Below are 60967 nucleotides of genomic sequence, written 5' to 3'. Positions count from 1 at the left end.
CTTATTTACGGCATATCACTCGCAATTTGCTCTAAATCTGACCTAAATTTTCAAAAAGAGGACAAAATCTCAAAAAGAGGACAAAAGGGCGTCCTCCGAGGACACTTTCAAAAAAGTCAAAAATAGAGTAGGCCTACAAATCCTCTTAAAAGAGGACGTATGGTAACCCTAAGTAAAGGGAGTTCTAAATTTAAAATGAATTTATCTAAATCTTCTGCGAGAGGATGGAAAAAATACATAGCTTACGCCAGTAATCAGCAGTAGATATAGTTTGATATTCTTCAGGATAGACAGGTCGATGACACAACGCGCGTTATGCCGCGTGGCTTTCCTACTATCGTCAGCATCAGAGCAAATGCGTGAGATAAATGTTGCAAGATGTGAAACTCAGAGCAGCGTAAAATATCAGAATAATTAATTAAAGGCACATTCGATATTGCGAGGGCTTGCTGTCTGCTTCTTAGTACTGAGGAAAGTGACGTAATAGATTTGGTGAGATTGTATTGCGTATGAATAACATAGCCTATACCAGGGGTAGACATAGAGAACTCGCATCAGACAACAGTTGTATGCAACGAGCTCTATGAAACATGTCTGACGCAAGCGATTTCAAATTGGAGTGTGGTATTGTCTTTGCGGACGCATCTGTGCCACTGTCCACTCAGATTGCAAGGGCGGGACTATTCGGTACTGACCCTTTCGACGACCGCGGACATATCAACATCGAAGGGTTTTGGCCGACCAGCGACGGTCAATTTAGGGCAAGGTTCCATCACCGTCGATATTTTTGGCACCGCACTTTGCCCAGCCGTATGTTGGCCAAAACACCGTGTCTTCATGAGTTCCTGCGCCAAAGCTGTTGGCCTCGAAATAGGCCTACCTGTAGCCTACGTAGGCCTACATCATATTCCCACATCCGGTCGTTGCACAGTGCACACCCCTACACTAAATTATTCCAACGGTCTTCGACGGTGTTTTCCAGAGAATCCAATGTCGGACAAATCCTGTCATGAATTCAAACTATATTGTATAGCCTCATCCAAATGTCGCACATTTTCAGGATCAGGCCATACTAACGATTTTTCTTCCTGTCTCGGTTATTGGCTTTAGTACCAAGACTAACACAGTGACCGCGGATATGTATAGCCTAGAGCAAAATCGCGCGAAGCGCGAAGACAATTTTTCGTTACAAGAATTTCACGATCGCCCTGGTGCCGTCGTGACCCAAAATTATACCTTTCGCGACCCGTACTTTAATAACCACTGGTTTTTAGGCCCAGCGACGCAGCGTGGTGTTATAAGCGGGTATGAGGGGCGAGGTGTCAAAACGACTACTGCACTTAATCTAAACATACATTGCGGCTATTGGCATTATACTGCTATTGATGGTGTCCAGTCCGCGGATCTTTACTATGGTGTTCTTCGAAGTTCTCTATTATAGTCTACTAGATCTTTCAGGATCCTTCGGATGCGGCCGGTAATCATCAGATCTTTACCTGGGTTTTGTAAAGTAGTTGCAGGAGTTTCGAGCTATACCAGCCTCTTTATTCGATTGCTCCTTACCGATAGCTCCCCCTCTAGGCTTTGCATAGGTAAGGGATCGCTAACGTTGTCAAATACACGACTTATTTTCATTCTGGAGTTATTTATGTTATTTTTACGTATCTTCTTTTCATGCATGCTGATGTATGTTTTGACATTACTTTACCTTCCATTGTTGTGACAATATTGGTTTCGAAAGGTTAGAGCATTTATAAGTGAACAAACCAATTTTTTATCTGATAAGTTGCCCATTTTATGCCTCTCTGTTTCTCGCCCTCGACCTCTTTTCGACATATATTCACTTAATGCCTGGATCGCTTTTTCATCAATGAACACGAACTTTGCCAAGTAGTTTCGACTCGTTTTTATTTAACAATGTCGCAATCTCGTGGATTTTTGAACTGATATCCTGCTGGCCATCCGACATTCGACGAGCATGTCCATTGTCCACATTCAAGTCGAAATACAAACAATTACTACTAAGTGAATATTAGTCCATCCTCAACATTACCGGACCACGACTGACCTATCGATCTCGTCTTCCATGAGATGCCACCCCATTCTTGCTACTTGCCTTTTTCTATACTATCTTCTTCACTTTTCATTCAGTGTGCATGTCTCCTCTTTACATCGCCTAGGCCAATGTGGGTGTCTGATTCAATAGACTACTCAAAGTCGCTTCGACACCTTCCTATCTTTTCATTGTATCGCATTTTTGTGGTGTATTGAACCGATAAAATTGCTAATAAACCAATGATGATGATGATGATGATAAAAATTTCCATTAGAGAATGAAAAATCACTTCCGTGTAGAACTTAGATATTTGAAAATATGGCAAGACAATTATACGCGTGCTTAAATTGGCTTCGGTCCTAACTCCTTCACTCGAATCGCCGGTGAATTTTGCGTGCTATCTGTACCTTCGAATTGCAAATTACTGAAAAGAAAAATGAGAGGTAGGGGTGGTCGCGGAAGAGGGGGGATGCACAGGGGCACAAATAGAGTGTTTGTTCCACACATTCCTTTCGACTTTGTGATGTGCGAACAAGCATTTCCTCGCGTAAAACCTGCTCCTGACGACGAAGCATTTAGCCAGGTAAGCCGCATCTTATCTTTTTTCAACCCTGTCAGAGTCCTTGTATGATCAAACTTGTTCACGAAGTTGAATTGCTTCTTTCGTTGTTTCATCTAACACTAGGTAACTATAGAACATGACATGTTATAATGTCAGAAATTGGTGGCAATGTCACGCAGAACCTTCTGTTCAATTACCTAATCATTCTATGCAGAGAAGCTCTTATCACGCAAGATTTATTTCAAAAAATAAACCGAGATTCCATAGAGATTAGATCTGTACTTAATATTGTATTATTATGCCTAATGATTCCTTTATTTTACCATTGATTGTAACCTACCTCCCGGCGGCTCCCACTAGTCAGTCCGCAAATTTACCGGGCCACAACCTGACATATCGATCTCGCCTTCTGTCACATGCCACCTCATTTTGTCGCTTGTCTTCTACTTTTCATTCAGTGTGCACGATGTCTGATTTCAAGGGCTACTCCAAGTCGTTTTGACACCTTCCTATCTTTTCATTGTATCCGCAGTCTTGTGTTTTGAATTGATAAAAATTCTTAATATGCCAGTGTTGGGATGACTCGAGTCATGACTTGACTCGAGTCAGACTCGAGTCACCTTTTTCGTATGACTTGACTTGACTCGAGTCACTTTGCTAAAATGACTTGACTTGACTTGACTCGGCGTATCAAAAATGCGGATTGACTCGTGACTCGGAGCAAAATTCACGAGTCAATTTCAAGTCATCAAGTAATCGGTGTCGATAAAAATCCCTGTATCTTGCATATAGTCGGACTGTTCGCTAAATGCTAGTGTAACCCGTTAGAGTGACCAATCTTTCAGTGACCGTGCGCTTTACTGAACCTCCATTGTTCTCTCACACATAAATTGACCGCAAACGAAGTGATCGAAACTTACAGATTACGTTGTCGTAAACTAGTACAGTAAAGTAATTTAATAGCAAAATGTCTATTTCTGTTCTCTGTTCTTTCCTTAACCAAACCTCTTGTTTTATCGAAATTTAATTCAAATATAGTTGATATAGTCCTCAACCATTATAAGCGTAGGCTTGAATTGTATCATATCTATTTGTAAATGGATAATGTATTGCATCTTGTCAATTCGTTTCTCTTTCCTCTATTTTGGCTGGTAACTATAAACTGAGGCTGTGCAATCACTTACGTAGTTTAGCAGTTCCACGTATATGTGAGCGATACAGCGCCTTATTGCGTGTTTATTCAACTTATATTCGCTCATTGGTTCAGAATCAATGACCAGTCAATCTGTATTTCAGACAGCTAGCAAAATGCAATGACGTAATCATGCCCCATCATGCCTCACTTGACTTGAATTGTGACTTGACTTGACTCGAGTCACCTCCAAAAATCGAGTGACTTGACTTGACTCGAGTCATTTTCGAAAATCGATTGACTTGACTTGACTCGAGTCAAAATGTGCAATGACTCGAGATAACTCGTGACTCGAAGGTAGTGACTTGATCCCAACACTGTAATATGCTGAACTGAACTAACAATATCGTGTTCAGGCTCTAATCAAACGCAATCAAGATCTCTCGATATCATCAGAAGAGCAATCATCGATACTTTCTTTTGTAACGAAAATCTCTAATGCAGTCGATTCCATCATTGTTTCTCAACCGGCTGGGTTTGAAGTACAACTTGAAGAATGCAGACAGGTGAGTGATAGAATATTTGTTTTTGAAAAAAGGGCGCGATGTGCATTGCAGCTTGGCGTGTAGAATAGTAGGCTAAATATGTGGCTATTTGATTCAAGATCTATTGAAATGATTAAGCAGCCAAAAAGGTATCATTGCAGATTTTGGGATGCTGTTTTCCCCGGGTTCACTCATTCTAAATAGGCTGTATTATGATGTAGACATCACATGACTAGTAGGTCTTCGTTGCCTCCTTTCTCTTTGTGATAATTCACACGAATGGAATGTATTAAACATCTTCCCCAAGTACAAAAATTATGTTACCATTGTATGGGTATATAACCCAACCATGTTATGTTATGTTATGTTATGGGTCACTAGGCAGTTACACTTTCTACCTGAAGATAAAGATTTATATTATCTTCGTCAATTTTTTTCAATGCATATGCCAGATCAATTTGATTCCCAACTGTGGTGTGTGCTAACATGTTAATATATGATTACAATTACGAACTGTTCGAGTAACATTTGATACACACGGATGTGGATGTTTCATGGCAGGATGACCCATTCTGTTTTAATGCATGATGCCTTTTTTCTCTTGCTGTATTTTCCATATCCTTGTTACATCTTCCAGGTTGGAGACTTTAAGAAGGGTACCATGATGAAGACGAACAACAAAGCCGGCGTTGTTATCATCCTGAAAACGTTACCAACCAAGGAACTTGTCAAGACTGTTGCAGAAAAGGTATCGTGTCTTATTGTGACGGGGATCAAAGTTTTGATTGAAAGTTTGCATGTGCCACGCTCTTTTTCTGACATTGTTACATAAATTCAACTGTTGTAATCACAGTCGATAAGGTGAATAAAACTAATGTGTGGAACTGTTGTCTGTGATGCTCTCGATTATGATATTCACTTTTCCAAATGGTTCATTGTAGATATTCGTTGCACGTAACGACCCAGTCCACCTGAAGAAATATTTGTGATTGATGGCTCTTTTTATAGGTGATAGAAACTATGAAAGGTAGCGAAGAAACTCCATCCGATATCACAATGGAAGAGACGGAATCCGGGTTTGAACTCTGTGAAGGCGGGGTAAGATCATGACATCATTAGACATGCAAACACGCTGACATGCAATGATAGTGTGAATTTTGTGAGGGAGCTACGGTACGTCGTAGCATGCATGCTCGTCTTATGCATTCTCTGCCACGGAGAAAGTGCTGTGGTGGAGTGATGATGCTTGCAGATATCATAACCTGCTGATATAGGAGTTGCAAACAGAGAATGGTTTGCAATTTAAAGGCAAGGCAGAACAAATGGTTATATAAATACAAGATTTGTGTGTCGCAAGTTTGGTGTAGGATGGAGACAAGCTATTGGTAGTAATATGACCAGAATGGTGTCATCGTATTGTTAATTTTCAGTCTTGTGGAGAATGAATGTTATCTATTCCCTGTCCAAGAGTCATATTTGTGGTTTAGTTAACGGATCAAATACTGCAATCACTGGTTCCAAAGATTGCCCATACAATGATTTATTACTTAAGAGAAATGGTGATGCTGTTCGTCATGGCCAGACTTGTACAAACTGCCAATCTAGTTGGTCGACGTTCAAGTAACTACTGTTTTTTGTTCTGTTGTGTGATATTCTTGCAGCTATTTGTCATCACTACTAACAGTGGTGTAACCTGGTAGAGGGGGGGGATTCAAAGCCCCTCCCATTTCAACATGTACTAATGTGCATGTGGAAAGCCCATACCGATTCCGGTTAAATAAATATTTGAAACTTCAAAATTGAAACTAGTTAGTTGTGTTTTAGTTAGTTGCGGATTTTTAACAGTGCTTAGTTTTAGTTGCGCATTTTGAAAATTTATTAATTTGCACGATGGGACTTCAAAAATAAGTCAGTTTTTAAGTTTTACTGGCTCTTTGATGTAATTGTTAGACTGCACACGGTGCACACCAAATTTGGCTCAAATTCAACCTGTAGAAGCATTGCTATAGGAAAACAAAGTTTAGGATTTATTGCCTAAAAATAAAAGTTTCAAATTGTTCCGTCTACCACATGGAATTGTTAGTTTATCTAGAAAAACGATTTATTGGCTAAAAAAAAAAATTGGTGGTGGAAGTGAATTTAATTTAGTGGGAAATTTTGTAATTGAATGAAATAGTATTTACGGTGGCTGATTCTATAACTATCAAGTGACCAGTAAAATTTATTTTTGAACAGCCCCATTTAACAAAGCACACCGAGGCTCTCATGGAGTTGTGGAATTCCACTTTGACACAAATGCTTCATGTCTGCAGATCAAAGTCGACGTCGGTATAGCGATTCCGCCTGGTCAGATTAGGAAACTGGAAGACAACATCCACATGAGCGCAAAGGTCCTGCAAGGGTCTCTGGCGGCCATCCGGCATGTTCGATGGTTCGAGGAGAACGCTTTCCATTCCAAGTGGGTCAAATGCTACTGTTGTTGAAGAGGACTCGTGTTGCATATCACTTGAATAGGTTTACTTTTCCTGAAATCCTGGGTATCGCAGATTCGCCGACTTCTCAGTAGGCGTACTCCCGTTCTGATTAATAGAAGCCTTTGTTTTGGCTTGATGTGCGTTGACGAACCGGGGTCGATTTTTCTTCAGTATAAAGATGCTGATTCGATTGCTGAAAGACTTACGACTTCGCTTTGAAGGACTGCAACCTCTGACGATGTGGATCATCGATCTTCTCGCTCATCACGCAATCATGAACACGCCAAACAGACAGCCTTTGGCTATCAATGTGGCTTTCAGGTAAGCTCAGCCCATTTAGTATGGCTAATCGCCGCAATGTTATGTTGGATCTGGCAAGGCCTCACTGAAATGAGGCTCTTCTGGTGCACTTTCTAAAACGACGATTCGTGTGTGTGATGGAAGTTTCCTCACAAAACTTATGTGTCTATCGCGCAAAGGTTCTCTGGGTGTATAAATCCGATTGCGTTGCAAACGTGATGCAACTTCTTCACCATAAATTCATTACTCGGATTTGTGGTAGTAGTTTTGAGTGCTTCGAGTACTGTATTCTGCAGGGGTTCTTAACCTATTTTAGCGCAGACCCCCTAAATTTAGTGGGGTTGCTGTGGGCGCACCCCATAACCACAAAATTTGGAAAGCTGGTGTCTAATGAAGGTCATCACTTTCGCATAGACCTAATCACAGCATGATTATCAGTGGAAGTTCATGTCATCAGTAAACAAGACAAAATAAGGACATAACATGAAATATTCTTAGAATAGTGTAGTTTTATAGTTGTAGTTTCAACATAGGCCTTTCATAGACCGCTCGAAACTAGTCTGCGAATCCCAAGGGGTCCATGGACCCAAGGTTAAGAACCCCTGCATTGAGTGTCCGTTGTCCGCGCCTTGCAACTTGGATTTGACCCGACGTGGTTATCTTCATTACTAAATGGCGCTATAGCAAAATCAAAGAGTCTATCCAGTGTGGCAGTCATAACAACGTGCTGTCACGCCCTACAAATCTTTGAACAAATACTTTGGAGGAGCAATTGCATCATCAAAGATTGTGGATTTCAACAGCTACAATTTGATGTGTTGTCGCAGGCGCTGCCTTCAACTGCTGTCCTCTGGCTTTTTTTTGCCGGGATCGGCTGGAATTGTTGACCCATGCGAGAATGGCAATGTTCGCGTTCACACCATCATGACATTGGAACAGCAAGATATGGTGAGTTGATTCGATAACTGATACGGCAACTTGGAACTTGGCTGGTTGAAATCGGCCACCACATCCCTGGTGTAAGCAAATGCATCATGTGGAACTAATGTAGCGTTTCTTCAATTTCTTTTTCGCTAAAGATAGGAGAGCATGAACTATAACTGTTTTTGATAACTATAGCCTACTACTGATTTCTTGCTACTTCTCATGCTCCTTTAAAATACTTTGGCTGCGCAGTGTCGAACCACGTATACAAATGTTTATATCCAGAGGTGATCAGAAACGAAAGAGTTCTACTTTTTTGGAGTTTGTTATATCTTTCAACGATTTCCACTTCTACTTAAGAATTGTTTAAGCAGAACTAGTTGCTATTTTAGACTTTTATGAGTGCATCATTTTTCTGAGTGGAAAATATGCAACCCTTAGACCGAATCTACTTTATGAAACTACTTACTTCGACTTTACATAGTTCAGGCGGTTTGCCTAACATTTAAGCATGACACACTCAAAGTTTAGCATTGACACTTTATTTCCCCGAAACTAACCCTACATTCAACCCACATGCTCGTATAGCCACGGACCAGTGTGGCACGGCTTATGAACTATTACCGGCACTACTTGTAATATGTCTACGTTACTTCTACTCGAGTACTGATGATGATTACTTTGCCCACCTTTTCATATTTGTTCGGGATATGTTTGCATCACACTAATGATATATCAGTATAACGTGGCCTACCTTACAGGTGTGTTACACTGCTCAAACGCTTCTACGAGTGCTGGCGCACGGCGGATATCGCGCTGTGCTCGGTCTCGAAGGGGAGAACACAATCACCAAGGAAATGTCGGTCTGGAACAACGTCGTGGTGACGCCCAGCGACAAGGCGTACGAAAAAGTGCCCGAGAAGGAGGAAAAGGAACCGGAACAGACAGAGGCGATGGACACTTCGCAGGAATGAGATTTTATTGTCGGTTGTGGCTGCTCGCGATCACGGACCATGCCGCGGTTTTGACTGCATTTTCTTACCACCGACTTTCTAGCCCGTTGACGCTCGTATACCTTTTTATGCTGGAACAGACCGGGAAAAATTTCATAATCGTGTCCTATGCTGTTTATCGCCTGTTTTGTGTGCTTTACTTGACGATGATGACTGAACGGGACTGTGTCGGCGTAACATTAGTTTATTCACTTGATAGATTATTCTATTCGGAGGATCATATTTTGTTGTATAACATAAACGCTGAACAGACATGAGTAAGGTGGGCAGCTAACTGATCAATTGATCATGAACATATTTCAAGGAGTTGTGTCGACACATTGGGTAGTTTAGAAATTTGTGCCATGTGAAGCAGTTAAATGTGTACTTTGTTGCAAAACATGAACATTGAACAGACATGAGTCTATGAATAAGATCATCTACTCGAAGGAGTCGAGTCAACGTATAATTTTATGAGATTGTGTAATGTTGAAATTTGCACGATGTAGAACAGTTTTGAATGCGTAGCGGGGTAGATAGTGAAGTGGTGAGCGTCAGCGCCATCTACGCAGGTGGCACGGGTGCTGCTGACAGTACTTACAGCGACCAACAAAAACGAGAAAGATATAGAATAATAGCTTCTAAAAAGGACAAAGAAGAATGGCATCACATGCTAGGTCGATGCTAGTTTAAGAGACCCCTACTGGTTGGTCGTTCAGCATCCCCCCATTTGTTGTTCATTTCATCGCATGTCTTGGGCAGATGAAAATATAAACTGACGATTTGTATTATGGCAGGGTTGTAATGACTCGAGTCACATTTTTCAGATGACTCGAGTCAATTTGTGTATTGACTCGAGTCATTGTGCATGACTCGAGACTCAGACGGTCAAGACCGACGTTTCATTGTAATTTCGAGCAATAGTAAAGTAATCACACTATTGGGATTTCGTCTATTGGTACTGGTACTTGAAAATGCGCCCAGAAACTTCTAAAAATGACGAAAATTAGTATAATATAAATGCGAACCATTCGATATCACCAAACAGAGTTACAAAAAGTGAATTTAACAAGCCTTTAACTGGAAACTGGGCAGTCAACACAATGACTTTGACTCGACTCGAGTCATAATACCATGACTCGGACTCGACCCTCTACTCGGTGACTTGGACTCGGTGGTGAATTGAAAATGACTCGAGTCAAAACTATAAAACTGAGATTGACTTGTGACTCGGAGCATTGTGACTTGGTTACAACCCTGTATTACGGATTACCAGATTCTTCAAGATATTGAAGTTACTGTAAGTGTAAGTTGATGTTCTTTCAACTACTCTCAATGTGGCAAGTAGTTGTTCTTGCACTACTTTACATGAGTGTAAGGGCCATTTTGCGTTAGCCATCTGTAATCCTTGACCAAATCTAACTTTTGAAACGGCTGCTGTACCTCTCAGACCTACTTCAAGTAGTTTTGCTACTTTTGATTGTAATTGAGTAGGAATTTACTTTAGCAGACATAGTCCTGTATTCCAAAGTTCACACACTGTCGATATGGTTAAGTACTGCAATTTAATAGCAGCTACAACAAAAATGTGTACGTAGTACTGGGGTATTGCACAGGTCAGCTCAGATTACCAGGAAAATTTCAGTTAATAAAACGAGTCATGATCCGTATTGATTGAAATTTCTACACATCTTACCGTTAGTTCAAGAGCAAGATCTAACATGCGTGTAAGGCACAGTTCTGATAATGAAATAAGTTCACTGACATTTTGTAACACAATCATAATCAGAAAAATGGTAGTACAAACTTAGTATGTTCATATCATTGCTTATTATAATGCACAGAAGCACTAGGAAAATAGCGTACAGAATTCATAAATTTCTCATGCGCAGTGTACATACAGCTGACTGGTAATGTAGGAACAAGTTCACCGACATTCTGTAACACAATTTAAAACATACAACTGATAGTACTAACTTTCTATATCGTTTCTATCATTGCTCATTATAATGGACAGATGTACTAACTAGACAAATCACATACACGTAGATAGACACAAGTTCCTCCACCATAATACCGGCCACACCAGACTACAACAGCGGTTCACATATTGAGGCTCCTGAAACCGATTTGGTTGACAGCTCATTGAAATAGCCAGGAAAGGTGGTCCAGTTGAAAACTTATATACGCCTTGTCGAGAATTACTGGTCTGCATGTTCACACACCGGTATATGAATTTATTAGTATATTCCTATTGAAATAACCCCAAATATTTCCGGAGAGACATTAGTCAGGGATAATCGTCAGCAACTAGTGGAGAATTGGAGAGAACATAATGTATCAAATATGACGTGGTGATACGATGTTGATATACAATGTTCTTTCCAATTCTCTACTAGTTGCTGATGATTGACCTGCTGATGATCATTTCAACACGAATATACTAATCGATTGTGCATTGAAGTATTGTACCTCCAAAAGTCTCGTCAAATATATGAATTTATATGTTTTTAGCAAAAACTGAACAAGGGCTGCGTTGAAACAGCTTCATTTCAAATAATACCAAGACCAAAAGAAACCAGATAAAATATAAGCAGAAAAATCGACAGCTATCTGCCGACTTTTCCGAGTCTCTGGTCTGTTTTAGGATTTGCCGTAATAGTCTGAACAGAAACTATCGCCTCGTTGATTTTGTTCTGCAACTGTCGCAATTCCTGGATGTGAAGGAGTCGGAGCGCTTTTGCCGCTTCGTTAACGATCGGATCTTAAGAAGGAAAATATGTGATCAAGGACAACGAAACAGCAAAAATTAATAGATAGGACATCACCTTTCGTATCGAATCCCAGTTCATTGTCTGCGACGGGTATGCGACTAACCTGAATAAGTTTTATAATCAGTCACAAAGTTTGACCATTTTATAATGTAAATCGGCAAGCATAACTCGTAATCAGAGGTGGGTAGTCAACATCTCTATTTTAAGAGCTTCTTGGAGGTACAGAACTTCAATATACAATTGAATAGTATATTCATATTGAAATGACCCCGAATATTTTTGGCTGACACTCGTCAGGGGTAATCGTCAGCAACTAGTAGAGAATTGGAAAGAACATTGTATATCAACAATCGTATCACAAAATATGACGTCACCAGCATGAAATTTCGAATGAGAGAGCGTTCTCTATTTTAGTAGAAGGCAGTGTTGGGATCAAGTCACTACCTTCGAGTCACGAGTCATTGCAAATTTTGACTCGAGTCAAGTCAATCAATTTTTTAAGGTGACTAGAGTCAAGTCAAGTCACACGATTTTTGAGGTGACTCGAGTCAAGTCTCAATTCAATTCAAGTTGCCTTTTCAAAGTATGAGGCATGATTACTTAATTGCATTTTGCTATATAGCTGTCTAAAATACTGATTGAGTGGTCATTGATTTTGAACCGATGAACGAATATAGAGTTAAATATACACGCAAAAAGGTGTTGTATCGCTCACATATACGTAGAACTACTAAACTACGTAAGTAATTGCATAGCCTCAGTTTGTAGTTACCAGCCAAAACAGAGAATAGAGACGAATTGATTAGATGCAATACATTACCCATTTACAAATTTATATGATACAATTCAAGTCTGCACCAATGGTTGAGGACTATATAAACTATATTCGATTTCAATAAAACAAGAGGTTCGGTTTAAGAACAGAGAACAGAAATAGATATTTTACTATTAAATTACATTACTTTACTATACTAACATAAGCTGTAAGCTTCGATCCCTTCGTTTGCGGTCAATTTATTTATGAGAGAACAATGGAGGCCCAGTAAAACGCACGATCATTGAATGATTGGTCGCTCTCGCGGGCTACACCAGCGTTTCGCGACCAATCCGAATATATGCAAGATACAGTAATTTTTATCACACCGATTACTTGATGACTTGAAATTTACTCGTGAATTTTGGTCCGAGTCACGAGTCAATCCACATTTCTGATACGTCGAGTCAAGTCATTTTAGCAAAGTGACTCGAGTCAAGTCAAGTCAAGTCATACAAAAAAGGTGATGCGAGTCATCCCAACACTGGCAGAAGTACAGTAATGCCGTAAATTTCTACTCTAGTCGTAATGAATTTTAAGACATGTCAATATTACTTCATTACTCAATATTACTATGGAATTAGAAAATGGAACGAAAAATGATTGAAAACACTACTAATAATGCAATTTTTCAAAATATAAGCAGTTACAGGGGAGGGGCTATTTTGCTCGGTCATGACCCTTTCATTCAATAAAGTGATGCGAACTTATTCCAAAATACCTTTTTACTTTATTCGATTGAAAATGAACTAATTTTGCCAAAAAACTGTCTAAAATTGGAAGAAGTACAATCGGGCAAAATTTGCTTTAGTACTACAAAATAAATAGAAGTAGCTTGTTACTGACCACCTCTGGCGTTAATCTAATACTCAATCTATTTGATTGATCGGAATTTGTTCCCCACTGACCCCTCTTTCAGCTTTTTTATTTTTCGCCTTTTCAATTGCATCTGGCGTTAAACGTTCTTCGACTAGGATTTTGATTGCTTTCAGTGTAACGAGGTAGTCTTCATGCAGAGGCACTTGGAGAATTTTGGCAATCGAATTGATGCCGTTCCTGAAACTTTGGTCATCCGCTGCAAAATACATAGCATACACAATTACACATACATTGAGAGCTAGTAATACGTTAATCATCAAGTGAAGGAGATTTGCTTGCGTCTAACTTACCACAAATATTCTGTATTGAAATTGTTGATGTTGGCGCAGAAGCCTGTTTCCTTTTTGCTTCTACTGCTGCACCGGTTATTTTACCGTATTTTTCAACTGTAAAGCAAGACATTGGCAGTTGAAATTAGTGCAAGATGTCCTAATGACTTGATGACATGTGATCTGTCAGTTTCATCGGCTCTACTCTAGGATATACATAGGCGCTGAACTCGGGTGTGCTAGGTATGCCGCGCATACCTAGAAAATATTTTGGGTATGCCGCATACCCGGAATTCGGTTAGGCCTGTAGGTGACTGGCTGGTGAATTGATCGATTTAGAAATAAGCAATGTATTTCGTAGGGCTGCTGAGCACGTGAGCAAATCAGCAGCGAGGCGATCTCCCGCTGAGATTGCTGCGGAATTGTCATTGATTGCTACGCGCTCGGCAATCGTCGCTGGCCTGTTTAATCGCGTCTCCAACAATCCTAGTTCCGCTGGCTTGAAGAATCGCATCTGCAATAGGCCTAGTGCGCACTATACCATCGCTGGCCTATACAATTGGGTCTGCAATAGGCCTGGTACGTAATGTAACATCGCTGGCCTAACTATTACGTCTCGGGCCTAGCATGCTTTGGCTCCGATATCTCGATTGCGATTAAATATTGACATCGCGAAACTGAATGACATCGAATGTCCGCCAATACTTGAACATAACCATAAGAAGATGTGTCTCAAGGCTTGGGTTATAAAAGATGAGAAAGAATTGAACAACCTGAAACCGAACCCTGACGTGGCAACGGCAAATGGAGAAGCAAATGATAATCACTACAAGTGCTACACAGCACACAAGATATCACTGCTATCAAAAAAAAACGCACCATTATCACCAAACTCCAGACGAACGGCAAGACCAAGTAGCCAATCGAGGACAGACATTCTGTCATTTGACGGAAACGGGCAGGAAACATCTTTCAGATACGTTTCAAAACCTTTCGTCCAATCAGGTTCCTGCGATAATAGATATTGTTATAGGATGCTTAGCTACCTGTCCTAGTATTGACAAGACAAATGCTGCAATAGGTATATGAGGAGTCAAGAATCATAATTAATAACAATGGTTTAATTTGTCCTAGCTCCCATCCTTGACTGATGTCAATGTATTGGTAAAATATGATTACAATCAAGCAGTGTTGGGATGACGAGTCATGACTTGCCGCGAGTCAAAATGTGCAGACTCGAAGATAGTGACTTGATCCCAACACTGCAATCAAGTGGATTGTTATCCCAATGCTTACTGGTATTATTAATTCTGAAATAAACGGCCGGCAGGGGTTAGAAAAATGCTTCATAATTATAGCATATACCTGCAAATTTCTTAAAGCTGCTCTTTCGTCAATTTTATATTGCCTGATCTGTTGGTCTTCAATCCACAAAATGAGATGCTTGAATTGCATTGGGTCTGCAACATGTTAATAGATATCAGAGGTAGACAATATCTTATCACATAGTCAGAAGACCATACAAAGTTATGAAAGTGGTGACAGACATCATGTACTTGGTCCTTCATTTATGCAGAAATGTGGGCACAGAGTATAATTGAGGAATGCCAAACCACCTAAAAAATGAAAAATTGACAACTGATATTTCCAGACATATAAGGAAATTCGAAGCTGATAACAATCAGTTCGCAATTCAAGTTCTTCAAGCTGTAGCTATGCCAGTATGTAACCTAAATATATAAATCATAAACCGCTGTTTCATACAGTAAGAAAATTTTTAGCTATCAAAAGCTTAGAATACTGCTTACCGGTGGCATCAAATTTTGCAGCTTGTGGATGCTGCAATGCCGTAAGTTTTCTTTGAAAGGCCTTATTCATTTCCGTTTGTGAGTGAAGTCTTTCTTTCTACAAAGTCTTACTACAAACAACTAAAATATTGAGAATTCAATGACTTTATGAGAAAAATCTATTTTAAAAGTGCACACAATTAATCACAAGATTTCCATGACACATAAATACATTTTTAATGGTTTGAAAACAATTTTAAATAATACATCAAGTCAAAGGCTTCAGTCCATTAGCATATCTCCACCACATATTGCATGTTTTTCCATTGATACCCAGGAAACAAACTGTTATGGCAACCACAGGTTTCGATTCAGTCTTCCTATGTCAATAAAATGTAAGAATTGAGAATGAATAAGCATAAATTAACTAATGAATCAATACAACATGATCATCAGCAACATTTAGTACCGTAATGAAATACATTGACCTTTGAGACAAGACAACCAGTGCATCAAGTACAAAATTAGAAACAATGTTTCCTCATAAGAAATGCTTACATACTTCATTTGCGATTGTGTCAACTTCAGCCATTCCACCCATGCCAACATCACCACAGGCAAGAGGTTTGGCAATGGGCGCAACTTGAATGAATCCCCAGGACTTCAAGATTTGAATCTGAGGAGAGGTGATTGGATGATCATACATCTTAGTATTCATAGCAGGACAAAATATGACTGGTTTCTTGCTGGCAAAATCCCACGCTCTAGCAATTTCAGTCACTAGATTGTCACATATGCCATTCGCCACTTTTGCGAGTGTATTTGCGTCAAGTGGTGCTAATACCATCATATCCGCCCACTTCTCGAGCTGAATGTGCAGAACAGGATCGCCCATCTTTTTCCACGCTGTCCATTGATCTTCGTCTTTATGAAGTTTTCCATCGAACGATTTTCCCCATTCACTCAAGAAGTGGAGACTGTTGGTTGTACATACGACTTCAACGGCGCAGTTGGGCATGCGGGTTTTCAAGATTTCCACAAGCTCTGGAATTTTTACACATCCAACACTTCCGGTACAACAGAGCAATATTTTGCGTGGCTTATCCATCAGAAAATCAGCTCCACGCAGATTCTTTCTCAAGTTGCAAATAACAGCGAAGTAAAGGCTGAAGAGATGCCGACACTTGCGTAACGATGCCGGAGATTCCAAATATCTGAAGCGTGGGATTGGCGTTTCACCGGATTTGGATTTGAATGTGGCTAGCCTAGAATACATATAATCATAGCAACAGCCATTAAGCGTGACTTTTGGCCTCCACCCTAATAATCATAGCAATTTACATAGTTTTACAACGCTATAATATTTGCAGTAGTTTAGACCAATGGTTCTCAACCGCCGGTCCGCCAGGCATATTACAATTCTATACCTTAAATTCAAGATGAAATGATGAAGGCTTGTCCATTGATAAAACCAACGTTTTTTGGGGAGGGCTGACGAAGTGCTGTTTCGGCACGGATTGGCGGATGGTCGGTATAGTTGCTGTATGGTGTTTTCTTGCGGCACGCATTGTATTCGTAGTTTCCAGCGTAGCTTATGCGCCCGGTGGCAGTTGGCCATGAGCATGGTAGCATGGTAGTGTTTGGTTCGACTCCGAAACGCTTCTTCTCTCGATATTATCGAAGAGAAGAATATTATAGAAATTAAATTAAATTAAATTAAATTAAATTAAATTAAATTAAATTAATTGGTTAATTTCTATAAGAATATTATTCGAGTTGGCGTGGTCGGTGAAACTCATGGCATTCGACGCGAGAGACTATAAACGACTGTCGGCGGTAGCACGCTTATCTGGACAAGGCAATTTTACCTCCACTCAGCAGACTGACTACCATAATATCATGAAGATAATCCATCATGAAGATAATTAATTACGATCAAAACCCCGCTAAACGTCACTCGCTAGCACCACAAAATTGCAAAAAACGGTTTCATACTTCAGATTTTAGCTTCATTTCAATTTTGAAAGTTCACCGGTCCGCCAGGACATTTTATGAAATTTTACCGGTCCGCGAGGTGAAAAAGGTTGAGAACCACTGGTTTAGACGCCTCTATATCTAATACCAAACATGGTCTTAGTTAATGAAGTACTTCTACCTCTACTTCTACTTCAAGTCGATTTTGCCCACATGCAGTTCTTCCTCAAGTGGTTCTGTTTTGTCGTACTTCTACTTCTACGTGGCAGTATTCAATTTCCTAGGCAAAACTAGGCCTATAATACTTGGTTTTTCAGTTATTGGGTATATAATTGCTACCTAATTCTACACGAGTAAAAATTTTGAACGTTATTTCTACTTCTACTTGAGTAACTACAATGCCCATTTGATCACATTTGCTGATAACGTACCATTTTGCAAGGAGTGTACGAATTACCGCTGGTACGAATCCTGTTTACAGTTTTGCGTTTCTAACCCGAATCGGAGTTATATATCCGAGTATACTATTTAATTGTATATTGAAGTTCTGTACCTCCAAGAAGCTCTTCAAATATCCGAGTCAAGCTCAAATTCGGCAAATGAAAGTTTGCCATCTCGGTCAAGCATGATGTAGCTTAAAAATTCTTCAAGTAAATTAACTATAGAATGTAAACGTTTACATTCTATAAAATTAACATTCAAATCTGATACAATCCTAGCCCACGCTCATTCCCGGCGTCTTAGGAGTCCACCCAATCAGCCATCGTCATAGTTAAATCTCAGAAATTCACATTCTATTGAGGTATAGCTTGTACAATAGAACACTGCTCACAATAATTATACATTATACATACCTAAAAGCTACGATTTACATCATTGTTCAAAGTTGCTCGACCAAACCTAGTTGAGTGACATTGGTCAATCTGATCACTGATGCGTGCGATATACAATAATAATCACTCGTTGATTGCTGAAGGCTAGATCACTACCGAGGCTAGGCCAACTGCGGTTTTAGGTACACCGGTATATCTTGTTGTGGGTAGTTTAAATTTCGCGATACAATACCTTGATCCTATGACCTATGAATCTATCTATATGTTAAGATAAAATTGACTATTGTTCTGCTGGTGTCTACCGAGTAGTATAGGCCTTGTAGAAGTTTATTGTTCGTTTGCATCCGTAGTGATATCGTCGTTTTCTATGTTATATCCTATGATACATAGAACATACTTGCCAATATTATGGAGTGGACAGCCCCAATGACGACGGATCGTTGCACTTCTGTACACAACTTTGCCTCTGATTTCTGTAAGCCGGAGGAACTTCGAGATCATTTGAACACCATACGAAACATATGCACCAAGAAAGCTGGGACAACGACTAAGAATGCTTTGGATACGTCCATCATGTGTGGTTTCTACTCGTGCGGGGATGCGGCCGAGTTCATATTTATGTTGTGTCAGCATTGGAAGCTGTCAGAAGAAACCAAATACAAAGCTCTTGAGATCTTTACTAGATTCATGTCTTTGCTCATGAGCCAGTTATATGATATTATGCACGAAAGCAAAACTGACAAGAGCTCCCATAAAATTTTGAGTAAGACCACAGGAAACGGGCATATCTCGTCTGATTTAGAGGCTGGAAGTGTATTCAGTGCTTCAGATAGAGATAATCATCTCGGATGGATCACAGGAGAAAATGGTGAATCGGATATGACTGATAAGGAATGGATGGAAACTATTGAGCATGTAAAATCACAAACGAAACTAAGAGCTGTAACGTCAGTCATGATTGCAAGCAAAGTTACTTCACACGAACATATTATTACTTTAAACAAAGCTGCCGATATCCTGATAAAACAGAATCACTGTTACAGCAGAAACGTCATAATGAAATCTGAATTGCGTATTTTGAATACAATCAACTACAATCTTCGATTACTTGATTCACCGTATCCTTGTGTGATGGTACTTCTAGAAATTCTGTGTAGAATTGACGACCGCTTCTGTGATAGAAGAGTTTACAATACGTGTATTGATATGTTGGATCTGTATTATTTTTTTCGACCACAAATCCTTTCAGCTTTGAGCGGGGTTACTGTTTTGGATTCTGGTCTTCCTCAGCTGGACTGTCCAGATAAGACCTCCACATTCATCGCCACTTGCTATAGTGTTCTAAAAGTTTGTGGTGCGCTTGTGACAGCCGCTGCGTATGCATATGATCGTAACTTGAGCGATGCTGCAGTTACAAATCTTTGTGATATCATAGAGACCAGCGAAAGTCAGTTGACCCGTGACTGTTGTGTGATTCTTAAAATTCTTTCACAAGAAGATTTTGAATAGAGTCAAAGGAAAATGTTGTTGATAAGCCTACATACAGTAACTGTCTTAACTGTGGTGTATATTCTTTCATTGTTCAGTTTTTATTTCATTTTGTAAACCTCACATTAGTTATGTGTGGCTGAACAGATGAACAGTTTCGAAAATTGATAAAACTTATTGGAAAAGGGACTTTGAATTACTGTACAGTGTTCACGTTCTTCTGCTAATGAAATTATTTTTCTGATTACCTGTTAATAGTATTTCCATCAAATTCAATGATCTGTCTATTTTCTATTCATACAATGCATTGGTAACCTACTTATATTGAATGAGTCAAATAATTGATGTCGGTTGTATTGTCCTGTTCCTAATCTTGCAAAATTATTGATATCCAGTCAATAAAGAGTCATAAATATCGCACTGGTTTACCATTTCAATATGATTTTCTGTAATGTCATAGGTCAATTTAGCTTTATATTCACTGCTTTTGTGCATTGTATGTACTGTACATATTGTCTGGGGAGTAGCTGCAGATCTGTTTCACTTGTTTTCATGTGCAGTCTGAGTGTAACACTGTTAATACATTTTTCAATTGTCTGTATTATAGTTACCGAATCCTTGCTGTATCTTAGAATGTACCTTTCTTCACATATGTATCCCTTCGTTGATAGATGCATAGGCCTAATCGTATAGTTGAGTAAATTACATACCCGTGGTATGGAGCAGAGTTAATAGAGTGAATTCAATCAAGGATTAACGTGTGAGTGATAGATAACCATTGTCTTTCTAATTACTGTTATAGTTTTCTCTGCAACAAGCTGCTGTAATAGATCAGTCACATGCATAGGTTGTTCACTGTATCATTTGGTAATCGATTTTATCATTTCAAAGGCCCTAGACGGCGATCATATATGAAATGGATAGTGCCAAAATGACAGTTTATTGATGAAGTATGTTATCTGAACAACGCACATGGCAGTATACAATATATACCATAATGACTGGCGATAATATACAGTGAAGTCTGATCCTAAACACATGATACCAGACACGAATCCTCACTCTCTGGCATTAGTATGTGCTTATGCTTACTGCTTACGCTTATGTATTTCATATTGTACTCCCGACTTCCGTGTTTGTACTTTGTGTATTGTATGGTGATTTGAATTTTGAATTACTCGACTGTGGTAGTGGTAGTGGCTGGAAAATATTAGTAATCGCCGAAAAGGAAGTAAAGATTTGTTTTGTTTTTCAAATCAGAGCGCCTGTCTTTTCTGGTTTGGAAGCAGTACAGGTGTGTATAGTTTTCGTGTGGCCGATATTAAAATGATAATGATTTCACTCACAGCGCGGCTGGTCGGTGCCTCTCGCACATCTATGAAAGTGGTACTGTTAAATGTCAGATCTACACACACCGATTCGCATCAGTTAGATGTTGACCGGAGATATATAGTCGAAAAAGCAACGATCAAGTATGCCTCCTTGTAAGTTTTTAAAATGAAGTACGGTACTTGAAGCTGTTGAATTCGAAGCACGACTTTTCACTCATAAAATCGATTGAAACTCATCACAGAACTACTTTCTAGTATTCAAAATTCGAATTGTAAACGGTATGTAGTTTAGCCTTAAGAACTACGAAGTAGCAGTGGGAGTAGTTTGAAACGTCACCACGTGAGTAAGTAGCGCATTACGGAAAACATATTTGAATTCTCCGAACAAGTAGAATGTCTTTGAAGACCTTGGTGGCACAGAACTTCAATACACAATTGAAAAGTATATTGATATTGAAATAAATCCGGATATTTTCGGCTGACACAGTTGCTGACGATTAGGTTACCCCTAACGAGTGTCAGTCGAATATATTCGGGCTCATTTTTAATATTATTCTTTTCAATTGCAGAATTACTTCGTTATACTCTTCGGTCCCCACCTCTGGTTGATATATACTGATTTCTAAGAAAATACTACTTCTCGTGACTTGCGAGCTGAGAGCGTACGAATATATATTAAAATCAGTGAAAGCATGCCAATAGTTTTGCAACTCCACAATATTTGACGGCGACATTTCACCAGCTATTTATCAAGCCACCAGCCCCAATGATGGTATAAATCAGGGCCGCCCAACCCGTGGCCCGCGAGAAGGCTTTGAGTGGCCCGCGAGATATTTTCCGAAATTAGTAATATTATCAAAAATGGATTGCGCAGATTGTGAACTTGCAAGGCCAACCAATAATTTGATTAGTCTGGCCGCAGCACTTGAGATGTGATGACTAAAATATATAAGTTCCGACGCATTGGCGGATCCATGAACCAGTCACATTTTGGTAGATATTCGTACACTACAGTAAAGCAGAATAATTTGCGATCGATTTTTCAAAAGTAAGAATTATCTACGCATTGCGCAACATGTTTTCACTCGATTTCTTGCATTTATTAGTATTAACCCTTTGTGAAAATGAAAGAACGCCTAATGTATCAAATTGAGTCTAACTATATTCGCGATTACGAGACAAAGTGTCGTTTAACATATGCGACCTTGCGTTTGGGCTCGCAGAAAGACCATCGACTATGAAACCTAGTCACAAAATGATTGACGCATGTTGGTGGAACCTTTCGATATCGATATGTCCAGGTGCCGAATAGTGCAGTCCTTGCAAACTGAGCCCATTGATATACAGCAGGCCCGCAATATAGACGAGTGACAATATTATTGACCCATGAACTTCGAAAAATTTCCGCGCTTGGCGCGGCTAGTGGCCCGCGTAATAGTTTGTCAATCGAATGTGGCCCTTTGGCTGAAAAGGTTGGCCACACCTGGCATGGGCGCTGAAGTCTAATTTTCCCTGGATATGCGGGATCGATGACGTAACAAAGGGGTGACGTCATAGTGCGTCATAATTGAAAAATGAGCCGACTCGCAAGCGTTCAATATCACCTGTCACTTATATATAGTGACAAAATTACGATAGTATTAAGCAGGCGCGCAGCCAGCCGGCCGCTTGCTAAATTGATTGAATTCATTTCAAATTTACCAAGGTAGCATCAGTTTATTATGGTCAAGTGCATGCACCAATGCCGATAATACATCGATCGGATCAGCATCCTTGTGTAACGGGCTCGCACGTAATATTCGACACTACTACGACACATCACGCTACTTTAGGATCACCAGCGAGTCCGACTATGCATGCAATTAGCGCGCTCGCAATCTCCCGCAACATATTCGCCAACACGCGCACCGACAATCAGGAGATTTCAATCACTCGCCTCGAGAACAAACGAATACGAATCTGTGACGACGGCTAATAAACTAAAGTTGCAGGAACTATTCTCACAAATGGAGAGTCTGTGCGTGCTGGACTCTATTCATTAGTCACTCTGATTTCAGGGGAGTCAGAAGTTTCGATATCAAGAGCCTGCAAGACAATTTTCTGATCGTTCTGTTTTAGTATTAGCGTTAATCAAAATCAATTACGCCGCTGTCTGTTCACGATCAGTATGTATTTTAATCAATTCCGTTCATGTTCGATGTCTGAGCCAGTCTGACATCACAATCTCAGAAAACGCGATAGTTCCGGCCGGCGCATCAGATATCATACTCCGACACAGCAGGAGATGACAATCGCCACATTTCGCCCATAGAAATTGACATCTTTAGTAACATAAGCCTTGAGACACATCTTCTGATGGTTCTGTTCAAGTATTAGCGGAAATCAAGCACGCATGTACGCACGCGTCGAACATGCTTGCGGACATTCGATGTCAGTCAGTTTCGCGATGTCAATCTATAATCACAATCGAGAGCCAAAGCATTCTAGGCACGAGACGCGATCGTTAGGCTAGTGATGATATATTTCGTAACAGGCCTATTGCGCACGCAATTGTGTAGGCCAACGATGGTATCGTGTGCAGGCCAGCGACGGTATAGTGCGCACTGGGCCTATTCCAGATGCGATTCTTCAAGCCAGCGGAACGAGGCTTGATGGAGGCGCGATAAATCAGGCCAGTGACGATTGCAGAGCGCGCGGCAATCAATAACTTCGGAATCATCTCAGCGCGAGATCGCGTTGCGTTACATTGTGCACGAACTATTCTTGCTAATTGGAAACACGCTTCTCGTTAATTGGCCGCGGCCGCGCACAACACTGATAAAATACGACTTGCGGAATTGCAACTGAATATTAGCGTCAGAATGGCCATTTCAAAAGGACGGGTTTTGCTACGCACGTGAATGTATTGCTGCTGATTTGCTTAGGTGTTCAGCAGCAGTAAGAAATACATTGCTTAATTCTAAATCGATCAATTCACCAGCCAGTCAGTTACAGGTCTAGCCGAATTCTGAGTATGCTGCATACCCAAAAAGAATCCTAGGTATGCGCGGCATACCTGAGTTCAGCGCCTATGACCCCTGGTATAAATCGTCATTCGCTATAGCAGCTCAACACTGCACACTGTATCGGTCCTTTTTGTGCGTGCACTACTGATTGTTATAACCTTGCCTGTTTGCAACGGGCGGCCTGAACAGCATGAGTATACGCTCAACTCCGTTAATTATTGCAAATTTATCAAACTAAGAACTCATTCAGTATCCATTCCTGTTGTATTTTGGCAATTTTCTGTGACTACAAGACGAGCGTTACAAGACCGGCGGTATAATGTTTGGGCTTCTCTCCCGACATAAAAATTTGACTCCAGTGATGGCGTAACAGACGACACCGCCGACTACTTATGATATCAAGATCGAGTCCTTTACTAGAAGAATGGGATGGTTCTTTGTCGCTTCTTATAATTCGTCACGTCTGCCTCTTGATGCTTGTCTGTAATATTGTCGCTGAAATGGAAACAACATTATCAACTCATGTCACACAACCGTCGATATTCAGTGCTTATCCGTGATGTTAAGGGCCACTGAATTTCTTAGCGATCTACCATGGTACCAAAACGCGGACGTAATGGGCCAAAGCATACATATTTATACATAGTTGAAATTGATTTATGGAAGAACATTAAAAAAGCCAATGTATTGCTCTTTTCTGATGACACGCACACAATTGACGCGTTCTAGTAGAAATTTCGTAGGTTAACGCTCATGTCATGACACTACTACCCCAATTTACTAATCTAGAGGTGAATATATTAGGATACCAAAGACCGATTTGTTCACTCTTCCAACTAATGTATATGGCGGAAGATGGCGACCAATTTATGATAACGCAGCGCTGGTAAGACAGAATCTTTATATCTTTATATAATGTATTCATATTGAAATCAACCCGAATATTGTCGGTTGACACTCGTCAGGAGTAATCGTCAGCAACTGGGATCACCCCTGACAAGTGTCAGCCGAAAATATTCGCGTATCTTTCAATATGAATATACTAGTCACTTGTACATTGAAGTTCTGTACCTCCTCAAATATTTATTAATAATAATGTATGTACTAGCGAAAGTCAGAGGCCTACGAAACTCATGGCAGGCCCCGCGTCATCTTCAATATTATTCCAATTCGGATTAATCGGGGAATTCTTGCCCTATTCTTGCATGCAGTTACTTTCAACTTACTCCGAGGTTAGCGAAATAGTTGTTTCGTCTTGCTTGCTGCATTCTTCTCTGTTGCATCGCTCTATGTTGCATCATTTGTCTTCTTCTGAGGACGTTCTGTTGAGCCCGTTGGTTTCGTACCAATTGTGCCCGTGCCCCCATGCTCATCGCGGCTTTGGCTTTGGCGACATCAATTCCGACCTCTGGAAAGAGAAGTTGAATGTTTTCTCTCGTTTTGCTTACAACTGTGCATTAGTTTAACAGCCCCGTGCCAAATTGATTTGAATCGGTAAATATCACACCGCATATTTTCAATTACTCGTGCAGTTACGGATACGCAATGCTCAATCGGATTTGCGCTTCTAGAAAACTTTCAGCTTTCCATATTAGATTACAATTACAGTTTTTATTTTATTTTTCAAATTAGATTATAATTATAGTTATAGCTACGCAGTTTCTTCCAAAGTAGATTGGAATTAGAATTACTGAATTCGCGAAAACTGGAAAGTTGAATCAAGTTCAGTTCGTATCAAATCACGGTTCATTCTGATAAGCAAGAGAACGGCAAATGTCTGTACAGCAAGCTTGGTTCGTTTCGCGCTGTACCGTTCTCCTGTAGTATTTTCTTCAGAACCAGAAATTACATTAGAATTAAAATTAGAGCATAGAAATATTTAACAGAGTTATCTAGTTGTCCATATCTGTGCTGAATTGCTCTTGTACCAACTGGATTATATAGTTGTATTATTTATGGGAAGTTGTATTCATCTAGTTTTGGCGACATATCTGTCTGTAACATATAGCCTATTCGTTTTACTCAACTATGTATCGTATTGTAAATATTGCTGATAAGTAGTGGCTAGTGTGAAGTGGCACGGTCCGCGTTCAAGTACATGATGAGTAGCATCTGCTTGCTGTAGCGCACAGTCATACTGGATATGTGTCCGGGTGTGCCACGTACCGAACTGGAGACGCAACACAGGTCATCGAATTCCTAAGGCCGTCAGCACGGACGGGGACGCAACGATTGATATTTTACACGACTACTTACTATCAGCCCATTGTTTCACGGCTTTTTCGCTCTTCATTTGGTTGACAAATGCTCTGGCACTTGGTGATCGAATGAATCTGTCCAGAGAAGATAAGTCGCATTAAAAAATGTAGCTAGCAACGAAATAATTCCTTGCGTAGTGCAACATTAATATATTCCCGCTAGTTACACCATCGTTCATTAGTAAGAGACTGCAATAAAACCGTTTTGAATTATCCTAATTTTCAAGACTCATTCGCATTTACATTTTGTCTGCATTTAGGAAAGATATTCTTTCTCTTCAGCTAGTGTAGAGCGAGGATCATAAAGTTAGCTTATCCGCGAGAATGCCAGTTGTCTGATTAAAACTGTCAATCGTGGCGCACAACGTTGGATAAGATTTCGCACGAGGATTATTCCAGAGTCATCAGGTTGTCGCTAGTTTTTATTCAGACGATCGGCGTTCTTGAAATAGTCGGACCTCAAGAGTATATGCAAGAAACTGAGTTCTCGATAATCGCTAGATTGACATTTCATACTACAGCTGACATCAGCTTACTTAAAGTATCACCCCACCAACTTCGAAGGTTCGTTTGCGGGAAGCCTGACGAATTTCAGGACGCGATAAGTATCCCCAATATTGCTTAAAATATCTTCAAAAATACCTGTCGAATTCTGCAATGGTGAGTTTTCCGTTCTTGTCAAGATCAATGCTCGACCACAGTTTCATATCTTCCAAAGTGAGAGTCCTCTGTCCGTTAGCTCCCGGTTGCTCTGAATCAGATTCATCACCCTCAGTCGTTAGTTCAACCCCTTCGCCTTCTCCTTCAGTCGGAACTGCTTCGCCTTCGTCATCCGCTGGAGCTTCAGCCTCTGCCATCATCATCATCATAGAAGTCATATTTGAGCGCTTTCTGTTACTCCATATCGGGTCTCTCTGTTACCGTGCACTATTCTTTGCCGTACGTTCGAATACAGAATAGAATCGACACTGATGTTTTTTAATTAGCCACTGGAGTGAAACTTGCTATCATCAAAGGCCTTTTGCATCACGATTTGAGTCCCGTATATAAATACCAATACATCGGAGTGACACTAACCCACTTGATATTTAATCATATTGTCCGAAACAAGCAAGGTCTCGTTATGTGTTGTCAAGTGCCGGCTACCTTCCTTGTACCGGTACTCTATCACAATTGATGAAAGATCCGATTCGAATGGAAATCCATGTTTTCGTCGTTGCTAATTTGAGTCATATGCGAATATTGAGATACTTCACGGAGAATAGTGCACGAGGACATGAAAGACGGATGGAATGATGATAATATTTCCGAAATGATGCCGATGGTGTGCATCGGATGCCGATTCGATGAGATGTGTACTTTACCAGACTACGGTTTCAGGTGATGATGATGATGACGGACATGACGTAAGGCGAAGCAGTGAGGCGAGACTACAAAATAAAATCTACCAGTTGAATATCTTATTGCTGTCTTTGAAATGGTAATCTCTCGACTATAGCGGTTAGTGAGGTACATTGGCGACGGTCCCGGTTTCCATATTACATATTTATACAGAAGCAAACTTGGAAGGCATATTAGCAGGTGTGGTCATTAACGACGTACTTCGGAATACTTGAGTAGGTTTTGCCTACTCTTCAGTGTTTCCAAGAACTTCCACTTCCTTCCAAAAGTTTTTATTTTTCAGGTAAAACTAAGCCTAGAATACTTCCGTATTTACTTACTTGGGAAACGCTACTTCGACTTGTGCATGAGTAGAAATTTACGATGACACTTTTATTTGAGTGCCAACGACAACTGCATTGACCACATCTGGATGTTATACAAATTTAGCAATAAATCACAAGGACTTTCATCAGTTTTAATATTCTCAGCACTTTCAATTAGCTCGCTGTATCGATTCTTAGACTATTGATCCCTTGTTAAGATGGCAAGAACCGTAATTATCATAGAGCCGAAATTTCTGGTGTCTGCAATTTGATAATAGGGCTGGGCAGATTGGCTAGAAATTACGCGATTGGTCAAAAGCCTTATTTCTCCTTACTGTACTTGATCCATGGTGGGAGGGACCTGGCTCTTCTAGCGCGTCTCCTTCTATTCAAGAGAGCTTGGTGTGTTTTGATGGCGCGATGCTGTCTTGCACGTCCGGCCCAATACGACGATAAGCGTTTAGCAACACTGCTCAATCGACGAATGGTGTGGTAGCGCGGGATTTGATGAAATGAAATGGTGAAAGCAGCATGAATATTGTTAATAACGATGATGATCTGTGTTCAACGCTAAAATGGTACGTCGAAGCGAGCAAAACATCTATGTGGAATGTTGAAAGATGATTATAACTGTATGAACATGAAGAATATAAGGAATAAATGCGACGATCCTAAATCTCATTAGAAAGATTTGAAAAATCCTATATGTTTAGTAAACAGGAATGCTACATGCGATATGAGATGAATTAAGATATATATCCCCATGCATATTATACGAGATGCAAACATGCGATGACAAAATCAAACGTGCATTCGTACCGACTTCCACAGTCGCTTCCTCTCTGCAAGTAAGGGGAAAGTTTTTCAAATATAATATTTGGCTTTCGGTAATGAGCAAATACATAGTAATGTGGACAGGGGCCTATCCAAATTTTATATGTTGATGTAATATTTTCCTGTAAAAAGCATCATTGACACTGGTATTCAGCCCTTTCCAACGATATCAGGAAGACACACTATCTACGTTCACCAGTTGCTATGCCCTATAACTTGTAACGATACTTGGTGTCTAGCTACATTTACCACCTGATAAATTTCACCAATTTGCCAATTGATATCATCAAAATTATCAGCAATCCTAAATTTATCAGTTGAGCCAACTATAAACGATAAAGGATGAACGATATAAAAGACCGCTAATCTCCGTTGGGCGCGTTCGTATCTTATTTGTTGGAAATCGTTAATAAATTATAATAATCTTTCGCGTTTTAGGAACTCTATGATCCCTTACGAGGACATTATATCAAAATCGACGAGAGAATCACACTAGTTGACAACATACGTTGACACCATTAAAAACCTTATCACGCTAGCGGATTTACTGATATAATGACCAATGTTCATTGTACATGATCCGGTGACTATTAAACGTAATTGGTAGGAAGTAACAACACTCACGCTTCTCCGTCCTGTGCGTTTGCCATGTGAATAGTCAAAAGGGTAAACCCAAGAAGTAAAGCCACAATAATTCGGTTCATGATTCCTAAGAACAATAAAAAGAGAAGTTACAATCTCCGGCTCGCGCCGGATGCAAACGATGCAAACATAAGTCCGAATTCAGTAGCTTGCTTGCAATGGCTTACTTCATTCTTTTGCCTACATTTAACACCTTGACAACACTTCGTATATCTCTACTCGAATTTAGGCATACAGATTTTCGTCTTTTGTTTTCTGTACCCACCTTATCCTTAATTCCAGTCTTGACTCGTTACAAAATTTGATCTTGTCGCTGTGAAAGCCCCGTTTAAAAAGACCCCAAAAGTCGAATCATGCCCCTTTAGTCCCGGAAAATACAGAGAAAGATACGTTGGACCAATCAAAACGTAACATGCAATCAGTTTCGTGACGTTACGGTTCATGTGGCGTTTTTCAGTAATGACTGAGCGCACGGTCAATAGCGTACTTGGTGCCACACAAGGATCATCGACGCTTAAAAATTCGCGTAAAGACACGTCCGTTGGTGTCGAGATTATCGATCGCGATATTGCCTCAACGTATACTTTTTCGACAAGTGCCCGGCGTTGGCAGGCTCATTATTCTCGTGAAATTTGGAGCACACGACCAGCTGATCTATGTACGTGGCCTTCTACAGCGTCGCGTTCGTGTGACTTGACATCCGTGTCCTCATGTCTGGAGCTGTAGAGTCGTGGATATTTGATTTCTTATGTCCAACTGATTCGTGTAATGTCAGAAGCATAGAGTATTTGGCAGAGTCATTGATCCACCTATTTATTTGACAAAATGATGAAATTAAAGGGTTATATCATATGTACTTCCAACCTGGAACCTCGTTGATTTGTTCAGGCCGTCCAGCTGGTTATCATTAACGTATTGTAAAGAGCGTGGGGTGTTGTTAAGACAAGCTGTTTCACCGACATAATGGATTTATTATGTTCTCAATTGCACATTGTGGTCACATTGCGGATCCGGAACGGAGAGCATGGCCTATTGCCGGAAACGCTCCGTTATCTACCATATGTGGATGTGTTAATTCTGGCTGGTCAATGGTGGACATTGCATGGACACTCTTAGTATCATATAATTTTTTACCAATGCTGCACATGCTCATAAGAGAATATGTGTAAATATAAATGATTAAGATAGGTCACAACTAGGGCTGGGCAAAATCGAGTACCTGAGTGATTCGATTCTGAATCACGTATTATGCTTCGAGTCGAGTCGAGTATTCGAGTATCACTCATTATGACGTCACAACAACATGTACTGTGTTAAAGTTCAAATATGTACCTTTTATGCCACTACAAAGAACATAACGCATGTTATCCATCACATTAAAGATACTTTGGTATTTTTTCAACCATAACGATTTCATTGCACTTCTGGACAATGTTGCGGGTTGATCATGACTTCGGAAATGTGATATTTCCAGTAACGTTCGCAGCTTTGTGCTATGTCTCGTATGCTGCGACACGGCCAATCAAGATTTCAGGCTTCCTCAGTGGAAAATAGTGTCAAAACTATAATTCTCGTTAGTAAATTAACTTTCAGTTGCGAGGAGCGTATAATTTCAGTACTCGAAAAAATTGTGTTTTACTACTCGACTCGAATCATCCAAATTAATACTGGATTCAGATTCGAGTACTCGAATCATTATGCCCAGCCCTAGTCACAACCGACCGTTTGTGTCAGATTTTATCAATTTAATTCCGATAGGCTAATACTTATTACCGGGAGTGGTCAGTAGCGAAGTACTTCTATTTTCAGGAGTAATAAATTATATGTTTTGCCTATCCTTGTATAACATACCTAAGTGGCTACGTATTTGAACTTAAATTCCACTTTTTTTTTAACAGTTATAAGAAATATTACAATTTTGGGATAAGTTTGATTCACTTTTGCGAATGAAACCCCGTGAAATAACCGCCGTGTCTCGGTAACTGGGAATATACTTTCGAAGCTTGCCTCCGTTTTTAGTGTTTCTGCGTGGCATGCAAAATGATCGTGTGGCGAGTATAGGCGCAGAACCCTGTCTAATCTGAACGGTCGGTAACGCCGGTATAAATCAAACGCAACCATTTACCACAATGATTGAGTATAATGGCACAAAGTAGGCAAAGGGGACTCAACGTATAGGATTCATAACAATGCTCAACCGCGAATCGTCAACCGTCTTTACAGCAAAGTTACCAAAATAACCGAGCTTGCAATTGGATATATACGAAGAACGAAAACCACCGATTAATAATGATTAGATTTGAGCAGTGTGTTTAGTTAACTTGGAACACACAAGGAATACACAAAACAAGGAAATGCCGCACGCATGCGCTAACATTCAGTGTCATTAGTTGTTTTTCGTTTAGATAGGGGGTATGCATCTTGCAATTTCTAATGTATAGTCATCCGCGATTGCTGCAAAAAGAATGGGACTCCTAAACCAAATGTACATTTTGAAACTACTGTTTTGAAACTAGAAATTTTCAAATATTTCATTTTCTACTTCCATTTGCACATTTTCTACTTCCATTTGCAGTGACAGTCCATGTGCAGTGCTTGACATATCCTTGAAATCCCTACTTCTTATAATAGAGTACCAAGGCTGGCTACTTTGACCACCTTATATGCTCATTACGGATGTTGAAAATCGTATTCGAGCGACGTGTCCATAGATATATCATTTCTGCGTTACGCCGACTGATATGTGTCGTTCCGCTGTGCGACACGTAAACCCTCGACTGTGTGATTCATTCGAATGAAAGTGATTTCAATGCTGAAGTGTTGCAATGTGACTTTTTCTGGCAATAAGGCATCGAGATATTCACTTTGTCCGGCTTTAAGCCCGTTGCGGATCGATATTTTTTTATCGTATTCCCGTGGTTTAGAGTAATAAATATAACACAGAACTAACTTGTCAGCTTTTTCAAATCGTCTTACTATATGCATCGAAATCGCTATTGGCCATGTAATGAATAGTTAGTGGGATTGGTTATGGTCACGCGACGCGCGATATGTCAGATTCGCGAATGAATTTCGTCATTAATATTAGTAGTTTCATATATTACAATCAAATATTTATCCTTTCTCAGCCCATGTCATCAATTCGATAGGACTGCCGAATTACCCACTTTTCTCGTTAATTTTGTGGTGTTGACAAAAAAGTCATCACCGGCTTTTTAGTGCGCAGCTTCGATTTTCTGTGCGCAGAGACCAAGTCAGCACTGCGCAATTGCGCAATTGCGCACGCGCGCAGCTTGGAGGGAACAGTGATGGGGTGCATCATTTTCCTCCGCTGTTCGCATCTGTGCTCTCGGGCTCAAATCGCAAATGGCGCTACTATATTAAAATCGATAAATGAAGTCGCATTGACTTGTAAAATTTATGACGTCATAAATTAGTATTAGAGTATTAGTATTTTTTTGTGTCGTGGCTCTTTTAAAGCTAAGATTTTTGATATGCATCTCGCGCATGAAGCAGGTCTACCCACCCCTGATATATAGGATCTTCGAATGCACAGCCCATGCCCATTGCCCAATACCAATGCTCGCGGCGATGATAAGTGTTTATGATAACCCACGATCGACCGGCGCTGTTATGCTGCTCAAGAACCGAATGAAACGAATTGCTATCATTGTGAAGTGTTGATGTTTTACCGTGAAAGGACCAAGTTCAGGTCAGCGTGTTACACAGTCTTAGCGAAGAAGTGTGTATTCACACCCGTGAACCACTCGTGATATATGGGTGTGAATATACAACCCTGGTTCACGAAACAAGAACCTACCTCATACTTACACCATGTTGTAATTCAAACACAGCAAATGACGCGTGTGTACAGGGACGAATGTACGACTGTACGTAGACACGAAGGATTTGTAACCGCGATGTAATTCTGAATTAGGTTGTTTCCCTGTACCTGTACCACCCGTAGGGTGTGAATACACACTCTTTTCGCCAGAGTGTACGGACTCTGTGTTGTGCACTTTGGAGGGAACGTGACGTGACGTCGTCTTGTACTGAGAAGTTAACTGAGTGAAAGATTATGAAAGGTGGAGCCAAGATTGGAAGTTGGTCAATGGTTAAGACCATTGGTCATGGACAGGCCGTGTTATTTTTGGCATATGCCAAAACTGCCAAAAATAACTTATTTTTGGCATTTTTCGATTTTTATTTTTGGCAGTTTTGGCATCGTGCTCCAAATAGATAGTTTCAGCCTCGAATTAGTCACAAAAACGCTTTATTTGGGCTAGTTTGTCAAAAGACACCACAAAATGTGCAGCATCCACGTATAATCAGTGCCAACAAACAATAAGAAGAAGAAAAAACCTAACGATTTCATAGGTTAATAATATCAAACGAAACCACAAAATGTGCAGTATCCATCGGAATTGGTGCCAGTAAGCAAAAAAAAGGGAAAGAAAAGCCTAACAAACACGCTCAACAGCTGATTGTTATAGCTGTTGAATAGACTTAAATCGTTTGCACTGTAACAGTGCTTCCAAATTCAGGTCAGCTAAGTTTCTCCCAAATTCATTTCTCGCCCAGCGAATTTGGGAAATATCAGCTTCAACAGTAGACGTTGAGGGATAGAATGTTGCCAGTCACCCACAAAAGGTTTTCAGAGCTTCAAAATCTTTGGAGGGCCGAACTGGCTACCATGCATCATGAAAAGAGATCATTTCGCCAGTGCCATCGATCTCATCGCGGAAAGAATTTTCTTCCCTATCCTTTTCCAGGAGTTTCCTGTGTTGTCTCTCAACACATTCTATTTAGTAGCCCGACTATCATTTCTCCTTCAGTCTACCGATATATTTTTGGAGGACTTTTGTCACTTCAGGTGGCTGTAATATTACCAACTCGCATGGAAGAGTCCTGGGAAGGTTAGCTTGTTCAAGAACATTGACGCAACAAGACTGTCTGGCAAAGCGAGACTATGCACTGGTATGCAGCTCAGAAATAGCCAGACAGTTTCTTGCGTCACAATGTTCAACTCGATCACAATGCAAAAATCGTGGTTGATTTTTGAGGTTCCAGTTCCATGAGCAGAATATAATCTATATTTTAATAATCAGTACTGCGGCAGCTTATCATTGATACCCGTTTTATCAAATTTAGTGCTCGACAAGCCATCAAAAATGGTCGTAAAATTGCCTTTGGGCAAATGGAAAGTATGACGTAAACCAAATGCAGTCAGCCGTTCAATCTCGCTGTGCCCACACCATTTAGGACACCATGCTTTCACTTCTAATGGGTGGCTGGACCCAGATTAAGAAACCTGCCTTTCACAAACGCTCTTCTCGCTTGTAACGCGGTCCTGTTAACACAACACCATGAACGAAATACACTATTTGGCCGGCCGTGTTATTTTTGGCATATGCCAAAAATTGCTTATTTTTGGCATTTTCAAATTTTTATTTTTGGCAGTTTTGGCATCTAGCTCCTGAAATGCCAAAAATAACACGGCCTGGTCATGGACCATAGGCGCCAACTTGCGAGGTTACGAGGTGGCGGCCCCCTCGTACATAATGCTGAAACGCTCAAGTGATTTGTGACCAGAAATTACTAATTGGTAGTCAGGCGAATCGATGCGACCTCGTTGGAGACCTCTTCGATTACCATACGCGCGTCGCGCGTGTGTCAGGCGCAGAGCCACGGGGGGTTTCGAAGGTCAGACGCACCTATTTGAAACTCGAGATCCCGTCATTTTGAAATGACCATTCTAACTCAAATATTCAGTTGCAATTCAATAATTGTGTTAATAGTGTTCCGCGCGTCCGATTTGCGAGAAGCATGTTGTCAATTAGCAAGAGTATGTGATGCGATCTCCCGCCGAGATGGTCGCTAAATTAGGTCATTCATTCCCGTGCGCGTGGCAATCGTCGCTAACCTGATTTATCGCGTCTCGAACAAGTCAAGTTCCGCTGGCTACAACTGAACACTGAACAGCAATCGCATCTGCAATAGGCCCAGTTCACGCTATATCATCACTTGCCCGGGTAAACGCATCTGCCTTGGCGGCTTGCGCCTGGTTTGCACGATATCATCGCAGGCCTACACAATAACATCTGCAATAGGCCTGGTGCGAAAGATGTCATCGCTGGCCTAGCTATCGCGTCTCGAGCCTAGCATGCTTTGGCTCCTATCTCTCGCTGGTCTGGAGACGATGTGGTCTAGTTTACGCTGATTAGTGATTGTTTTATATCATATTGATTAAAGAGCGACATCGCAAACTTGAATAACATCGAATCGCAGCAAACATCCTTTAACGTGCGGAAATGATTTTCGCTAGTACTTCAACGTAACGATCACAATATGTGTATCTTGGCTTGAGTTCTAAAAGGCGAGCAAGATGTGAACCACCTGAAATCGAAGAGTGTTGGCGGCCGTCGACAGGCAAATTTAGTGCACGGATTCCCGAATTTTTTAGGGATTTTAATAATCTTAAAATTTCCCTCGCGCTGGGCGCATGATACTTTCGCGAAGGTGAATCGTGAAGCCAAAATCGTTGTTTCATTTCAATCTGCAAACAATCGCCGCGATGCGAGCTATTCAAAGCAAAGCCAGAAACCGCAAGAGACAATTACTGATTGGCAGCGCGATTTCGCTTTTGTATTCATCATTATTGTCCGCTTGGTACGTCATATTTTCGAGAGTTGTCGCGTGCTATTTGCGAGCATACCAGCCAGTGCGTAGTGTATTCACGGCGAATTGCGCGTGAATAACATTGAGGCAACTCCGAATTCTGAGTGACGTAAAATCGGATTTTTGTTCCGATGCATTCGGTGGGATGGACTGGTCACACTTTCGAATGATCGTACCGTTTAAGATGCCATTTAATAACTGGGGACTGCATGGTTTGATATAAATGAGTGCAGGGCCGGGTTTAAAACGTCACAGGAATGGTTTAACGGTGCTCGTACACCCAGGGCCGTAATAGCACTTCGTCAGCCCCCCCCCCCCCAAAAAAAATAAAAAACTTCGCCCCCCAGACCCCCCTCCGCCGATACACTGTTTACCACTATGCATCATATTCATTGGGAGTTTCTTTAGAGAGGGTCAGCTTTTGTCGCCTAAGCGCGCAAAAGTTCTAGAATTCATTATTTCATCGGTCAGTATGATCGGGAATTGCATACATTGTTATCAATTTTTATCTTCTCTCTGCTCACGTAATCAGATTTGCCGGTAGAGCTGAGTGAGGTGTGTTTGAAAAGGTAGGACCACTCAATAATAATTAAACATCTTCGGGCGTATACCCGTTGGCGGGAACGAAACAGCACCTCGTCAGACCCCCAAAAACGTGGGTCTTGGGCTCCCATAGGGTGATATAACGAGACCCCCCCCCCCCACCCATCACGTTGTTCGCGTTTGTCACGAAATTACCTGTACTGTATTGTGAGCCAGCGCGAAGCGCGAAAATTTTCGATAATTTATGATAAAATCGGTCAATCAGATCGGCGATTGCATATATAATATGCTATCAATTTATTGTCCTCTCTACTCACGTAATTAGATTTACCGGTGGAGCTGAGTGAAGTGTCTTGAAAACGGGAGGGCCCGTAAATAATCATTAAACATCATCGGGCGGGCGGAACCGTTGATATGACTTCGTTGCATGATGTTATTTCGTGACTTCCAGTCTGCTATATCAAAAAAATATAGAACCGCCCAAACGTAGGCTTCTAAACTAAGAGACGTACACGATTTCAAATTGGTATTTCTTCAGTGGCATAAATTTTTTCCCAGCGGGATGGGATTTGTCTAGTGAGGTTCAGATTACAAAGACAGGAACATTCGGCGCCAGTCAGTTAGGCGCCTATGGACAATTAAACCTATATGTATTTTGTATATATAGCGAAGTCTTTGGTCTGCATAAGGGCATAGACCTTTTCGGCCAAGCTTTTCTCGCTACCAATCGTTCTGGCACACTTCTTGGAGTCGCATGTTATATGGCCTAAAACTTGATTGCATGTCTTGGTGGGTCGTGGCGCAGTAATGGCCCAATACCCAATAATAAATATAAATGGCTACTTGAATTCGCGCGCAGCGCGAAAAAATTTTGAAAAAATTGCATAAATTTTCAAAAATTACTCTATGATTTATGCTAATTCACGAAATAATTTTGGGCCCCCCATCGAGCTCGCCCCCCCCCCAATTGGGGGGTTTGGGGTGCGGCAGTTACGGTGCTGCGTACACATGCACCCCAGCGGCATGTAGTAAAGTACGTTTTTGTGCAACGATGACGTCATCGATATGGAGCAATTATGACGTCACAAGACCTCGCCACCTCGTAAAAAAATATAAGTCGGCGCCTATCTCATGGTCTGGTCATAGATGAATATCAAAGATCAGAAACAAAATCACTCGGACCAATTTCGTTGCGCTAGAATAGGCGATAAGCGCCGTTATTTTGTGGGAATAAAAACGAGAATCCCATCGATATCTCACTGGACCAGTGATTCTTAACATTTACTAACCTGCGTAACACACATAGAATACGTTAATCTGCAAGCCTTCGCGGAACCCCAGATTTTCGCTTATAGTCATAAAATGAACTGTGCATCAACAGAATGTTAAAACAACAACCTTAATATTCACACAAAACGAAAATGTAATGAATGGGAAGTGTCATCGTATTGTTCGGTCGAGACACAGCAGCTTATGAAAATATTGGAGATGTAATTGACATTTCAGAAGGGCGGGATTTCGATATCGAACCCCAACCTACCCTGCGTACGCCACTACGCATGCCGTAGGCTACCACCGCAGCCGACTACTTGATCGGGCCTTATTACCAGCAACCATAACCATGTATGATTTGAGTGTGTCATGTACTCCAGTGAAGCCCTCAGACTGGCTCGGGGAAGGGTAAAAACAACTGTTGCCTATTGACTGTGTCAGACTGGTTTTCAATTCTTATTCTGCATGTCTTGCTACGTCGATGTCTGTATTCAATGATGTTACACCTTATAGGACGCCCTCAAACCGTTCGGAAATATCAGGCGATATGAGGTTTTACCAATGGTTTTACCCGTAGATGGGATAATGAAGTCCGTGTCGTATGGAGTGATGGTACCAGACATCTGTAGAAACAGATTTAAATTTTGAATTTGAAAGTCTGGCATTCTGAGTCTTAATTTTGGAAGGATGAAGAGAGGGCCTAATTTCTAATACCTGGACATCAGAAATCATTCGCTCTTGAATGGGGTTGTTAAACACTAAACAGGTGCCCAATTATAATATCAAGGCGATGGGGTACAGTGCGGAGACCCTGACACGTAGCGTATATCCCACATACCCGGTATCCCAACCGTAACCATCGATATTAAGAGCGGGGATCATAACTGATCGCTGGTAGTTTGGAAGGATCTTTAACATATGATGTTTCCATAGCCTCTATAATAGGCTTACCATATTTTGGAAATCAAAAAAGAGGACACTTTTGCTTCACTTCTGCTCAGAGCTCAAAATAACGTTTTTTACTCCACATTGCCAGGTTGATGACTAAAAAAAAAAAAAAAAAGGTCTTCACTTCTGCTCAGAGCTGAAATCACCGTTTTTCACTCCGAAATACCCGCCGGAGCTTCACTTCTGTGTTAATATGCGGCATATCACTCGCATTTTGCTCTAAATCTGCCTAAATTTTCAAAAAAGAGGACAAAATCTCAAAAAAGAGGACAAAAGGGCGTCCTCCGAGGACACTTTCAAAAAAGTCAAAAAAGAGGACAAATCCTCTTAAAAGAGGACGTATGGTAAGCCTACTCTATAAAAGCTATGATGTTTCGATCGAAATGAATAGCCTACGATGTATAACAATGGAATATTCCATGTCGTTTAAATAGTGCGGATAGATGGACCACGGTTATTTCAAGGTTGATAACCGCTGGCCCAGAGCATGTAAAAGAGTCGTGCTCTGCTCAGTGCACACTGAACGAATCAAGTCATAGAAGATAACATAATAAGGAAAAGCGACGAGTATGAAGTGGCATGGCATGTGTCGGTAGGCAAAGTATATATGCCAGATCGTCCTATAAATCTCGACTATCGGATAACAGCCGCGATACTGTTCCGCCGAAATTGTTTTGCTGTAAACGACTATAATTCCACCAACAATGGTGGTCGGCATACTTGACCGCACATCTTATTTACATGTTCTAGGCGAGATAGCAAGGTGGTACGCTCATAGCGACAACGCCAATGGGGTGCGAGTTCGAGTCCGCCCGAGGTCGACTCCAGAATTCCTACCTCACCTACGTTTATCTAGGCTCCTGCTCGCCTTGATTATCCGAGTAAGCGGCGTCTGACAAAAAAGTCTAGAACAGAAGCGGACAGAAATTCGGCAAATCAGGAGTCCTAATGAAGAATATCGGCCTGGCGTAAATGACCGTAGCAGAGTAGTCGAAGTATGAATATCAAGGAGGTTGCGGTGTACGTTCCATCTGAACGATTTCGCCATGTACACCCTTCCTATTTCGAGTCTCGTCTCTCGCTGCGTTCGTAAAGTTGGAGGACGATACCGTTGCTTGAGGTCACAATACATAATTTTCTGGCGAGCATTACGGGCAGCTAAAATGGCGGACGGAATCGCAAGACATCCGGAATATTACAATCACAAGGTTCATCCTGAGATGAAATTGCCCGGGGACACCAGGAAGCTGCGGGACGTGAAAATTTACGAGGTTCCGGCGTGGTTTGCAAAGCGAGATTGGAGTCCTTTGGGAACGTATTTTTCCATTAAACGCTTTACAAATCGCGTTTACACTAAATACATGCATGTGAGGAAACCCGGCGCGAACCTGCTGTTCATTGCCGGTATCTGGTTTGGAACCGCAAACTATATCGCCGCCTGGAAGAATATCAGACACGAGAAGTTACGCAAATATCATTGATTACCTGCGCTCCTCTGGATATTTTTTGGAAATTGTTGAATGTTGGTAGCTCAAATAATAAATTCTGAAAATTCTGATTGCTCTAGAGTGTGTGCTATCAACAGCATTCAGGTGGGGTTAAGATACACTAGATTTTATTCCAATTTGTTCTAGGCATAGGTTACACAACAGTGTTAGCCTGTATCAAAAATGAATTAGTTTAATATAGGCGAATCGAGGTACTCTACTCAAATATTGCTTTCAAGACTGCAGTCATTGTGGTATAGAACATATAAACTTTGGTGTGCCCCTTACCAAGATTTAACGGCACAAAGCCAAGCATCGGTTTTGTTGTGGACCTTCTATCTTTTCAATGTTTCGCAATCTTGTTTTTTGAAAGGAAGATATATTAACAATAAACTCACTCATTCTCTAAATTGGTTCTCATTTGAATCTCTGTTTATATGCTTGTCATTATGCACGAAAAGCTTTGCCACTATATAAATTATATGCTGCGCGGAATGTAGTCTTGATCAAGCAATATTCCAATGTATTAATCTGTGATTAACAAAGCCCACACGGCATAGTATGTAGTGTTAATGAAGTTTGTTCGTGATTGAAGTCTTTGTATCATGAACCATTTGGGAAACAAAGCCACAGTCATATTCAAGGTCTAGTTGTTGTGTTGAGTTCCAACTGTATTGTTATGCAAAAATATGACAGGTGTTGCAGAAGTGCTGACCTTTACCAGGATCTTGATCGGGCTATCTCGTGTGGTGAGCATTATCTGAAGTACTGAAGATAATAGGCCTATCAAGTCATCAGACAGTTATGCGGTTTGAGTTGAAGCAGTGAGGCTAATTGAAAGATCATATGGTTGACAAATTAATGTAATCAAATTGGCCGTCCCTTGTTATGAAGTGCACCTACGGTCTACACTGTACCAGAAGTGCATGCTTGGCACCATTGCATGAGCTTATAGCTGGCTTCATGTGATGTGGGGATGTTCGAGCTATGACCTTGAGAAGCATCATGATTGGCAAGTCCACTAAAGATGGAAGAAAACTCAAGCTGAGCTGAGTTAGTCTATGTGCAAACTGCAAACTCGCTGGCCTATTTAATGATTTTTTTTCTGTGAATAAGTTGGTAATTGTCTACAAACTTATATATTTGTTGGAGTGCAAAAAATATTTTTCTCGTATGTCATATACTGCAAAATTTTTGCCATGCACTGTTTATTTGATGCAATTGCTACGAATTTGGCTCACATTTTCATAATTACATCTATATAGCCGACAATTGAATGATATGTTGAAGTAAACCAGAATATTTACGGCGGACACTCGTCAGGGGTAATCGTCTGTAAACACGATTGTTGATATACTATGTTCTTCCCAATTCTCTACTAGTTACTGACGATCACCCCTGACGAGTGTCAGCCAAAAATAATACGGTTTAATGCAATATGAATATACTATGCAATCATGCATGGAAGTTCTGTACCTTCAAGAGTGTCTTATAATTACATCTGTTTGCTTGCACTTAAGTCCTCCATTCGACCAGTGGTCTTAATGCAACCACGTTCAGTACAATTACAAATCAATGCACATATTGTAAACCAGTTTGAGTTGGATCGATTAAAATGATCCAATAATTAGCGATTTAACAATGAAGTTGAATCTTATTTTCAAAGTTGAAAATGAATTTTGTTCTCGTATAATCTTTCCGCAAGTTCCATTTTTTGGAAATCATGTAACAAATGTCGGAATAATCCTGTTTTTAATTACTTTCATTATTGTTCTGTTTAATTTTTAGATTCAAATAATCGATAATCTAAAAAATGGCTGATGTTGAGTTGAGACAGGCATTCGCCAATCTTCAGAAGAAGACCTTGGAGACGAGATCACAAGTCAAAGTTGCCGATGCCCAAATAGCCCAACTAGAAAGAGAAAAGACGCGCTCGAAATTGACTACGGCCGAAATCGCAACTTTGTCTCAAGAAACAAGACTGTTCGAAAGTTGCGGGCGAATGTTTATCCTTCGGTCTCAAGACGAAATCCAGGAAATGCTAAAAAACGTGCAAAGTGATTCTGACAAAAAAGTCAAAGATCTCGAGGCGAAAAAAATTTATTTAGAAAAATCCGTGAAGGAAAGCGAAGAGAACCTCAGAGAAATGGTGGCGCAAAGGAGAAAATGAAAGTTCTACAGTGTACCTCGAGGAAAAGTAGTATTATGCAGTTGAAAAAATGGAAACTGCAGTTATTATCCAATACGTTTACGAAAGTCCCTTCAAAATAGGATTTCTTTAGTAGGACAATGGGGAGTGGTATTATGTTGTGCAGAAAATGGGCACAAATTTGCACTGCATTGTTTTGAATCATCAAGAGCCCTGTTTATCACATAAAAACAAATCAATATGCAGTTGTGCCTGTGATTGAGAAATAATATCAAATTCCATTGTCATGTTTTCTTAAAATCCATGGCATAAGAATGACTCGGTCTCTATGGTATTAGAGCTTCTGATATCCATTTGGTGTCATCTAGGCTAAACTGCTGAAAAAGAGCGGTTAGACCTGTCTCTTTGTGACAGTATGACCATAGTGTCCTATATGGTGTCGACACACGCAAATCTCACGACTCAGAAATTGTATCACGTCACAATTTCCATTTGGTTACAGGCCATTTGACGGTCATTTTTGACCAGCTTGCCGAGCATTAAATTTGGTGAAACGGGTATCAATCGAAAGCTGACTCTGCACTGATTACGAAAATATAAATTTTATTCCGCTCGCGGCCCTGGAACCCCCACAATCAGCCTCGAATTTTTCATTGTTATGGAGATTGGCATTGAGACAGCATTGTTGCGTCTCAATGCCAATCTCCATAACAATGAAAAATTCGAGGCTGATTGTGGGGGTTCCAGGGCCGCGAGCGGAATAAAATTTATATTTTCGTAATCAGTGCAGAGTCAGCTTTCGATTGATACCCGTTTCACCAAATTTAATGCTCGGCAAGCCGGTCAAAAATGACCGTCAAATTGCCTGTAGCCAAATGGAAATTGTGACGAGTTACAATTTCACTGAGCCGTGAGATTTGCTTGTCGACACCATATAGGACACTATGGTATGACGTCATCAGTGTTTCTTTGAAGTCACATTTATTGTGAAATTGAATCAATACAGAAATATCAAAAACTAGTGATTGAACGGTGTCAATTTAGAAGAATTTCGCTGAATCCATTTAAATCTTATTCCGTTAGTTGCTTCGTGAAATTTATTGATTGGCAATTCTTTGTTATGTGTATTTTTGTTTGGCTCTGTCTATGCTGCTATAAGGGAAGTTGGTACCATTTATGATGTAGTGCGGAAAGTCAACTTTCTATGGAACTCGTACTGTACAAGGCTTGTAACTACTTCCTGATCCATGTTTCAACCCATCTGTTCTTGCTTGTGAGCTATGTGTCAGTGTTGAAATATATGTATCAGGCTAAAGAATCCTTTTACATTGGCATCAGAGAAATTTAGTTTTTCGTGCACATATGTTGTTTTAGTTAGCTCACAGATATTGTCTTGGTCTTAATTTTGTTGGGTAATGTTAGTGGTTGTTTTAGTATCTTATTTATGAAACGTGCCGATTCAGTTATTTGTACATGATGGATGCATTACTAGTATGATTGTTTCAATAAATAAGTAGCCAATGCTATTAGATATCATCGTCGAATTCAATTAACCTATTTGTCTAGTGAGAGTGGAAAGGGTCATACATCAGAGCAGTTTAGCAGCTTGTAGTTCTAGCAACGGTTTATCTGAAGAAAATTGATAGACTGCTTTAAACTGAATTTTAAGGCATGTCTTAACCTTGCTCGACACAGAAAACAGATGCTGGTCTGATAGAATAATTTTCTGCAGTCCTATCATTCTTCTAAAAGGGTATGTCATACAAGGATATTGTCATTTTGCGAACAATGCCACATAAGAGATAGGATGAGTTATGAGAAATACGATCTTCATTGATCTGTTCAAGAAATCTGCCGTATGGCAAGTACATGCCTTATGCCTGCCTGAATGAACAGGATGTAGGCAATTGCCTGTCTTTCAAGCGTGCGTGATGTTACTTGGATATGATGTCAGTATCTAACTGTAAGGCGCGCATGTTGGAAATGATAATTCAAACGGAGTGCATTAGGTAGATAATGGCGTTATCTTGGAAATGTCCGGTCAGTCATTGGTCATTGCTGTGCAGGGAGGGATCTATGTCTACATGCAATCTATGCTTGTAGCATATAAACAGCTTGTAAGGAGGCAATAATGTATTATTACACTACGAAAATTATCGGATGAACGATATCCAGGGGTGGTCAGTAATGAAGAACTACTTTTTTGGAGTACTAAAGTATTTTTCGCTTACTTGCACTACTCAAGTAGTTATATTTTCAGATTATACCCCACTTCTACTTCGAAATTTTGGCTTTAGTAAAGGGGAAAGTAATATTGCGATCCGTTGCGTCGCTTTCATGAGTGAAATTATCATATTAACTTACCTAAATATCCTCTATATACGGTGGTAGCAAAAACTATAGTTGACAGCAGAGTTGGATCAATTGTAAGTTTTAATCGAGCTGAATGTAATAAAATACATTTTTTCATGTAATTGTAATTGAAGCATTGCTATTTTGTGTAATTGTAATTTAATAAAAATTTTGCCCAATTACATTTTCAATTAGGCTACATTGTTATATAGACCTGCCAATCACAACATAAAATAATAAGCCTGTTTACATAGGTGTTCTGTGCGTGCCTCGTTAACTAGATAATTCAGCCATGCTAAACTGTTTTTCATACTTCAGTAACAACAGATAACTTAGTGAATTGCAATATAGGCTAAACCATAGTGGCTCTCAAACTGGTGGTCGCCCCCCTTGGGAGGCGTGAAAGCATCTGAAGGGGAGCGCGAAGCTCCGGTGAACTGAAAAATCTTTCCGCGCTTGGCGCGATTTACCTCCATTTCATAGTTATTGCTCTGTGTAGCCTATGTATAGTTCTAATTTCATATAGTAGAATTCTCTCATCAACAGTCGTAACAATCCATACCATCAAACTATCTGTTAGGATTGCTGGTTTTATTATATGATATCACGATAAGGGGGCACGAAATATTTCACTGTCATAAAGGATGGCGTGATGTATACAAAAGTTTGAGAACCGCTGGGCTAAACTAAATCTTAATATTTAAAAATGGATGAACAGCAAATGAACTCTTCTGAAACCTGTGCTGAACCATTTCCTACACTATGGTCAGAGTTATTTTTTAAATATCTGACCAATACGGAGGCTTGCTGCAACAATTGTAAAAATAAATTCATGTTTTGAATCAGGGCTTCATCAAATTTTATCACGCATTTCTAGAGATGTTATCCCGATCTTACCTCCAATCTTAGCCAAATATATTGGGGCCGGAAACTTTTCGAACCCTAATGTTCATCAAATGCAATCAAACAGTTCTTGAGCAAGTGAAAATGTAAATGTGAACCAGAATTTTGTAATTCGTAGTTATCAGGAGCGACTATTAATAACCAAAAGTTTTCTCTGTGTTTGCAATTTTCAGTAGCCTACTCATGATTAGGCATAGTTCGAATACGTTCGCGTTTATTTTAATTAAAGGGTATTCTACACGTATCATGAATGAAACCTGAATAGCTTGAGATTGTTGCTAATGACGTCGCTACGGTTGTCAAAGAGCACCTCTCTACTCTCTACCGAATCAATAACTCAGGGGTGGCCAACCTGCGGCCGTAGAAGGGAATATGTGCGGCCGTCGACACGTAATTCAATTAATATGTGTTGGCGCCGGTCGATATGCAAATTGAAACTACAAATCCACTCCCGAATTTTTGGGAGATCTCAATTATTCCTGAAATTATCTTCGCGCTTCGCGCGATTCAATGTGTCTTCGTTTTTAGATTCCCTCTGCGACCGGCTGTCCAGTATACTGGACCGCGACTGTTTAACACAGAGCAGTCGTTATTTAATCCAAAGTAGCTCGACCTGTATTGGTTACCTGTTACAATCGTTTTATATGGATAGCTCCTACGAATACGCATGCATCAGACCATGTATAACCTATTATACCAATCTATATCCTGCTTGAAATGCAGATTGAACGCGCAAAAACGTTTCCCGCGAAATCGAAATTGTAAGGATGTCCGGATTGTTCGCGTGAATGAAGGCCTGGGATATAAACCAATGTACCTTCCATTCTATACGTCATATAACCAATTACAGTTATCTTCGATGACTTGATGTGGGTTATACCATTCTATGAAAGTCCTTATATCGAAGATTAGCACGTAGAAGATGTTTCAAATTGACGTGCAAGAAGGTAACAACTTATTACGTGAAAATCACGGCTGCGTAAGAGCACCTGACTGGTTGCGGTTTCAAACATATGTACAATTGCTTCAGGCAATTGAAAATTGTATAATTGTACATATGATAAGCCATTATCATGGCAAACTCATCAATATCCCTGTCATGGAGCTTTGTTTTGTATAAGACAGCCGACCTCAGGCCTACAGCACAAATAAGCGTGCGAGTTAGGCTATTTCGGTGCCCGAGCCTGTAATAACAACTTTTACAACAGTTCACCCAGGGCAGTCGCATATATGCTTTAGATGGCATTCGAATTTATTGTTAGCTTCTATGAATACTGTTGATTATACATGGAACATTAGTCGTGTAGAATACAGCTCAAATTCATGTGAATTAGAGCAATACAGCATCACGTAAAACGAATTCTCATGCGCATATGGGCATTGGGCACTGGGCGATGTCGAATAAGGCAGGTGTTCACTTACGATTGCCTTATGCAGTTGCAAGTTACACACATTATGCAAGTGAGGTTGATAACACTTCAATAGCATGGAGATATATTAGCTCTAAGCATTAGGCAATGTCGCTAAAGCAGTACCTAATGTTACATAGGACTGGACGCGCGCCGCCTTTTGGAAGAATACGCGATTACGCAATCGATTACTCATCGGCGGCGCGGCCGCGTGAGTCATGCTTATCCTCTCTACCTTACCAATGTCGTAGCGCCGGGCTATGAAGCGTTGTAGTATCATCATCATCATTGGTTTATTAGCAATTTTATCAGTTCAATACACCACAAAAAATGCGATACAATGAAAAGACAGGAAGATGTCGAAGCGACTAGGAGTAGTCTATGGAATTAGACACCCACCTAGGCCTAGGCGATGTAAAGACGAGGCATGCACACTGAATGAAAGTAAAAGCGTGTAAATGTCTCGTTGGAACGTACACTACAGATTCATGCACAAGGATAGCAGGAGGTCATCTGGTCATATACCAAGAAAAGGCCTATGTATGACGTCAGGAGAAAGAGAAGACAAAATTCTCTTTTATTTAAAAAAAATCGCGAACAATTCCTCGCATAACGTCATTCACTCTCGCGTCTGAGCCGTAAGAGTACCTCAGCCCGGTAGGCGGCTACTTCAGGTTTACGGCAAAATATTGAACGTCGATTCAAGCCCTATGTTTTTTTATGGATGCAGTGAAATTTTCGTCTGCAGGCCGGCCGATCACAAAGGGTTATATAGTAGCGCCCTTTGCAATCTGAGCCGGAATCGGAATCTTGTACTTGTAGCGAAAGAAATACGTTTTTGGTACACTTGAACGATTCCAATATGTTTCCACTATACCAGTGGTTCTCAAACTGAGGGGAGCACCCTTGAGTTCGCGGAAGCAGCTAAATAAGACGCGAAGCTGCAGTCAAATGAAATTTTTTGGCGCGCTTCGCGCGATTTACCTCCGATTCAAAGGTCTTGCACTGTATATAGTCCTAATTTTATATCTAAGAATTCTCTCGTCAACAGTCGGAAAATTCCTTGCCACCAAGCTATCAATTGGGATTGCTAGTATTCTGGTTTCATTTTTTGATATGACGATGTACAAAGTGACTAATAACAATTGGCCCACCCGAATATACATTTATCAGTTACAGGGATTTCTAGAACTTTTAGAAGTGCTTGAAACCCCTGATCATTTATAACTTGCCCTAAAGTATCGAAAGTACCCCCTCTATCAACTCTACCGGTGACGGAATCCACCCAATGACGGAATCCATTAGTGCACCTGAAAAATGATCGCGCTCCGCGCGACTATACCAGGTCTCAGCAACTAGTCAGAACATTTCCACTCGATACCACAGATTTCGGTGCGTATAGGCCGATATGGAAAGTAGAATAATAGTCCGGAGTTCACTGGAAATGGACATGGACATTGGACAGTTTAACATATTTTTGCGTCCAGTTTGTTCATTACGGCTATGAACTGGAGTGCGTCCGTAGACTACATAAGTAATCGAAATGCGGCCATGATTAGCAAAAAGGTTGCTAACCCTGGATTACACGTTTAACAGTAATTGTAATTTAGTTAATTACATGTCTAACAGTAATTGTAATTGTAATTTCAATTTAATATTTTTGGCATTGGGTAATTGTAATGTAATTGAAGCATGCAAGGCAGTAATTGTAATTGAACTGAATCAATGTAATTGATCCAACTCTGGTTGACAACAACTCTATTGGTACATTGTAGTGTCATCAGTTCTTATAAGGAAATCACAAAGAAGCATCTTGCAATTTGGAAATCAGCCCACCTCTAAATTACTACTACAAGTATATGACACCACAAACTGACTCTACTTTTAGAAACTATCTACTACAGTACTTTTCAAAGACAGACAGACATTTATTGATTCGTCAGTCAAACATAAAATTTGACTCGAGGTGACGATATGACCTATGAAGGCCTTGTTACTCATCACCTCCATGACAGTGAAGTAATCGAGTGTATTAATCTTTAAAAAAATATAACAATGGTCAGTCTGCAACACAGAAGAAAGTAATAAACACAAATATACAACAAAGACGGTAGCCATTCATGCCATTGATTTTATACTTCTACTTGTCTTAGAAATAGCTACTCGTACTTGAATAGAAATCCTGACTCATGCTTTGACCGCCTCTGCTGAGATCATGGAACCTGAAATGTGTCTTGAGCTAATTTGCTTTCCCTGTGACATTGTATATCATCCTGGGAAACTTTGCATTTTTCCAACTTTTGTAATCTCGTGTGCGATCATAGATGATGAGGTGAACTTATCTTATGTAAAGTTGTTTTAGTTGGTGAATCCATGTCATTAATTCAATAGACACTGTTTTGAAGTGTAGAGGTTTAATTGGACTTCTCCTATACGTTGCTGTTCTTCCTGTATCAGTTTATTACTAATTTCATCACTTAAAACCAGGATTGTAATGACTCGTGTCACGATTGTTTGGTGACTCGAGTCAATTTGTGTATGACTCGATACTAGGACAGCCAAGTCAGCCATTTCATTGCAACTTTGAAAAATAGTCAAGTCACCACATCACTGGTATTTCGTTTAGAAAATTGGGCCCGAAACTTGAGACTGAGGAAAATTGTGATACTATGAATGTGAGTCATTCTATATCACTCGAGAGAAGAGTTGAAAAAGTGGGTTGAACCCAATTGGACTCAAAACTAAATAGCGAACACAATGACTTTGACCCGACCCTCTACTCACTGATTTTGACTAGGACTTGACTCAGTGTTGAATTGAAAACGACTCGACTCAAAGCAATAGAAGTGATATTGACTTGTGATTGTGACCCGGAACCTTGTGACTTGGTTATAACCCTGCTTCTAACACCACAAGACTGCGATACAATGAAGAAGATAGAAAGGTGTGGAAACGATTTGGTGTAATCTTTTAACTCAAACACCCAGACACCGTATCTTTACAATAAGGCCCAGAGGAAGACATAGTGAAAAACGAATGAACAGTTCAAAGAAACTTGTCTAAAGACAAAATATAGAGATCGAAACACTGTTACATCGGCCATTCGTCCGGGTCAATTTTAGATTGATAGACCGTATACTTGGTCCTTTCAACATCTTGTTCATTGCATTAAGTATTGTGTAACGCATTGCACAGTGTGTGTTTTGAGCGGATATTAGAAATACCGATTATTATAATGGCACAAAACAGACCTACGAATGAATTTCTACTAATGTTTTTATTACAACTTTAAACTGGTGAATTGCTGACAACAGAAATGAATTCATGAAATTGGTTACAGGCATCAAGTCTTGAAGTTATGTTGCTACTCTGTATTCTGTTTGCCTTTGGTTCGTCCCGATCTTATGGAATTCAACAAAGGAAACACAGTTTTCAGCCTCCAACACTGAATGATTTACTTGACTCAATTCTACGCCTGATGGATTTTTTTTCGAAAAAGTTTGATGTCGTTAATGTTGACGGAATTTTTGGAGTTCGCCTTGCGCAAGGTGAAGTTGAAAATACTTTTTTACTATTTTCGCATGTTTAAAAATACTTAATCGGTAGCCTAACAGTAATAAGTACATAATAGTCTGTATTAATATGTCTGCATTAATTCTAAACAATTCAAGTCCATGTGACTCAGCGGTTTCCAACCTGTGCGGGATTCACCCACGACCTAGATGGAATTTCACCCAGTGTCAGAGATGTTCAATAAAGAAATACTTCTACTTTTGAATTATGCCATACTTAAGTAGGTTTTGCCTATGCACTGTTATCTCGAGTGGCTATGATTATAGACTACTACTTCTACTGAAAAGTGATGAGTTTTTTAGACAAAACTAGCCACTTGGAAATCGCTACTTGTAATCAAGTGCAAATCTATGTCGCTACTTCTACTTGAGCAGCAACGATGATTACTTTGGCCACTTCTGACCATTGTTGGGGTCAAATTACTTCCTTTAAGTCACGAGTCAAATGTTGACTAGACTCTTATCATCTCAAATTTTCCGATTTCGAGTCAATTTCAAGTGAACCATTCGATTGAATGCTAAATACATTGGTGCTTTGGGGGTTGCATCTCCAAAATTCATGCGGGCTTACAGTGCGGATTCGAATTCTAAAACAAGGCACAATTTATTCGTCATTCTAAAACTATCTTATCCACCATTTGTGCCCGTAAATTATATTTGTAATCTTCTTGCATATAGCCTAAGTTCGATTCCAACATGTTTTATAAGTGGATATTAAACATTAAACGATACAATAACTTAACTAAAAGCCTTTTGACTGATTCTTAATCAGTAGTACTTTTAGTGACTAAATTAACAATGCAAGACTAAGTTATTGGTTCATATGATTCTGAAGTTCTGTACCATCTGTGCACAGATAAGTTGTTTGGATAATAAAAATCCTAGGCTAGCAATATTTATAGAAGAAATTTATGCATGAGTGTATATTGATATTATATTGCCAATCTTGGCCATTAATATTTAAAAAAAAAAATGAATAATCCAAGTGACTTGAACTTGAAGTTAGGAGTCGAAGTGGTCCAAAATCCTAACTATTCAAGGAGCGCGGATAGAAGAAGAATCTTTGAATAATTAGAAAGAAAGTTCATCCAGCATTTTCAACATATTATAGCTGATCACAGGAACATTTGATTGACTGAAGTGCACAAATGTTATTTACAGGTGAAATGATGAGAGCCCTTGACAAAGGAAATATGGGGGAGTACTCTCCTGCTATTTTTACTGCCGAAGTAAGAAGGAAGATAGAAAAGATTCAAAATCTTGCCGAGTTGACAAGTACATTGGCGTTACCTGTGATAAAGAACAGGGACAACAAGTGTGTACTCTTTGAATATATTTTCATAACATTTATGCTTGCTAGTCCTTATTTTCATGAGTAACCCACATTGTTCAACGTGCTTTTTCATGCTGATACGCAGAGGTGGTCAGTAACCATGACCTTCATTTTTTTTCAAAGTACTCGAGTAGATTTCGCCTACTTGTACTGCTCACTGTTGTATGTTTGTTGGTAAATTGGTACCAACTTCAGTTTTGCTGTGATTACTTTTATGTGTTCATGATCATTCGTCGTAATGTACAGGCGTAGACTGTAATGATTGCAGACTGTCTACCTGTTTCGGGTGCTGAGGACCGTGCTTCTTTTATGTAGCTGCTGTCTTAACTGTTGATATTGCAAGTATCGTAGTCAAGGTATTAGTCATAGGTGGTCAAAGCTACTCAAGTAGAAGTATAAGTAGCGACTCAAGTACGAGTAGTACTTCTTTCATAAACAACCTAAAACTACTTGAAGTAGAAGTAGAATTGACTGATTATAAATCTACTCAAGTAAGTAGTTGTGAAAACGATCGTAATTCGCTCGCATGGACTGTCAAAAGCTGCAAATGGCGCTATGCGCAAGGTGTAGAGAGCTTGATTCATATTGATGCATCCCAGGAGGTGTCAATTTTTGACAGAATATGCAGTGGTCCACATCATGGGATGTAAATGATAGTATTGATATGGAAATGCGATACTAACCCTTTGTTTACTCGAACACCCGGTTGTAGAGAATATCATGGCATGAGAATATCATATCATAATATTTTCATTCAGAGTGCATGCCTCTTCCTTACTTCGCCTAGGCCAAGGTGGGTGTCTGATCTCAAAGACTATCCAAGTCGTATCGGCACCTTCCTATCTTTTCATTGTATCGCAGTTTTTGTGGTGTTTTTAACTGATGAAAATATTAATAAACTGATACTGATACTGCTTGATGTAGCGACCAACTCTTTCAGATATTATACAATGTTCTACCCAACTATCGAAAAACCGTGGCGGCCATTTGAACTGCGATCGAAGAGGTTGAAGAAGATGGATGAAAAATATGTTCCAACGTTGATTCATGTTGAGGACGCTCGTATGTTATTAATGGAGTTTTTCTACTTGCATCAGGGTTGTGACCAGAGGTCGTCAGAAAGGAAGTACTGCTACTTTTCAAAATACTTTGAGTAGATGTTGCCCACTCGCACTACTTCCTCAAGTGGTCATGGTTTTCGACCTCTCCTACTTCTACTTGAGCACCGACGGTACCTACTTTGATCTGGTTGCAAACAAGTTGTAATTTTACAGTTTTGACTCAAGTCAAGTCGGGTCATTTTCTACTTACCAACGAGTCAAATCTGAGTCAGGGAGCAAAGGGTCCAAGTCATAGTGTTGAGACTAGAGTCCGAGTCATGTTCACTGTTCATTATCGAGTTCAAGTCAGATTCAACTCACTTATTTGACGCTCTTGTATGATATCGAAGGCCTCTCACTCTTTTTTTTTTCATTCTTAACATGTTTATTAAAACAGATAAAACACTTGGATTATTTTCAACTATCCGTCCTGATACACGAGACTAACTCAAGTCATAGGACTTGGTCGAGTCGTGCGCAATGACTCGAGTACAAGTCGAGTCAATACACAAAGTGACTCGATTCGAGTCTACAAAAATTACGACTCGAGACAAGTCATTACAGCCCTAACCGGCATATCATAAAAGCGCAGTGCAGTACCAACTCTGATAGTGTGTATTTATGTAATTGTTGACTTTTCAGAGGCATGAATTAAGTGGTGTAGCAAAGTTTAGGGCTATCACATTACTAGATTGTTAGGCCGTTAGTGCGTGCGTTGGAATGAAAATTTCACGCGTTCTCGTGATCATGCCTGTGTTATATACAGTTTTTAATGAAACTTCAAGCGACGAATGTATGGGCAGTTTGATTGGAACGGCCGGGAAGCGTTGTGATGTGAACAAATGCTGGGATATGATGACGAAAACAGGAGTGACTTTGTATTACACGACACATCAACTGCTTTATTTTCAACTCGGACTGCAGGTATGTACCTGCCTAGTATGACGTATAGTTGCAGTAAGTAGGCTACATGAGAAGTATAGATAGAGTATATAACAATTATTTTTTTTAGCTTATTGTGATTTGATGGATGATTTGTATGAGTTTATTACAATTTGAAGAGACTCCTTGGGCTACACGAGCTGACACTCTTCAGGGGCAATCGTCATAATTGGTTGTATGCAATGTAGCTAGATGCAAGTTTTTGAAATTCCTCATTCGCTGACGATTGACCCTGAAGAGTGTCAGTTCGAAAAGCTTCGGGTTTCAATATATTTATGCAATGAATATATTACTTAAATGTATATATTGTAATGAAACACCCTGGTGTTTTTTCAAGGCTGGTTGCCAAACACAGTTTGAACAGAAAATGAGCAACATTGGAGGTTTGGAAGACATTCTCCATGGACTTTGTTACAATATTGTGTATCAGATGGAGACTATGTTTAAACAAGGAAAAGTCAATTATCTTTTTCAGGACATATTTTTGGAAGATGGTAAGTTCAATCTAGCAATGTCGTTAATGTTTAATTAGTAAAGACTTATGGGATGGGGCAAATCACAGTATTTTTTACAGGACTAGGATGACGAAGTTTATTTTTTATCCTTGATATTTTTGCGGCTTATACAAATTACAAACGACATCACCAATGTACTCATACCAATATGCCTGTGTATTAAATATCGTTTGAGTTTTGCATAATGCATATACCTCATTGTTTCAGTTAACTGTAGACTAAAATGGGTCTCAGGATTTCTGTTATAAGTGGGGCAAGTTTTTGTTGCACTAAAATCTCGGGTGTCTTTCAATATGAATATACTATTCAATTGTATATTGAAGTTCTGTACCTTCAAGAAGCTATTCAAACAATTTTCGAAGCAAATTGGTTATACTGTTGGAGTCGGGGTTGGATACGGAGTCGGAGTCGGTATTTTTAGATAGCCTACTCAGGAGTCGGAGTCGGAGCTGGAACCGGAGTCTGAGCCGGATCCGGAGTCGGTGCGTTTAAAGACTCAGGAGTCGAAGTCGGTCTATTGGAAATGTGATGAGTCGGAGTCGGAGTTGTAGTCGGTGGTAAAATTTACCGACTGCACAGCCCTGACTCCTAGGTTAGTGAATGCATTCGGAACGGTAATATCAACCCTGTTTGAGCAGGAGCTGTCTGCGGTAGTATCGGCATTCGCGATGCTTTAAACGTAAAGTGGCTTGAAGAGGTGATGACGTGGCAAGACAGACGCACCGGATGCTTTAAAGAGGCATTCAATGATGCTGGAGATTGGTATGCTGAGGAGTACCTATTCGGGAAAGACCTCGAAAAAACAAGGTCCGTTTGTAGTCACTTTGGAACTAAGTTGGAGCGCTGTGGTTCAACTGAATCAGTTTCCGTTAGTGTTGCATGAATTCGTGACTTATAACTGATTAGTAATTTATAGTTGGATAATATATTCAGTCTGGAATAAATTTAAATGCTTTCAGCTGACATTGCAATATGAATATATTACTCGATTGCATATTGAAGTTCCGTATCTTCAATTAGTAATTATTTGCCTACAACGATATGAAAAGGCAGTTCTCACTGCAATAAATTTCAAATATCCGACCCTGACTATTACCAGCACTATGAGCTCTACCTTGTATAATTCTTCATCCGACTCATAGTCACTCCCGACATCCGACATTCATTCACAATATCAGACTATGGACTTTTCAGATCAAAATTAACGATTCTATACTTTCTCTCTTGATTACTACTACTTGACGACTCGTTATCATACGAGATACTAATGAGTGTTGGTTTTGGGTTGGTCATTGTAGATGAATGCGAAAGCTTTTAGGGTGACCGAGTTGAATAATATGAATAAATTGATTTTGACAATTCTGAAATTATGTACATTATACAATCAATGACACGATATGGTATTAATTCGGTACTCCATCAAATGTCTTAAATCGTTGATCTTTTAGGCTTCAATGGAGGAAGAGAAAGCTTCTCTATGATGTGGAGATGGGAGGTATGTGATCGCTGAAATTCTGCTCTCACTAGTCAGTAGCCATATCCCACGATATATTTTTTTATAAACAAACTTATCACGGCAAAAAATAAACCTGGTGCCTGGTGGGTACTCATGGTTCAGACCTGGTAACACCTCTTTCCTGCCCACACATGAAACAACATTGTTCATGTTCGTGTTAACTTGTTGACACCCATCTTTCGACCGAGCGCGATTGGCATAAGCCCATTTCTTGAATATGATTCGAATTGCACCACGCGCGAAGAAAATTTTGAAGTTGTCTCCAACAAAATATTCTATAATTTATCTTGATTTGCGAAATAATTTTGGTCCCCCTTCGAGATCGCCCCCTCCCCGAATTGGGGGGTTTGGGGTGCGGCAGTTACGGCCCTGCACACGATATCTGCAAGGAAGATGCAGATATAGCCGTGTAAGCAGGGTTACCATGTACGTCCTCCTTTTTTCAAGATATCGAAAATGTCCTCCGAGGCTCTTTTATGGTATTACGTCCTCTATAGATTTGAAAGCCAAATATTGACTATGAAAAGTTGAATGTCTACCGACTTTTACGTGGGGGCGGGTCTTTCGTGAGTCGAGTTGTAAAAATGACCTTTTTAGTCGACCCAATAATATTTCACGTACATTTTTTTAATTACCCGTTTTCTCGTCCGCCATTATATCTTTTGTAGCCTGTAAAAATTGCCCTCTTTTTCGGATCTCAACATATGGTAACCCTACTCATAAGGGTTTCTAAGTCTTGCACTACCCCTCCCCTATTCTACAGATACCAGTATCAATGATCAGGGCTTCGGTCAAACCCGGCCTGGAATTGAACCCAATACCTACCGATCAAGATGCCGGACGCACCACCATTACGCTATCTTGTCATACATCCAGCTTGAATTTTAAGCTGTCGATTTTGATGCCGTGAAAACTGAAATATTTCCGCATTACATGGTGAACTGTCACTTTCATATTTTTGGTTCAGATTCTTGCAGTGCTCACAAGAGCGGAGTCGCGGCGGGTTTCCTCGCCGTGCACATTCGGCTGTTTCTAGAGAAAGACGTTGTGAACTATCATCTCGACAGGTTCGATCAGCAGAGTGGTGATCGGGAATTCGTCGCTGAACAAACTTCCGCTGCATATTACTTTCTTCTAATTATCGCGGCCATTGCGATTGGTGTTATCCTTACACGTCGTCCCAAAAGGTCCGGATTATTAAGAGCAGTTTTCCGAGTATGAGAAGTTCCATCCTGTTATGATAATGTAGTTAAACCAGGTAATGGTATAACTGGTGTCGAAATGGGACTCAACGTGGATCAGGTCCAGTGCGTTTGTGCGATGTAGATTTAACTCTCACTGTATTCAAAAACAGATTCATTTTTTCAACTTTTGTTTGACATACCGGTGCAGGTTTCTTCAGTTGTCCGACAGATTTTGAATGACAAGCGTGCATTGTGATGCATTATCACTTTCATAGTAAACCATATCCTTTGGTAGCATTTTCAGAATGAAATACACTTCAGACATGTTTTATATTGCGTATTCAGCCTCGTACGAATGCAGTTTCTATTGTAATTTGTAGTTATTCTGTCATTTTGTAGACTCGCGGTTTAGTTTTGAACTGAAGATTGTGTATTTGCCAGAGGTGGTCAGTAACGAAGTACTTCTACTTTTTCGAAGTACTCAAGTAGTTTTCCTCTACTTCTGGTACTTACTCAAGTAGATTTGATTTTCGCTACTTCTACTTCGTAATATTTTGTGATCTACTTACTTACTTTTCGCTATTTTCAGTTTGTCAAGTAGAAGTAGTTTAATCCTCCAATCAGGAAGATAGCCTGAGGAATTTCGGGACTGTTTTCAAGGAGTATCAACATTTAATTTTCATAAAAGTTGAGTAAAGCCCAGAATTTTCGTCGCGCCTCGCGCCTAGTGGATACGGAGTATCCAGTATGATTTCACGAAAGTATCGGTGAATATAATTTAGGTAGCGGGTTGACGTGGTTCCGTTCACACCGCATTGTCGCCCTTCGCTGATATGAAATATTTCATCACAGTATATATGGCTCATCATAACGCTTTAGTTTTAGAGCTGTTTTAGCATACCACCTTTGAAACTTTCTGTACTAAAGACCTGAAATTCATTTTCCGCTTTTAAAAGTAGTATTTATATTTCACTTTCAATTCCCAGTATCATATACTTTGAGTTCTAATTAATATCAGTTCTTTTGTCTGGATAACATACATGTTGAAGTATAAAAGCAAGTGTAGTAGTTTTGCCTTTAATTTCCGGAAATAAAGCTACACTATATGGCATTTTTACGATCCATCATATTTTTTATGAACGTTTACTAATCGCACAAAGTGTTTACCCAGTCAACAAAAGTGTGTATATTCAATGCCGAACCAGAGATGCCACTGGGATATTTCGGAAAAACCCAGAATTGGAGGCGAAATAAACCCACATCCCATATTTCACTCAAAAGACACGAGATAGCTGTAAAAATGGAGCCTGATAGTCGTCGAATACACTCATACAGTCATTGAAGCCTTTGATATTGAATTTACAACAGCTCGTAATACACATTTTGCTTGGTTAACACTGCGAATCGCACAAAAATATGTTGTTTTCCTCTCGACACATCGCAATGAAACAATTGGGGCGCAGCGTGAATACTTAATAGTGTACCGGTACTAATTATATCATCGCGCTGCGAAAGTTCAATACAATGCCATCCAATCCCTATTCCTATGGATGATTTCATGTATTTTCAGAGACCTGAACAGATTGAAAGTAGCTTTCGATTGATTAATCCTACGACAATCACTTTTATTTGGAGTAATCACAGACATACCAATGTATAGTGTAAATAAATAACTGCCAAATCATGAAATTCAGGGTTAGGGTTAGGGACTTAGGGTTAGGGTTCGAATGTGCTGATAACCAATGCCTCCTATTAACTTGCTAGGGGTGTCCAACTACTATTAACTTGCTAGGGGTGTCCAACGAACTAACTCTCTCTCTCTCTCTCTCTCTCTCTCTCTCTCTCTCTCTCTCTCTCTCTCTCTCTCTCTCTCTCTCTCTCTCTCTCTCTCTCTCTCTCTCTCTCTCTCTCTCTCTCTCTCCGAGTGTCCCTGTTGGAACTATAAATATATTCAGATAACAATAGGATTATATTAGTCGGATCATCACCTGGTCTGTTCATGTGCTTGTGCATACCATACAGTTACATGACATTTATCGATACATGCCGAATTGTTCACCAAGTGCCGAGTTCGCTACTGGCAATCGTCCTATATGAACATGAATTTCTGCAACCTGGACGTTACCATTCAATGAAGCTCCCTCGCATCAAGCCGAAGCCTTTCATTTTAGTAGTGAAATAGATTTTCAACACTCTGCCGTTACAATAACAGCAAAATCCATCGACAATGGCGAACTCAAGTGCGTGCATTTTACGATATTGCGACCATACTAATCTAATAATTAATTTTCGAGCGTAAAACTGACCTGGCGAACTGGATATCGAAAAAAAAAACAGATTTCAAGGATAAAAACCCAGAAACCCAGATGATGCTCAAAAAACCCAGATCTGGGTGGAAAAACCCAGGAGTGGCATCTCTGTGCCGAACCAGGCGAAGACAGCGCAGGAGAGAAGTGAACGCAACTGTTTTGACACTACAGCAGTGGTTCTCACGCAACCTTTTTTGACACGCGCCCCCCTTGGAGATGGTCAAAAAACTCGCGCCCCTGACCTCCGCATTTATCGTGATGTCAAAAAGAGCACATCATCTATTACAGAGGTGGGCAACGTTTTTGATAATCATGACCGCATTTCGATTGCTTATGTAGCGTAAGGCCGCATTCCAGGGCATAGCCGCAATGAACGATATGGACGCAAAATTCATACGGTAAACTGTCCATATCCATTCCCGGTGAACTCCGGACTATTCTACTTTTCACAATGGCCTATTGTACGCAGCGAAATCGCGAGTGGCAATGTTATGAATAGTTGCCGGGAGGTGCATATTGTCGCGCGGAGCGCGAAAATTTTTCAGGGCCGCGAACGAATTGCTATTTCTTGCCAATTCCCATTCCGGCTCAGATTAAGAAGGGCGCTACTGCATTAAAATAGAAAAATGAAGTCTTGTTGAATTGCGCGGAGTCCGAAAAACATTTCAAGATTCATTAAAATCTCTCGAAAATGCGGGAGTGAATTCATAATTGCAATTTGCATGTCTACGGCCGCCAACACATATTAATCGAATTAGGCGTCGACGGCCGCTCAAATTCCCTTCTACGGCTGCAGGCCGCCCACCCCTGATCTAATAGTATACATAAGGTATATCTTACGCCAATTTTGAATCTGCATTCCAGTTGTTGAGTCTTTTACATTGCTGACAAATTTCTTCAAATTTGTTTGAAAATAACAAAAAACATTGAACAAGACATCCATTAATTAATTTCAATGTAGGTCACCCTGAGACTAATCCTGATGCTGGTAGTGAGTACAGAGAGCAAGGCGTCGTTCTGTCCTGCCAGGCTAAATTTGATCAGTTTTCGAAATGAATTAATTGTGTTGATTTATAGCCTAATTGAGGGCGAAACCGGGCAACCTATGTTGCATCTAAGTCTGTCTTAGGCAGTGCAGTTCGCAAGCTACTAACAAGAGCTGCCCAGCGCGACAAG

At 40.2% G+C, this 60967-nt stretch overlaps 8 protein-coding genes across 10 annotated transcripts; 5 read left to right on the top strand and 3 right to left on the bottom strand.

Annotated features, from left to right (window-relative positions):
• The first annotated feature begins 2405 nt into the window (after positions 1-2405).
• LOC145445308 (interleukin enhancer-binding factor 2 homolog) lies at positions 2406-9402 on the top strand. Its single transcript, XM_080323500.1, has 8 exons — positions 2406-2639; positions 4167-4316; positions 4933-5043; positions 5304-5393; positions 6608-6753; positions 6941-7090; positions 7897-8017; positions 8755-9402. The coding sequence occupies exons 1-8, from the start codon at positions 2493-2495 to the stop codon at positions 8965-8967; spliced, it is 1128 nt and encodes a 375-aa protein (XP_080179626.1). The 5' UTR covers positions 2406-2492; the 3' UTR covers positions 8968-9402.
• A 1129-nt stretch (positions 9403-10531) lies between these two features.
• Positions 10532-15671, bottom strand: LOC145445309 (tRNA-splicing ligase complex subunit RTRAF-like). The gene is made up of 7 exons (XM_080323501.1): positions 15530-15671; positions 15087-15181; positions 14601-14730; positions 13743-13838; positions 13482-13648; positions 11814-11862; positions 10532-11749 (listed from the first exon to the last, which is right to left on the bottom strand). The coding sequence occupies exons 1-7, from the start codon at positions 15597-15599 to the stop codon at positions 11595-11597; spliced, it is 762 nt and encodes a 253-aa protein (XP_080179627.1). The 5' UTR covers positions 15600-15671; the 3' UTR covers positions 10532-11594.
• A 15-nt stretch (positions 15672-15686) lies between these two features.
• On the bottom strand, positions 15687-16799 carry LOC145445310 (phosphopantothenoylcysteine decarboxylase-like). The gene has a single exon (XM_080323502.1). The coding sequence runs from the start codon at positions 16782-16784 to the stop codon at positions 16050-16052; it is 735 nt and encodes a 244-aa protein (XP_080179628.1). The 5' UTR covers positions 16785-16799; the 3' UTR covers positions 15687-16049.
• Positions 16800-18460: 1661 nt separating this feature from the next.
• Positions 18461-20475, top strand: LOC145445484 (cyclin N-terminal domain-containing protein 1-like). Its single transcript, XM_080323670.1, has one exon. The coding sequence runs from the start codon at positions 18724-18726 to the stop codon at positions 19822-19824; it is 1101 nt and encodes a 366-aa protein (XP_080179796.1). The 5' UTR covers positions 18461-18723; the 3' UTR covers positions 19825-20475.
• Positions 20476-24384: 3909 nt separating this feature from the next.
• LOC145445485 (uncharacterized) lies at positions 24385-30001 on the bottom strand. Of its 2 annotated transcripts, none has more exons than XM_080323672.1 (7): positions 29845-30001; positions 29562-29646; positions 28923-28945; positions 27040-27247; positions 26396-26472; positions 25366-25547; positions 24385-24634 (listed from the first exon to the last, which is right to left on the bottom strand). In XM_080323672.1, the coding sequence occupies exons 2-7, from the start codon at positions 29639-29641 to the stop codon at positions 24587-24589; spliced, it is 618 nt and encodes a 205-aa protein (XP_080179798.1). In that variant the 5' UTR covers positions 29642-29646; positions 29845-30001; the 3' UTR covers positions 24385-24586. The 2 variants fall into 2 exon arrangements, with proteins under 2 accessions (XP_080179798.1, XP_080179797.1); XM_080323671.1 differs by lacking the exon at positions 28923-28945 and adding an exon at positions 28439-28572 and having other exon boundaries at positions 27040-27148.
• A 10182-nt stretch (positions 30002-40183) lies between these two features.
• Positions 40184-40501, top strand: LOC145444152 (ATP synthase F(0) complex subunit f, mitochondrial-like). Its single transcript, XM_080322074.1, has one exon. It carries the CDS (start codon positions 40184-40186, stop codon positions 40499-40501), a length of 318 nt encoding a protein of 105 aa, XP_080178200.1.
• A 1762-nt stretch (positions 40502-42263) lies between these two features.
• LOC145445486 (prefoldin subunit 1-like) lies at positions 42264-44187 on the top strand. The gene has a single exon (XM_080323673.1). The coding sequence runs from the start codon at positions 42321-42323 to the stop codon at positions 42675-42677; it is 357 nt and encodes a 118-aa protein (XP_080179799.1). The 5' UTR covers positions 42264-42320; the 3' UTR covers positions 42678-44187.
• Positions 44188-44337: 150 nt separating this feature from the next.
• LOC145445483 (UPF0764 protein C16orf89 homolog) lies at positions 44338-57813 on the top strand. 2 transcript variants are annotated; one of them, XM_080323669.1, is made up of 8 exons: positions 44338-50264; positions 52054-52207; positions 53166-53287; positions 54092-54249; positions 54605-54761; positions 55421-55589; positions 56231-56277; positions 57266-57813. In XM_080323669.1, exons 2-8 carry the CDS (start codon positions 52059-52061, stop codon positions 57517-57519), a joined length of 1056 nt encoding a protein of 351 aa, XP_080179795.1. In that variant the 5' UTR covers positions 44338-50264; positions 52054-52058; the 3' UTR covers positions 57520-57813. The 2 variants fall into 2 exon arrangements, with proteins under 2 accessions (XP_080179795.1, XP_080179794.1); XM_080323668.1 differs by lacking the exon at positions 44338-50264 and adding an exon at positions 50281-50868.
• The last annotated feature ends 3154 nt before the right edge of the window (positions 57814-60967 follow it).

This window comes from Botryllus schlosseri, chromosome 8, assembly GCF_051294905.1.
Source record: "Botryllus schlosseri isolate E-star chromosome 8, Bs_hap1, whole genome shotgun sequence".
NCBI classification, from domain to species: Eukaryota; Metazoa; Chordata; class Ascidiacea; order Stolidobranchia; family Styelidae; genus Botryllus; species Botryllus schlosseri.
The sequence above is the reverse complement of the archived record's forward strand: the minus strand, read 5'-3'. Positions and strand labels throughout refer to the sequence as shown.

Coding starts and splice junctions, on each gene's coding strand:
- LOC145445486 (XM_080323673.1), top strand. CDS start 42,321: ATGGCTGATGTTGAGTTGAGACAGGCATTCGCCAATCTTCAGAAGAAG.
- LOC145445310 (XM_080323502.1), bottom strand. CDS start 16,784: ATGTATTCTAGGCTAGCCACATTCAAATCCAAATCCGGTGAAACGCCA.
- LOC145445485 (XM_080323671.1), bottom strand. CDS start 29,641: ATGAACCGAATTATTGTGGCTTTACTTCTTGGGTTTACCCTTTTGACT. Junction 28,573..29,561: donor AACGCACAGGACGGAGAAGC/GTGAGTGTTGTT, acceptor TCGATTGAGCAG/TGTTGCTAAACGCTTATCGT. Junction 24,635..25,365: donor ACTATTTCGCTAACCTCGGA/GTAAGTTGAAAG, acceptor TTTCCATTTCAG/CGACAATATTACAGACAAGC.
- LOC145445308 (XM_080323500.1), top strand. CDS start 2,493: ATGAGAGGTAGGGGTGGTCGCGGAAGAGGGGGGATGCACAGGGGCACA. Junction 2,640..4,166: donor ACGACGAAGCATTTAGCCAG/GTAAGCCGCATC, acceptor TATCGTGTTCAG/GCTCTAATCAAACGCAATCA. Junction 5,044..5,303: donor TCAAGACTGTTGCAGAAAAG/GTATCGTGTCTT, acceptor CTCTTTTTATAG/GTGATAGAAACTATGAAAGG.
- LOC145445309 (XM_080323501.1), bottom strand. CDS start 15,599: ATGAATAAGGCCTTTCAAAGAAAACTTACGGCATTGCAGCATCCACAA. Junction 15,182..15,529: donor TGCAAAATTTGATGCCACCG/GTAAGCAGTATT, acceptor AACATGTTGCAG/ACCCAATGCAATTCAAGCAT. Junction 11,750..11,813: donor ACTGGGATTCGATACGAAAG/GTGATGTCCTAT, acceptor TTCCTTCTTAAG/ATCCGATCGTTAACGAAGCG.
- LOC145445484 (XM_080323670.1), top strand. CDS start 18,724: ATGGAGTGGACAGCCCCAATGACGACGGATCGTTGCACTTCTGTACAC.
- LOC145444152 (XM_080322074.1), top strand. CDS start 40,184: ATGGCGGACGGAATCGCAAGACATCCGGAATATTACAATCACAAGGTT.
- LOC145445483 (XM_080323668.1), top strand. CDS start 50,679: ATGTTGCTACTCTGTATTCTGTTTGCCTTTGGTTCGTCCCGATCTTAT. Junction 55,590..56,230: donor AAAGACCTCGAAAAAACAAG/GTCCGTTTGTAG, acceptor TTGATCTTTTAG/GCTTCAATGGAGGAAGAGAA. Junction 56,278..57,265: donor CTATGATGTGGAGATGGGAG/GTATGTGATCGC, acceptor TTTTTGGTTCAG/ATTCTTGCAGTGCTCACAAG.